Genomic DNA, 72,089 nt, shown 5'->3' with positions numbered 1-72,089 from the left:
AGAACTGACACCCTTGAAGCAACCGTCACTGTCGGTTGGCACTACAAACCGGCAGTGTTGTTCAACTGGACACTGTCGGGTGGAGCTAGGAACCGACACTGTTTTCTGTAGATCAGTGTCGGTTTTTAAGGATCGGCAGTGATGTCAACCCCCCATCACTGCCGGTATGCCACTATCGGTTCAAAATTCGGTAGTGAAGTGGGTTTTTGAACCGGCAGTGATGTCCAGATCTGGGGTAGTGCAAGAGGGGATACACTCCTGCTGCCGGCTCATTTACTGACAACAAAGTCTGATCAGTGTTGTAGCTCGAAAACTGAAAGGCAAACTGAAAGCCGAGAATGAAAACTTGACAGCTAATGAGCTATATGTAAACCACATCATTTGCTCATCATGATCGAACAGCAGGCTGTCAATAGTAAAACTAAAATAACTAACAGGCAACACAACCGCAACAACATAGCACTGTCCACTTTTCTCCCATCTCAGGTCTGGACCACTTCTGCAAAATAGAATGTAGTGTGTAAGTACTAGTTCAAAATTAAACAAGCTTATAACTATATAAATAAGCATGGAATGTTAAGTAATCTGCTGCTCCCCTACGTGAACGTATGGCAGGGGGCAGGCGTCGAAAAGGGCTCCCTGCTGCTGCACTGTAGACGCTACAGGGATAGGTGCCGAAAGGCTCCCCTGCCGTACTATAGCCACAGCAGGGGTAGGCGCCAAAGTCAACCCTATTGTCACATCTAGTCACTGTAGCAGTATGGCAGCCTGACATGTCTATGTACTAGGAATAGATGAGTAGAGTTTTATATATAGTTTCCCATTGTAACTCAGTAAAGAGAGCGAGTTCAGTTTTGCCATCTCATCTATAGAGCTCCGGCCAACGCTAATGCTTGTGCTGTGTGTGTGCATGCTCTGTTCTCCCTCCATTCTTCTATCTTTAGCCATAGTGTGTGGTCGGCAACACTGGTGAGTGGTCGGCTCACCCATGCCGGAGATCCAGTGTCCAACAAGTGGTATCAAAACCGTACAAGCGCCGTCGCTGGAATAACCACTGGTGATGATAGACGGTTTGAAAATGAGCGATAGCAGCGGCGCTGCTGTGGCTGTCCAGCCATGATAGGAAGTCATTGTGTGCACAGTGAGGGAGGTTAGCGGCACCAGTTGGCCTACGCTGACTCGCACCAACTATGGCGAGTGGGCGGTGACCATGAAGGTCAAGTTCAAAGCCCGGTGGCTCTAGAATGTTGTTGACAAGGGCATCGACAATGAAGAAGATGATATGTCAGCATTAGAGCTATCCTTGCTGCTGTACCAGCGGAGTACAGGGAGCCATTGGGGGCGAAGAGTTCTGCTAAGGAGGCGTGGGAGGCCATTGTGGCGATGCGCGTTAGTTCCGACCGTGCAAAGAAGGTGACAGCCCAACTGCTAAAGCAGGAGTACGCCAACCTCAAGTTCAAGGATGGTGAATCGGTGGAGGACTTCTCCCTCCGCCTGCAGATGCTCATCAGCAAGCTAAGGAGCCACGGTATCACCATCGATGAAGAAGAAGCAGTCTCCAAGTAACTCCACTCCATGCCGACGAAGTACATCCAGATCACTCTCTCCACAGAGATGATGCTGGACCTGTCCACCCTTGTTGGGGACCATGACGCCTAAGAGAGGGGTGAATTAGGCAACTTAAATTTCTAACTCTAACTATGGCCTTTTTTCTACCCTTAGCAAAACCTATGTAAAAGATAAACTATCTAGATGTACGACTACCATTTTGCTAGTGTGTTGCTATCTCTACCGCAAAAGTAGTAATACAAACAATGTAAAAGCGGAAGCTAAAGAGCAAGGTAGAGATATGCAAACTCCCGTCGATGACTCCGACATTTTTACCGAGGTATCAAGAAGCACGCAAGCTTCCCCCTAGTCCTCGTTGGAGCCCCTCGCAAGGAATCCCTCGCAAGGGCCAAGCTTCCGGTTGGGTAACTCCGTGGATAGCCTCGGGCCTTCCCCACGCGCAAGTGGGTCTCCGACGTGCCATCCAGCAAGCCTCTCCCGGATGCTCCCCGCCGTCTTTACTATCAAGCTTCCAGCCAAAACGCCGCGGGCCTTGTTCCCTCCGGTACACGGTGGTGGCCACACTATAAACGCGGTTGGTGTGATCTCGCAAGACTACAAGCCCCTCCGATGTACAACAATGGTGCGCGCAAGCACCAAGTGGTAAGAGGTATGCAAACCTCACTAAACACTAGGCCTAAACCTAGAGCATGTGCATAAGTGGTGGTCTAATCAACCTAAGCACTTTGTAAAGCACCTATGCTAATCATCTAATAAATTACTAAGCACTATGTAAGTAGAGATCACTAAAATGGTGTATCAACACCCTTGATATGTTTCCTCAGCTCCACTACTTCGCATTTGGCCGGTTAGGGGTTGTATTTATAAGTGAAAGCATCTAGGCCCCTAGTTGGATTTCGGTGATTAATGTCAATACAAGATTACTATGACTAACGTGTGTTTTGCAGAGGCAATTAAGTTAGGTCATGGTAATGGAGATCGATTGGGCAATCGAGGTTGTCATGCCCCTACGATGGAAATCGTTTTAGTTTTCAAAGGATGGACGACAAGGTTAAGGATAACTAGTTCTAAGTGTCAATTGAAGTTGGAGAGACACTTAGACTAGTTTAGGACTTTGTTTTTTTTTTCCTTTGGCCGTACTATTAAGGGGGGTATGAACGGGTAGCTTGACCTAGTTGAGTCTAGTGAGTTTGGTGTGGTGCACACTTATTAAAACTAGCTCTAGGTAGCTCCTATGAATGCCTAAGATCCTTTGGAGCAAACTTCATTCACATATGATCGAGAGTTGGAAGTGAATGGAGGGTCAAATACTGACCGGACGCTGGCTCCGGTGTGACCGGACACTGGCCGCAGGGTCCGGTCAGTTCATTTGACTGAGGAGAACAAGTCTGGTGTGACCGGACGCTGGAAGGTCAATGTGACTGGACGCTGAGGGCCAGCGTCCGGTCAACTCCAGTAAGGGTCCAGACTTGAGAAAGTGTGACCGGACGCGTCCGATCAGTGGTGACCGGACCCTGAGTACCCAGCATCCGATCGATTACAGTAAGCATCCCAGAGCGACCGGACGCGTCCGGTCAGTACTGACCGGACCTGACAGCGTTCGGTCATCACGTGAAAACTGTTGCGCGGGTTGAACTGACCGGAGCATCTGGTCAAAACGATCGGAGCGTCTGGTCACCCCGCAGAAGCTCATAACGGTTCATTTTTCAGGCTGCCTTATAAATAGAAGCTCCACTCGTGAGTGGAGTTACTTTTGCTCATTCCAATAGCTGAGAAACATGTTTGTGAGTGCCAAGAAGAGCAAGGTCCTAGTGAGGTATTTGTGATTTGAGAATCCAAGAGTGAAACCTCATTAGTGAATCAAGAGTAGACAAGTGTGCATCCATCTTCTCATTAGGCTTCGCGTGGTCAAGTGAGAGTTTGTGCTTGTTACTCTTGGTGATCGCCATCACCTAGACGACTCAGTGGTGATTGGGAGCTTGGTGATCACCCGGCGGAGCTTGTGGGTGACCCAACTCAAGTTGTGAGCGGCTTTGGGTGATTCGCCGCGACGGAGTGTCGAAGAATCAACCCGTAGAGAGCACTTGATCCTTGCGTGGATCAAGGGGGAGCTACACCCTTGCGTGGGTGCTCCAATGAGGACTAGTGGAGAGTGGTGACTCTCCGATACCTCGGCAAAACATCGCCGCGTTCCTCTCTCCATTTACTTTGAGCATTTACTTTGAGTATTTACTTTGAGCAAATTCAATACTTGTCTTTATATTCATAGAATTGCTATGCTAAAGTAAGTTTGGAACATAGGTTGCAAGTCTTTGTGCGTAAATTTGATAGAAACACTTTTCTAGGCACAAGGGGTTAATTGGGCTATCCGTAGGATTTGATTATTGCAAGAAAATTTAGAATTAGCCCAATTCACCCCCCTCTTGGGCATCTTGATCCTTTCAATAAGCCCCACTAAGAAAGTAGCCATTGGGGATGAAATCCCACTTTTCTATTACTGACCGGACGCTGATCATGTCCTGACCGGACGTGTCTGGTCGTCCCGACCGTTAGAGCTACGATCCACTGATCAGACACTGCCAGTGTCTGGTCACATGCCACCGGACGCGTTCGGTCGCAATTTCGCTGCTCTGGAACCTCTCTGTACTCGATCGGACGCTGTAGTTCTACATCCGGTCGTTTTGCCACCAGCATCCGGTCTAGTGTCCGGTCACTGCTGCTGATGCCTGTTTGCTGAGCCTCTTGATCGGAGCATCCGATCACTTTCCGCCAGCGTCCAGTCCAGCGTCCGGTCAACTCTGTGAGCTCAGTTCTTCACGATCTTGCGTACGGCTTGGTTCCTATCTTCGTGCTTGGACTTTGCTTAATATCTTGGGTCTTCTCTTGTGCTCCTAGGGTTTTGCTTATGGTGTTGATCATCAGATCATCACATCGCCTTAGTCCAAGTCACGTCTTGCACCTTATTGAACTACAAAACAATCACTTGCAAATTCATTAGTCCAATTTGGTTGTGTTGGTCATCAAACACCAAAATCCAAAGTAAATGGGCCTAGGGTCCATTTTCCTTACAATCTCCCCCTTTTTGGTGATTGATGACAACACGACCAAAGCAAGCAAATCATAAAAATTTGCAAATTTGAAAACTACCTACTTGCTAGGATGCAATGCAAGGGGCAAGGTTATATGATGCTAAAAGATACTACTTGTAAGACTAGAAGATACCACTTGAACACTTATCTTGCCCTTGCAAATGTCCCCATATGGCATTATGGATTTAAGCCTTGCTTCCTACAAATTCTTCCCATTACATAGGCAATCCATAATCCACTATCCTTCCTTTCTCGGACCAATACCACTTGTAGACAACACTTCTAGACCATTACCACATGTAAATTATTATGATCTAGCTTTTGGTCCTACAAATTAATGCTTGCCTTTGGTCCTCTAAATTCTCTCCCTTTGGAATTAAACACCAAAAAGGAAGACATTAGTAGCACAAGAGAGGGTCAAACTTTGTGATCCTTTGTGTGTAGAGTGGAATGGGTCATAAAATTTGACTCTCACATTATATAGATTAAGCTCCCCCTAAATATATGCATCCATATGGTAGAAGGCAAAGAATATGCATAATTGGCAAATTATTGCTCAAGGGAATTTAATCTATATAATGCATAGAGAAAGCATATAAATATCAAAATGAAATCGACATGATGATATCAGTTTAGAAATACCACATGTGGAAACCAATTTGATTTCTACCACTTGCAATAGGTGGTGGATATTTGAAGTATGATGCTTAACTATGGGGACTCCATTTTCCTTGCAATGAGACTACTACACACATGTTAAGCTTGAAAAGGTGTTAGTCTCAAAGCATCCAACTTGTAGAGTAACCTCCCCCTAAATTTGTGCACATAAGTGTGGAATACTTGTAGGAATCATGCACATTGATTTTAGAATCAAAATACCACTTGAAAGATGACATCACATGAGTGTGAAAGTCATTTTCGAAGGCAATATTCGGGAGAAATTATCTACAATTTGGACTTTGGCATATATTAGATGAACAATTGTAAGACAAGCTATGTGCCGTGCTCCTAAACAATTTTAAACTATGTAGGTTTGCTCCAAGGGTTAAGAATGAAACCGAGCAAGCCTACCATAAGATATACCTAGTGTATGCATGACAAAAGATATAAGCATGCAAATGCAAACATAGGCATGAAAAGTAACTAGATGCTTAAAGATACCAATTTGTAAAAAATACCATTTGTAGGAAATGCAAATTGATACTACTTGAAGAAAATTGAATCTAGTTACCCAACATGGGAAGGGGAATTTGGGTCCATAGTATTCACTAACCCACTTGGCAATGGTTTTGTCCATCATGATGCACCCCATGAAATGCACCCATACTTTGCCAAGTCTCCAAATTCCCCGATGTCCATCGGACTTCTCACTTCCCTTTCAGGATCCAAACCTTCTTGGTGCTCTTCATGTTGGAAATGATTTCCTTTGGCACCCAAAAGCGTTTGACCCCATTGTTGGCTTGCTTGTTCACCTTGATGGCCACCACCTTATCATTTTTCTTCTTCTTTAACAAGTATGGTCTGGAGGCCTTCTTGTCCACCTTGTTGGTGTAGGTGTTGGAGAGCTTGCTTGTTTGCTTTTTCTCTTTCTTCTTTGCTCCTCCCCCATTCTTCACCTTGTACTCATAGGACTTGTGACTTTCCTTGTGGCACACATAGCAAACCATGGTTTTGTTCTTCATCAAGCTTCTTCACTCCCTTGACGGTGTTATCTTGATGAAGTTGAGCTTACTTCGCCTTGCCTTTCTCTTGAGTCAAGTCTTTGGTGAGGCGAGCTACTTCTTGCTTGAGTTGCTCATTCTCCTTTGCAACCTTTTGTGTGCGTGCATCTACAACAATTTTCTCAACACAAACTTGGTTGCACAAGGGTGAGTCTAAACATAAATCATTACAAGAAGTAGAAGCATCCTTTTTAGGCATGTTAAAGATAGAACTTTTATTTTTAGATGCCTTGGTGGGGGTTGTACCGATGGCTTCAAGATTAGCAACTTTATTAGTTAGATCATCACAATGTTTGCACATGGTTTCCATTTTAGCAAGTAAATTTTTATAAGTATCTTGTGATCTAACTAACTTTTCTTTTAATTTTTCATTTTTCTTTACAAGTTGCTCATCATTGATTGTGCATGCATTTATTGTTGCACTAGCCTCAAGTTGCTCAATTTTACTAGATAGTTCAACATTGAGATTAGCAAAGTTCTTATATTGTTCAAGCAAAGTTTTGTATGCTTCTTGTAAACTATCTAGCTTTTTTTTAAATTTTTCGAGCTTCTTTTGTTGACTAGTGCAAACTTTAGCATAATTAAGATTTTGTTGCATAATTTCATCGTAAGAAGGCATTTCATCATCACTATCACTCTCACTAGAGGATGAGCTTTTGTTACCTCGTGCCATTAGGCACACATGAGAAGAGCTTGATGATGAGTACTTGCGGCCTCGTCTCTTGTGATGGTGTTCTTCTTCACTTGAAGAATCATCCCATGATCTTATTGATGTGAGGGCTTGGTTCTTGCATGCCTTCTTCTTTGTTTTGGGTGTGGGCTTGTTTGGACAAACTTCCACAAAGTGCCCCAACTCACCGCATCCATAGCATCCTCTCTTTCTTTGCTCATTTCTTTGATTGGTGAAAATAAGATCTTAGATTTGGATGGGCACACCCTTGACATTGAGCCTTTGGATCATCTTCTCTACCTTGTTGATTAGTTTGATTGATTCTTCATCAAGGTCGGAGGTGGAGGAGGAAGATTGATCATCTTCACTTGGATCTTCATCATCATCATCATCGTCCTCATCTTCTTCTTCATCTTCACTTGAGGAGCTTGAGCTTGAGCTTGTCTCAACTTACTTGCCCTTCATCTTCTTTTTCTCGCTACATGCAAGAGCTTTGCCTTTGCTTGATGAAGGGGCTTCTTCTTGACCCATCTTATGTGACATTTCAAATGCCACTATCTTACCAATGACTATGCCCGGGGTCATGGTGCTCAAGTCCTCCATGTTGTGAAGGATGGTGATGATGGTTGCATATTTCTTTTGTGGTAGCACGGAGATGATCTTCCTCACGATGTCCGCATCATCTAGCTTTCTTAATCCTATTGAATGGAGCTCATTGATAATTAGATTCAAACGAGAATACATATCATGAACAAGCTCATCATCATTCATTGTAAAGGAATCAAAATTTTATTTAGCTAGACAATGTTTTTGCTCATGGACATTAGATGTGCCATCATGGAGCTCTTGAAGTTTTAACCAAATTTCATGTGCTGTATTTAAAGTGAACACTTGGTTAAACACATCCATGCTAAAAGATTCAAACAAACAATTCTTAGCTCTAGCATTGAAATGTATTTCCTTTTCTTCACTCTTTGTGGGTTTATCAAGATTCTTAATGGGTTTCATCCCATCATGAGTGACTCTCCAAACTCCCAAATAAACCGCCTCAAGGTGGCAATCCATTCTAGCTTTATAATAGGGGAAGTTAGTGCCGTCAAAGTGCGGAGGACTAGAGGTATCTATCCCAACCACTCTAAATAGCATCAACTCAACGACGGTTAAGCCAAAGGTCCAAATTGAGCCAACCGGCTCTAATACCACTTGTTGGGGACCGTGACGCCAAAGAGGGGGGATGGGTGAATGAGGAAACTTAAAATTCTAACTCTAACAATGGCCACTTTTTCTACTCTTAACAAAACCTATGCAAAAGATAAACTATCTAGATGTGCGACTATGGTTTTGCTAGTGTGTTGCTATCTCTACTGCAAAAGTAGTAATACAAACAATGTAAAAGCAGAAGCTAAAGAGCAAGGTAGAGATATGCAAGCTCCCATCGACGACTCTGGTATTTTAACCGAGGTATCGAGAAGCACGTAAGCTTCTCTCTAGTCCTCGTTGGAGCCCCTCGCAAGGAATCCCTTGTAAGGGCCAAGCTCCCGGTCAGGTAACTCCATGGATAGGCTTGGGCCTTCCCCATGTGCAAGTGGGTCTCTGATGTGCCTTCTAGTAAGCCTCTCTTGGATGCTCCCCATCGTCTTCACTATCAAGCTTCTGGCCGAAATGCCATGGGCCTTGTTCTCTTCGGTACACGGTGGCGGCCACACCACAAACACAGTTGGTGTGATCTCACAAGACTACAAGCCCCTTCGATGTACAACAATGGTGCGTGCAAGCACCGAGTAGTAAGAGGTATGTAAACCTCACTAAACACTAGGCCTAAACCTAGAGCACGCGCAAAAGCGGTGGTCTAATCAACCTAAGCACTTCGCAAAGCACCTACGCTAATCGCCTAACAAATCATTAAGCACTATGCAAGTGGAGATCACTAAAATGGTGTATCAACACCCTTGATATGTTTCCTCAGCTCCACTACTTCTCATTTGGCCGGTTGGGGGTTGTATTTATAAGCCCCACTAAGAAAGTAGCTGTTGGGGACAAAATCCTACTTTTCTGCTACACACCGGACACTGATCACGTCCTGACCGAACGCGTCCGGTCGTCCTGACCGTTAGAGCTAAGATCCACTGATCAGACGCTGCCAACGTCCGGTCACATGCCACCAGACGCGTCCGGTCACAATTTCGCCGCTCTAGAACCTCTCTGTACTCAATCGAATGCTGTAGTTCTGCATTCGGTCATTTTGCCACCAGTGTCTGGTCCAGCGTCCGGTCACTGCTGCTGACGCCTATTTATTGAGCCTCTTGATCAGAGTGTCTAGTCACTTTCCGCCAATGTCCGATCCAGCATTCGGTCACCTCTGTGAGCTCAGTTCTTCATGATCTTGCATACGGCTTGGTTCCTATCTTCATGCTTGGACTTTGCTTGATATCTTGGGTCCTCTCTTGTACTCCTAGGGTCTTGCTTATGGTGTTGATCATCGGATCATCATGTCGCCTTCGTCCAAGTCACGTCTTGCACCCTATTGAACTACAAAACAATCACTTGCAAATTCATTAGTCCAATTTGGTTGTGTTAGTCATCAAACACCAAAATCCAAAGTAAATGGGCCTAGAGTCCATTTTCCTTACAATCCTCACCATTGAGGATGTGACTGGTCAGTTGTCGGTGGTGGACGAGTGCTTGGAGTAGGCCACAACAACGACGGACAATGGCAAGCTACTGCTGATAGAGGAGGAGTGGGCTGCCCAAAGGAAGAAGTCCGAGGAAGCCTCCTCCAGCCATGGTGGCGATGACAAGCGCCACGGCAAGGCTTCTTCGGAGAAGAAGAAGAAGGTCAACCCCAGTGCCTGCCGGCGCTGTAGGAAGATGGGCCATTGGGAAAAGGAGTGCCCCAATTACAAGTAGGAGAAGAAGGCTAAGGCTCATCTAGCACAGGTTGATGATGATGATGAGGCCACTCTCCTGATAACGATGTTCTGTGTACTACACGATGTTGAGGCCAAGGAGAAAGGAGAGGTCATGGTGGTGGAAGGGCCTGGGAAGGCTCTGAAAGCTATCAACCTTGATGAACCACGTGCCCAAGTCCACCTCAGGCATATGGGCGGCGAGCAACAGCAGCGGTGGTACCTGGACTCTGGCGCTAGCAACCACATGATGGGCTCCAAGGCAGCCTTCTCTAAGCTCGACGACAACATGACCAGCATAGTGAAGTTCGGTGACGGCTAAAGGGTGGCGATTCGAGGGCATTGCACCATCATCTTCAGGTGCCAGAACAGCGAGCACCGTGCGCTAACAGATGTATATTACATCCCACAGCTACGGTCAAGCATCATCAGCATTGACCAGCTAGATGAGAGCGGCAGCGAGGTACTGATCAAGGACGGCATCCTCAGGATCAGGGACTGGGAGCAACGGCTTCTTGTCAAGATGAAGAGGTCCCAGAACTAGCTGTACATGCTCGACCTCAAGGTGGAGCAGCCCATCTGCTTGGCTGCATGATGCATGGAGGAGCCATGGCTGTGGCATGCCTAGTATGGACATCTCAGCTTCGATGCTCTTGGTTGGCTAGAGAAGATGGTGACCGGGCTGCCTCACATCAAGCACACAGGCGAGCTATGTGACAGTTGTATGGCTGAGAAGCAAAGAAGGCTATTGTTCCCAAAGACGGCGAAGTACCATGTGGTAGAGACCCTCGAGCTGGTCCATGGTGACCTCTGTGGGCCAATCATGCCAGCCACAAATGGTGGTCGGCGGTACTTCCTCCTGCTCATGGATGATTGCAGTCGCTATATGTGGCTGCAACTCCTGACGAGTAAGGATGAGGCAGCGGCGGCGATTAAGAAGTTCAAGGCGCGCGTGAAGGCGGAGAGCGGCAAGACGCTGTGCATGCTGAGGACTAATCGTGGCAGCGAATTCACTTTGGCGGAGTTTGCTGTGTACTGCATAGATTAGGGTGTGGTGTGACACCACACCATGCCATACTCGCCACAATAGAATAGTGTGGTGGAGTGGTAGAACCAGATGGTGGCCGACATGGCTTGATCCATGATGAAGGCAAAGGGCATGCTGGTAAGGTTCTTGGGTGAGGTGGTGACCACGGCGGTGTTCATCCTCAATCGTGCGCCCACCAAGGCTATGAAGGGTAAGACGTTGTTCGAAGCTTGGTAAGGGCGCAAGCTGAGAGTGTCCTTTCTCTAGACATTCGACTGCATCGGCCACGTTAGGAAGATGAAGCCGGTCCTAACCAAGCTAGAGGATAGGAGCACACCAATGGTGCTCCTGGGCTACATGGAAGGTACCAAGGCATACTGGCTCTATGACTCACGCGGAGGCAAGGTGGTTGTCTCATGCGATGTCGTGTTCGATGAGAAGGTGGCCTAGGACTGGAATAGTCTGGGCATGGGGGAAGCTGGCGGCTTCACTAGCACCTTTGTCGTCTAGCACTTGGTCATCCACGGTGGTGGATACTTTGGAGAGGAGGGTTCATCCACTCCACCAATAGAGCCAAGCATGTCTGGGGTGGTGCCGAGCACTCTAGGAGTGGTGCCGAGCGGTCCTATAGTGGTGCCGACCACTCTAGGATGGGTGCCGAACGCTCCCATAGCGGAGCCAAGAAGTCTTGCAGTGGTGCTGACCACTCCAAGATTGGTGTGGAGGACTCCTGCAGTGGTGCTAACCACTCTAGGAGTGGTGACGAGTGGTCTAGGAGTAGTGTCGAGCACTGTAGCCGGGGTGCCAAGCACTCCAGGTGCTATGCTGACCACTCCAGCAGAATAGGGAACTCCATCAGCGCCGATCGAGTTCGCCTCACCTCCAAGCGACATCAATGAGTTCATGGATGCCTTCCACGAAGGTGAGGAGGTGTGGTTTCGTAGGGTGGATGACATCATCGGTGGCACAGGGCCCTCAGGCCTGGCAGGTCAGCTGCTCAATGACCTAGAGCTGCTTCTCATCAGTGCAGAGGAACCACCCATGTTCGCGCTGGCCGAGCATGATGCACATTAGCGACGGGTGATGCTGGAGGAGATGAAGGTGATCGAGGAAAATAAGACTCAAGAGCTCATTGATCCACCTCTAGGATGTCATCCGATCGGCCGGAAGTGGGTGCACAAAGTCAAGCGGGATGAGCGTGGCGCCATTGTTAAGCACAAGGCATGCCTCATCACCCGAGGCTTTGTCCAATGCAAGGGCATCGACTTCGATGAAGTCTTTGCGCTGGTAGCGTGCATGGAGTCTATCTGACTGCTACTAGCTTTGGCAGCAGCAAAGGACTGGTGCGTCCATCACCTAGACGTAAAATTAGTCTTCCTTAATGGGGAGCTAGTGGAGACGGTCTTCGTCCGATAACCTCTATGTTTTGCTGTCAAGGGAGCGGAGCACAGGGTGCTCTGACTGCGCAACACGCTCTACGGGCTACAGTAGGCCCCACGCACGTGGAATGCTAAGCTTGACTCCATACTGGGCGAGCTTGGGTTCACACGGTGCGTAACTAAGCACGCGCTCTACACACGGTGATGGGGGAAGGAGGAGTTCATCATCGACGTGTATGTGGATGACTTGATCATCACTGGCGTGCGTGCGGAGGACATCGATAGCTTCAAGCATGAGATGGTGGCTCGTTTTTGAATGAGCGATCTCAGCATGCTCTCCTACTACCTCGGCATCAAGGTGAGACAGGGGAAGGAGGCGCTCACGCTCGGTCAGAGCATGTACGCCTTGAAGCTGTTGGAGCGGAGTGGCATGGCTGAGTGCAAGCCATGTATGACTCTGATGGAGGAGCGACTGAAGCTGACGAAGGCTAGTAGCACGGCAAAGGTAGATGCAACACTCTATCGGAGCATCGTTGGTGGTATGTGCTACTTAGTCCATACAAGGCCGGACATTGCGTTCACCGTGGGCTATGTTAGCCGCTTCATAGAGGATCCCCAAGAGGATCACTGGGCTGCGGTGAAGCGACTGCTGCGCTACATCAAGGAGATGGTGGATCAGGGGATCCTCTTCCCTAAGACCAGCGGAAGTAGGCTGCAACTCACTGTGTTCAGCAATGCAGACATAGCGGGGGACATAGATGGACGGCGAAGCACCTCTGGCGTGCTTGTTTTTCTCGGGTCGGCTCCAATCTCATGGATGTCGCTGAAATAGAAGGTGGTGGCCTTGTCTACATGTGAGGCAGAGTATGTGGTAGCAGCCACAGCGGCGTGCCAAGCTATGTGGCTGCGCCGGCTGCTAGGCGAGCTGACCGTTGTGGAAGCTCACCCACTAGTACTGATGGTGGACAACCAACCCACCATCGCCCTTGCAAAGAATCCGGTTCTCCACGACTGGAGCAAACACATCGACGTTAAGTTCCACTTCCTCAGGAACTGTGTTGATGGAGGGTAGATCGTCATCGAGTTCATCGAAATAGGTCGGCAACTCACGGACGCCCTCACCAAGCCGCTCGGCCCTCTTCGGTACACGGAGCTGAAGAAGATGATCGGCATGAAGGGGGTTCTAGGGTTGGCAGCAGGATTAGGGAAAGAATTGTTAAGTAATCTGATGCACCCATGTGTGAACGCATGGCAGGGGGCAGGCGCCGAAAATGGCTCCCTGCTGCATTGTAGCCATAGTAGGGGCAGGCGCTAAAGTCACTCCTGCTATCACATCTAGTCACTGTAGCAGCATGGTAGCCTGACATGTCTGTGTACTAGGATTAGATGAGTAGAGTTGTATATATAGTTTCCCACTACAACTCACTAAAGAGAGCGAGTTCAGTTTTGCCATCTCATCTACAGAGCTCCGACCAACGCTGGTGCTTGTGCTATGTGTGTGCGTGCTCTGTTCTCCCTCCCTTCTTCTACCTTTAGCCATAGTGTGTGGTCGGCAACGCTGGTGAGTGGTCGGCTCACCCATGCCAAAGATTCAGGGTCCAACATGGAAGTCCTACTTTCATCAAGCATGTAATAAACAGCTAGTATAGGGCACAAACATGTTGCACCTGAATACCTGATAAAAGATAGTAAAGAAGTGTGGTACTGTGGTAAACAATTGTGCAAGGAACTTGGTATATGCACAGTGAGCAAGAAATAGTGTATGTGTATCAATCAAGAGATCTAGAGTTCTCAACAGTGTAACACCCTAAAATTTGCTCTTTTCGAAAAAGATATAAATTGATTTAATTTTGTATTTTGTGCTCATGAAATATAGGAAAATAATATTTTTCATTTTATTAAAATTCATCATAAGGAGTAGCAACGTGGATGTGCATACATGTCGATGCATTTGATTTATTGCAATGAGTAGTTGAATCCAAAATTCAAAATGAATTCAAAATGCTTTTGAAAATGAAATTAAAAATGGCTTTGAAGTAAAAGAAAAGAAAGAAAAAGATCATTGGAAAATAAAAGAGTTTAAAAGGTTTGTAAAATTTATCTTTGGAAGCCTACTAAAATTTCCCATTTTTTATTTGAGCAGAAAAGTATATATGAAACTCTATTTGAATTTGCATTTGGTTCATAATTGAATTTGGTTATGAAAACAAAATAGAAAAGGATTTGGAAAATGGAAAAATCATCTCTCATTTCTGGCCCATAGGCCTATTCCTCTTTCTCTCCCACAGCCCAGCAGCGGCCTGCTTCCTTTTTCCCCGCGCTCACTTCTTGGGCCGACCCAGGCCAAAGCCCACGCTCGGATGCGCCCCGCCTCCTCTCCTTCGCTTGGTTCGCTGATAGCCCAGCCCCGCTTGTTAGCCGTCTCCCTCCTCCAGCTCATACCCGAGCCGGACACCGCCACTGGTGAGTCCGCCTTCGCCCCACGCCGTTGCCTTGCCTCCCACATAATCTCCTGGCCATAAATACCGAGCCGCACTGCGCGTGCCGCCTCCCTACCAATCCCTAGAGCAAGCCGCATCGCCTCCACCCGAGTCATCGTGTTGTTTGAATCTTGTCGAGAACAAGCTCGTCGCTATCATGCTCGCCTAGCCGCTCTGCTGCCATCGTAAGCCGATCCCGAGATTCACATCAAGCTTGCGAAGCCACCGAGCCCCTTCTCTCTCTTTTCTCGCTTTAGCTCGCTCGCACCGCATCGCCGAATCTTCACCGGAGCTCACAGTCTGCCCCGCCACGCTGCCCAATGCCGTGGTCCTGTCTTTGACCTCGAAAAAGCCCTTGGTGAGTTCACTATGTCTTCCTCTTTCGCCCCGTGCTTTCTTTTTGACCGATGATGTCCAGAATGTCGAGAACGATGAACTCCGGCGAGGTCCTCTACTCCTCAGCCATGGCGTCGCCGCGCACAGCGCCGCTCCGGCGACCCCCATTCCCCGATTTGATCTGCACCACCCGATCTGAGATCAGCGGCCTAGATTAGAAGATACCGATTCAGCTGGCTTATTTGCTAAAGAGACCCCAGATTTTTCCAAAATAAACCCGCCGTCCTGCGTAGTTAAAAATAATTTAAAATATGCCCTTGATTTATTGTTTTGGCCCCTGTGTTTTTCCAAAAAATGAGGCCAGGTCCATTAGGCATTTTAAATTTGGGTTTTAATTATTTTTAATATGAAATTGATTCCAATTATTTACAGAATTACCACTGATATTATTTTATGCATAGTTTTTTTGTTTTAACTCCGATTTGACCCGTTCAAGTTGCGTTAGATTCATAATTGAGTAATCTAAATGTTCATCCTATTGTTAAATATATTTTCAACTTTTAAAATTTGAGGTTAGATTTAATCTTTTATTTTATTAAAGAAAATCTTATTTAATTCATAACTTTTACGTTATAGCTCCGATTAGAATTCTTTTCGCGTCTGTGTGTTCGTAGTAACGTAGAACATCTTTAAAACCTTTTTACCTGTTGTTTATTATGTTTGGTGTATTGTTCTAATTTAGATCTATTGTTTGCTTCATGTAAGATTGTATGGATACTTTTGTGGTGCTTTATGATCATGTCCAGTCGGTGAGCTTTGCGTCGGTGATATAAAAGAAGTTGGTGATCCGGAACAAGTCCTTTGGAGATTACATTTCAATAGAAGAAGGATCTAAGTTTAAGGCAAGTATAGCATGGGATCTTCCTTGTTGTCCTATACACCTTAAATCATTTAATTCATACTGCATGTGTCTACCTTGACTACCACTAAGGATTTCCTAACACTTTGTACCTTGTGCCTTGATACCTATGAGGTATTGCATTGGGTAGTATGATGCTAGTGCTCAACTACAACCATGATCTTGTAACTTGACTAATGGTATATGCAATAAATACTAAAAGATGCTTTTTAGCAACATGGAACAAGGGGGATAGAGCATTGGGCTATTTTTATGGTGCTCTAGATTTCTCTCCCTAAGGACTTATCTGTAAGTGATCATCTGGGACATATAGTACAACTGTGAGGGTTACAAGGCTCTGGCTTTAGCTTAGTATGAGGACCTTTTCAAGCTTGTTAGAGGTTACCTTTATGGCATAAGAATGGCTTGCCGAATCGGGTATAGTGCGGCCTCTGTCCCCTTGTGTATAGGTTGCGCGTCATTGTGCCATTGGGAAGGGGCTCTACATCTATTTGCCGAGTGAATCTAATGGCCCTAACTTGTTAGACGAACCTTTGAAAGGCTTCATAGTGAACCCTATCGACCTTCCTTGGAAGTGGGTCAAGAGATTAGCTACCTCGAGCGAAAGGGTAAATCATGACTCACAGTGAAAGTGTACAACCTCTACAGAGTGTAAAACTGGTATATCGACCGTGCTCACGGTCACGAGCGTCCTTGAAACATTTACGGAATAGATGATGAACACTGATGATACTAATGACAAAGATGCTCATTAATGATTATTGTTTATGCTATTTATTATTCATGTTTACCTAATCATGTGTTGATATGGGCTTGTGAATAAACTTGTTGCCACCCAATTGCTAAAAGATGACTCATTAAAAGCTAATCGTAGTTGAACCAATGTCAGCCTTTTGAGCCTCATGAAGCCCATGTTATATTTGTTGAGTACATGTACTTACACTTGCTTTACTTTTTAAATCTTTGGAAAAATCCCGGATGGGTATCAGATTGCTAGAGTTTGGAGGAATTAGGCTTGTGATCAACCAGTTAGTTGTCCCTGTGGAATTAGAGTCTTCACCCAAAGATCAGAGTTGTCTTTCCGCTGTTTGCTACCTAAGGTTATATTCTTTATACTAAGTACATTATATATTGAGCATTGTCTATTGATATTACCCTCATTTGTAACTATATTTGAGATTTGACTTCCTGGGATCACATATGGTGTGTATCTGGTTTTGTCCTTAAAACCGGGTGCTGACAAAGTGGTATCAGAGCAATGCTAACTGTAGGACGCAAACATAGTAGAAACTGGTCATTCTAAGGTTTAGAAGTTGCTACAAAACCCCTTGCTCTATGAACCTTGATATTTTCTTCTCTACTATATCTCCACCCTTGCTAATCATCTCTACCTTGGTGCTTATTTTAAAGTCCTTGTTCTCATCTTCACCCCTTGATTTGATATGCTTTTACAACTATTTCTCACCACCTTCTCGCATAATCTGAAGATGAGTCTTAGGATTGTTACCCCTAATATAGTGAGGATGAGAGTATCGCAAGTGGAGTCAATGATTGAGTTGTGCACCTTTATTGCTTTGTTGAATTGACATTATGCTTATGTTTGTTTTGGATCTTTGTAATGACTGCAATGATCTTGTTGGGTGTTCCCACAATTTCATTTATCTTATAGGCATAAGGTATAAGGATTAATGAAATAAATAGTTGGGTTAGGGTTTTCTTCTGTTCTCCCTATCCTGTCTTTTCATAACAACCTGCACTCTTTGGCTTATATCTCTGTTTTTGGACGACCAAAAGCCATGACAAAATTCTGGATAATAGTAGACTTCAATATCTTTCTCTAACCACAAGAATCATCCTGATAACTATTTTGGTTATGGAGTTATGAAAATCACAAGACGATGCACCTATGCTGTCTAAAATCTAGAGCAATTTTCTGTTGTGCACTGTTTTTGACTACCTGAACTGCAGAATTTGGAAAAGTATTCTACAAAGAAGTTGTGTAGGATTCGATAAGATTTCCAACGGTATAAGCTACAACTTCATTGGATTAACAGAATGAGAGTTAAAATTGTTTTAGTGCACTACTGTTTTTCATCCCGCGAGGAATTTTATATTTCTTATCCTTGCCCATATACAAGAGTATCATTGGGATGTTAGAATGTCTTGATACTAATTAGCTCATCTAGAAGGAGATGCAAGCTATACTTTGGTGTCCCCTGCTTTATCTTTTCTTAGCAGGGGTAGCCAAGTGGAAGAATTTGTAAGATAAAGTATCATACATTCTAGTTTAAGCAGCGGAAGCATGGTGGGCCCATAACCCATAGGTTCTAGGATCAAAACCTTTGGAGGAGATCAATAAGATAGATGATCACGCCTATGCAAGCTATCCAACTAAGAGGGGTCCGAATGCTCAAGGTGCCATATGAAGTTTAGTTATGCTCTCTAGCTCTCACTTGGAAAAATCGGTTAATCTGATAAGAATGGTGGTACCCAGAGGATGTATATCACTTAAGGGCTTCATCATCCAGAGTATGTAACCTTTGCTCGGTTGATAAGTTATTGGATCATCTCCGAGGAATTGATGCATTCGACAATATGGCTCTGCAGTTCGAGCTATCCGTAGCTGGGAGTCTAATCTTCAACATACCCAAGACAAATAGGCACTGATGACATAAGAATAAGATATCTAATAACCTTCGGAGGTGGTGGTCGACGGCGAGGTGAAGGTCAAGTAGGACTGTGCCGTGTCGATGGATCGGGAGCGGTGAAGGACGGACATGAGGCTTAGACTGAGGGACCAGGAGGCCGGGTGACCAGCCGTGGTGGTTGACATCTGGGACATCGACAGGCGCAAATGTACATGGGAGTGACCATGTTGACCGAGTCAAGACGGCTGACATGCGAGTCGAGCGGGGCTCAGGAGGACTTGACGGTCGGCCGGTCGAGGATGGCAGTGACATGTGTCGAGTGGCAGGGGACGCGTGTCGAGTGGTGGGGGACGCGTATGGAGTACGCTACTCGCGAGCGGTGTGCTGGTTTGGGCCTCAAAACCATCGGTGGTCGGTTTTACGGGTTTGGGCCTCAAAACCCGGGCGGAGGTTCCGAGGAGGAACGGACGGCATATGGCGGCATCGAGGAGTTCGCGTTGAGGCGAAGCTATCTCATGAAGGGCGCGGTGTCCGTCGGATGAAGATTACCTCGGGTTGGACCATAGTGCCCTCGGGTTAAGTGGTTTGACTCAAAAATATCTAAGGGCAAAACTGGATTGTGTAATAGTCCTGTTAAATAGGATGAGGGAGCTCCCATCTCCCATACCTCTTTCATTTTTTCATTCATCCTTGCCCTAGGTTTCCCCCTCCCCTTTGGTTTTCTTGAGAGAGGTCCACAAATTCCAAATTTTGTGTAAGAGAACAAGAGATTGCTACGGGAATGGAGGCCCTAACCTCCTCGTGTCCTCCGGGATTTGATTTGTAAGTTGTTTGTGTGAATCGTGTTTCTGTTCTTCGCGTTCTTGTTTTTCCCCTTCTTGTTCTTGCCTTGTTTCTCTAATTTGAGGTCGTTTTGATCCGTTCCTTTTGCAATGAGATGAACTAGGACGTGAGTTAAGCCTTTCCACCGAAGAATTTCATCTAATTCCTCACGAGTTCATAGATCGGGGTGAATCAAGCTCTAGTGTTGGAAAACCGGTGTTTTTCGTGTTCATCCAATTTCCTGTTGACTGGCTTCAAATTGGGGGATGATCTCTTAGGGGTAGCTCACCTATTGCCTTGTGACCATGTGGTTAAAATTTGGTGGCAATTGGTTCTGATTTGACCGCAAATCGAATGGATTTTGGTTGGAGCCGATTTTTGGGCGATCTGTTTCTGTGCTGTTTCACGACTCTCGGACAGTTCAGAGTTCATTTTTCTGCAACGTATAGAACCATTTGTTTGCTGATCGGTTTGAGTTCCTTGACTGGCGGACAGTCTGGCCCCAAGCGGCGGACAGTCTAGGCTCTTTGCTGAAACGTGACCAGAACTGTTTCAGTCAGTGTGTTTTTGGGTTTTTGACCAACGGACAGTTCGGCCCCTGTCCTAGACAATCCGGCCTCTTAGCCACGGACAGTCCGCTGTCTCAGCCCAGACAGTCCGAGCACGTGCAGTCTGTGCTTTTTCTCTCCCGTCTCTTCGAGTGTGTGTTTTCGTCGTTACTCGTTTGTTCCGTTGTACCTCTTGGTCTTCACCGGAGGTACCCAGCCACCCGTTGGCTCGTGTATTTATCGTTCTTGCGTGCGTTTGCTTTTGGGGCTTGATTTTGGGACATCGACCAAATATTTCGAAAGAAATTTGAGTACATGCATGGTTAAGTTCATTCTTCATATTCTATGGCATTTTTTTATATAACAATACTTATCTATTGAAGTGATGAACATTCTTCTTCGATCATCAGCACTACACCAATGAATTTGAAGTTGCAAGTTCAAGTCAAATTTTGAGTTTAGGGATTTAAGTTTGATCAAAGCTTGGACTTGTAAGCTCCAAAGCTTCAGTAGTTAAAATTGTACAGGGAGTTGCATTGTTGATAAACAAACATAGGCAACTATTGAGTTGATACTTGAAAATAAAGCAAACACGTTTTCATATAAGTCTGAAGGTTGAACTTCTATTATCGATGTGGAGTTTGATGAACCTCTAGTTAAAAATCTTTATACTCTTCTTAAGTTTGAATTAGAATCGGCTGGTAACCATGCACAAAAGAAAACATCCATCATTTGAAAACAACACTACATGCATGCCCTGACACTGGTAGAGAACCGAGCTTTACTCCCGGTGGGGAACCCCCTCTAGTCCCGGTTCCCCACCCGGGAGCAAGCATCCGGGACTAAAGGGGGGGTCCTTTAGTCCCGGGTCAGGAACCGGGACTAAAGGAGGACCTTTAGTCCCGGTGGGTAACACCAACCGGGACTAAAGGTGCCTCCTGACATGCCACGATGGCCGGCACCTTTAGTCCCGGTTGGTAATACGAACCGGGACTAAAGGTTTTTTTCTTTTTTCTTTTCTTTTCATTTTTTTGTTTTCTTTTCAAAATAGGTTTTCGAAGTCGTATTGTACGCTGCTAATTATACATTTATATGCGCATATAGTATGTTTCGGTTCAAGCACAATGAACGTATTAAATCACACAATTCAAGCATAGAAATATATATATATATATATATATGCATGCATCATATATATATTTACATGCATGCATGCATATGTGTATTTTACATTATATTATTTCATGTGCATATATTACAAAAGATTGCATTATAGTTGTTGTGACATAACAAGTTTCTTCTCATCCTCTAGCTTGGCTTCAATGGCAGTGTTGGGTCGAAGTAGAACTCGCCCTTGGAATCGATGACCTGCTCATTAAAAAATCCGGCTATAGACTCTTGAATTGCTTTGATTTGGTCTTGCCGTATGACCTTTTCCTCCAACCATCGAGTCTACAGGTTTGAATTAAAGGAAAATAAATTAATATATGTACATATATATATATATATAAAGACATAGTAACACAATCAATAATAATAATTAAATGAATATATAGTGTATTTTTAACGTACTTTGAGTCTCTCTGTAGGAGTTCTTTGGGAGAGCACCTTGATAAACTTGCAAACATAGTAACCACAGTAGTTGTTCCCCTGTTCCTGCCTCAGACACCACTTTACGAGAAAAAGATTTGTCATCCAATCTGGTGATCCGGTGAAAGCTATATGTTTAATTAATAAAGATGATGCGATTCAGGGGACTTACTTTCAATGGGATTACATTCAGTGGCGCTTTGCATTTTTCCATGTGTTGCTTCTCAATAAAGGTTTTCCAAACACTGCCCAATAAAAAATTTGCCACGTCATCAGATATAGTTAATCATCATGTTTGTGTGTATATATAGTTGCTAGAGATCCCGAAATTACCTCTGGATAATATCTATCATATCTTGGTAGTCTTGTTGTGGTTTTCTCATCGAGTCATAGATTATCAAGTGACTTTTCACCAGATCGATGTCCATCAATATCCAGTGATTGCTGCATGTGTTTATAGGATATAACGCATAACACTCATTAATTAACTAGAATCAACATATGAGCCATTAAGGCTATGATCGACATGATTAACACTCACTTGAAGTTATAGGGAAAGAGTATATCCTTCTTGTGGCGTTGGTTCACTAAGAAGTTCATGATGTTACTCTCTGACTCAGACTTCCAATTAGTCATTGGAGTAATTGGGTCTTTGAATACTATATGCGGATCAACAAAACCAATTTCATTGCAGCCTTCCTTTCTGAGCTCTGTCATTGTAAATCTGCATATATATAGTACTTGTTAGGATAATTTATATGCATATGCACACATATGATGAGTTTAATAATAGATCGAAAGAATTATTACTTACAGGCAATAGCAGCTAATGATAACTTTGTCCAGAGAGGTAAGGTGGCATAGTTGATGAAATTTTGCAAAGTCAACATACATAACATCATCGCCACGGAACCAATGTTCGTCTCTAATTCTGACACCAACGCAGAAGTCTCCACTGGTAGACGCCTACATGTACCACTTGTTTAGCAGGTACATTTGCGTCCCCAGATCAGATAAGGCTTGAGGGTTGTATAGACTCTGGCCTAGTACAAATTTTTTCTTCCAAATATCAACCTCCGCCGCACTCTCAATTTTTCCATCACCAAACATCTGGTAAAGGTCGAGACCAGTCTCATCAAGAAATTCACCAAGGTGATCCAAATCGACATCCGGAGGTATGTTTGCCTGATGCATTAATCCTAAATTCGAACCATATTCATTACCAACAACTAGCGGGGGGATTGATTGGTGCGCTTGTTGTCCGAGTTGGGCAACTCCTTTCCCTGCCCGCTTCTTTTTCTGTGCCGCCTCAATTGACTTGGTGAGAGTGCGGTCATAGTCTGATAACGTTGATTTGGACGGCTTACGAGATTCCCGCTGTTGATGCTGGTAAGAAGTCACCTTTTTTCTTAAAATATCCAGAGCTACGAAGAAGTACGGTTTCTCTGGGTTTCTCCTTGCTTCTTGATTCATTTTAAGTTTGTCATAGAATCTAGACATGTCTTTTTTATATGCATCAGTTCCTTCTTCCTTCTCTTCAGATATTATTTTGGGAATAGCCCTTGGTTTCACGGTGGCTTTCTTTGCAGGCGGGGACTGATTCTTCGTTTGAGGGGCTGGCCTCTTGCTAGGCTTCTTGGTAGGCGGGGGCGGGGGAGGCGTTGGAGACCTCCTTGGAGGTGTTGGCAGCGGCGTTGGAGACCTCCTTGGAGGTGTTGGCAGCGGCGTTGGAGACCTCCTTGGAGGTGGCGGCTGTGGCGTTGGAGACCTCCTTGGAGAGGGTGTGGATGCAGCCTCGTCTTCCAACACAATGTCATCATACAGAGCACTATGATGATCTGGCGATTGAACAATTGGATTTAGGTTGGGGGAGGATCTGCTACAAAAAAAGGAATGACATATTATTATGAGCAGATTGTTAATTATTTAAGCCAATACAAATTAATGATGTAGTGTTTTCATCCGCACGTACCTATGGTGAGGTAGTTCAGAAGGAGGTGGAGCCGACATCCCTGGAATGATGATGTAGCGCTTGCGCCATAGAATGAATGTCTTCTCCGCTTCTCCTAGAGTCTTCTCGCCATCACCTCCAGGAATGTCAAGAGGCAAATCACTAAAACCTTTTTCAGCTTTATCTACCGAGATGGTGGCATATCCTTCTTGGATTATATTCCCATGAATCCTTGGTGTCTTGGTTCGGTCGATAGGATTAACAAGACCGATAGCCACCTTGATTGTGGAATTCTCCTTCGGAATGTGTAGCTCACACGTTGTACAAGGTTCAGTGACGTCATCCACAGGGAAGCGCAGTCCTGTGTCCCCTTGATTTGGTATCTCCGTGGAAGCGCAGCTGCTTTTCAATTGAACAGATTGGCTAATGTTGATTCCTGGCTCTGATGCCTGCTTGCTTGCACTCACTGCTATTTGCACTTGCCTTTTGATTTCCTCCTGCATTCTCGCTTCAAGGTTTTTTTCCCGCTCCTGTGCTTCACGCACCGCTTCCTCCAACCTCTGGAGCCGGTGTGCCTCTTCTTCCTTCTTTCTCTGGCGACTTCTGTAGGAAGGTCTGTCCTGAGGGAATCCATGCTCCCACGAGACACTTCCTTTGCCTCTAGTTCGGCCACCATGTTCAATAGTCCCGATGGCGTATGTCAGCTCATCCTTCTCTCTGTTGGGCCTGAACTCACCACTAGCAGCAGCTCTCTGAGCATAAAACAATCTTTCTGCTGCTTCTTGCAGTCTTGCGCCATAAACGCACTTCCCTGTCTCCTGGTCTAGTGTTCCCCCATGAGCGAAAAACCAATTCTTTGCACGTTCTCCCCACTCGAGTGATTCTGGTCTGATACCCTTGGCAAGAAGGTCTGCTTCCATTTTGTTCCACTTCTTAATGGCAGTCGGGTAGCCACCTGATCCCAAGGTATGGTGGTATGTCTTCTGTTGGGCATTACGTTGGTTCTTTATCACCCGACTCACACCCTCTTCTGAAGTCTTGTACTGTACAAACTCATCCCAATAGGGCCTCTGCTTTGAGATCGGGCCTGGGACAGTAAAATCTGGTGCTATGTTCTTCTTGACATACGTCGTGTATAGGTGTTTCTTCCAAGTCTGAAACTGGGTGGCCATCTTCTTCATTGCCCAATCCCTAACTCGCTCCTTCAATTCATCACCATCTATTATATCATCATAATCATCTGTTTGGAGCGTGAAATGTACCAAGACATCATTCCAAATTAACGCCTTGTCACGATCGGAGACAAAACTGATATGAGGAGCATTGGTCTTCTTCTTCCATTCACGGGTACTAATCGGGAGCCGGTCCCGTACAAGGTAACCACAGTGGTGCACAAATTTCATTTTATTCGGCCCCCCCGGTTCTCCTGTATCCACATTGAACTCCGAGATGATGAAGCGACCCTCCAATGGCTTTTTGGGACCTCGAACATTTTTACTCTTCGTTGTAGTTGTTGATGTCGATCCAGAGGGCTACAAAACATAAACATTATTTTTAATGTCATGAGCACACATAAGACATATGATAATATATATATATAGCTAATAATAAAAAATATATACTTGGCCAATATGTTGTTGCTCATTTTGTTCAAGAGCTAAGTACTGACTCCCGTCATCTTCATCCTCTTGCACGTTATTTTTAGCACCATCATCGCCGGCAACTTGAGTGCCAGTGTTGATCAAATTCATCATCAACTCCTCCTCATCCATATTTCTCGGGTCGGCCATCTAGCTTCAAAAAACAAAACCAATATATAGTACGTCAAATCTTTGCTTATTACATGCGTAAAATCTACAAACAATATGCATTATTAAATCTTGCCCCTCGATCACGGACGCAATTCGCCACACTAGGACGAACTACGTCGGTACTAGGGCGAATTAGGGCACGAGAAAGGGCGGTGTGACAAGAGTGGCGGTGCTCCACTCCGCCGTATATATGTCTGTACACATGGGTGAACGAGGGCGGCGGTGCTCCGCCGTATACATAGAAACGCATGGACGAAATGCATATGAATACAAATGACGTATATAAGGACGAAACCATGTGATCAACCATGTAGTCATTCATCATATGAGAAAATTCTATGTTAATAATATAAGTATAAGCCATTATGAAATGTAAGTATACGTGTCTTATTGCTCATATAACCATTACTATTTCCGAAATGATAAGAATTTATTTTCTTCTTCTACAGGCGATCTCTGATGCTATGATATAAAGTTTGAAGATAGTCTTCCCGGAAAAAATATGTAATGCTCATATTACTTTAGCAACATTAATATTTATTATATCTGTATATTCAAAGTTCACAAATGAAGAAACATGTGATATTTTTGATAAACTAAAAAACGCTTAGTTTATAAACTGGGTATCAAAATTGAGTTCCTATTTGACCATTATATATCCTACAACAAATCCTTCAAAAAAAAAGACCCTACATGAATATATTTGGATAAAATTTCGTTAACAAACATTGATCTATGAAGATAGAAAAAATTCTTCTATTGAAACTGCATCTTGAAATAATGGCATATCATATAGTGATGAATATATGGCGGTTGATGGGCTGGATCATTAGCGGATGGTTCGTAGCGTTGTTTCCAAATAATATATAGCGTGTTTATTATACAAGCCATGGATTTACATCGATCTAATTAATTTCTAAAATAATTTCATTGGTGATCCTTAATTATACTTGTCATTTAGAGTTCCAAATATTCAAAACTTGCCTTAAGATATGTTTTTATTTAAAATCATTTAGAGTTCCAAATATTCATTTTTAGTTTCTATAGATTTTGTGATTCAAAATTTGGAATTTTCAATCGACCTCGACCGTTGACATGGCTTACACCAAAGTTGTAGTTTTCGATGTGATCTATAACTCGGCAGTGGAGGGCTCGGACGAATGTACAAAGAGATCGACGAATATATCACCTCGAAGCTCGGCAGTGTACCTACTGGAGGGCCTCGGGCCGGCGCGGTGGGGCAACAGCGCGGTGGAGGAGGGCCTCGGGCGCGGAGGAGGGCGCGGTGGAGGGCCACGGGCAAGCGCGGAGGAGGGGCACGGGCGCGCGCGGTGGAGGCCGCACGAGGAAGAAGACGGCGGCGCCGGTGTCACGGAAGGCGAACCGACGCGGCGCGAGGTCGAAGAAGAGGCCGGGCGGCGGTGTTCGACGAGGAAGAAGACGAGCAGATCGATCTGCCAGGCACTGGAGGTTATATAGCAGAGGAGAATTACTCCCGGTGCCAGCCACCAACCGGGAGTAAAAACCCTTTACTCCCGGTGCGTATTACCAACCGGGAGTAAAGGTTCCTTTACTCCCGGTGCGTGTTACCAACCGGGAGTAAAGGTATACCTTTACTCCCGGTTGGTAACACGCACCGGGAGTAAAGGCTTTTTTTTGGCGGGCCACGAAACTGCAGCCCACCTTTACTCCCGGGTGGGCTTCCCACCCGGGAGTAAAGGTGGCCTGCAGTTTCGTTTCCCGCCTGTTTTAAGCAATAGTCTTGTTAAATACAATAGAAATGCAATAGTTTTTATTAAATACATAGTAAATTAAATAAAAGGCATAAAATTATTTTGTTAAAAATATGAATTTTATTTTTGTTTATTGCACATAGGAAAAATCGATAACCTAACTTTTTTTATTTTTTGTTAGAATTATAAAACATAATGTAACTAATATTTATTATTTCGTTAATGCAAAAATGTAGTGTTTAATTAAAATTATTAAAATTATTGGTTTTGGACAGGAAATTTGTTTTCACATCATTTTAACGTTAATATTTTAATTTTTCATCACTCAGTATCCTAATTTACCTTTTTGAGAGAGAAATCCCACCAAATCAAACATTGATTTAATTTGAAATATGACATAATAAACATCTGAATTCACAATTATTACATAATATCTCAAACACACACTATATTAAATCACTATATCATCAAGTGGGCACAGCAGTGAACTTCTTCTTTACGTATGTCCCTTGGTTATGATCGCTTCGTAACCATGGAGTGTCCTCATCATTTACCAAGATGCTAGGGTCTTTGTTCACTTTGAAGGGCGGAATTCGGTCATCCTTTTCATATTCTTCTGACATGTCCGACTTGTCCTCAATTCCCACGATGACTCTTTTCCCTGAAAGAACTATGTGGCGCTTTGGCTCTTTGGTTGAGTCATTATCGTTTTTCCCTCTTTTTGGTTTGGTAGACATATCATTGACATAGAACACCTGATTCACATCCTTGGCAAGGACGAATGGTTCGTCTTTGTACCCAATATTACTAAGGTCTACTGTTGTCATTCCATACTCGTTGTCTACTGTTACTCCGCCTCCGGTCACCTTGACCCATTGGCACTTGAACAATGGGATCTTCAAAGTAGGTGCATATTCTAGTTCCCATATTTCATCTATGCGTCCATAATATGTCTGCTTATTCCCATTCAGGTCTGTGGCATCTATGCGGACACCACTGTTTTGGTTGGTACTCCTTTTATCTTGGGCTACTGTGTAGAATATGTTCCCATTTATCTCGTACCCTTTGTATGTGACGATATGCCATGATGGTTGCATAGCCAATAAATACAGTTGCTCATGGATGCTCTCATCACCTTGACATTTTTTTCGCAACCAACCGCCGAAAGTTTCCATGTGCTTATGCGTAATCCAAGCTTCAGTCTTGCCTGGAAACTCGGATCGTAAGAGATCCTTGTGTGTCTCAATATACGGATCTACCAAAGAGGAGTTCTGTAGCTAGACGTAAGTAATGGCGTCCATCATCTGTCTTCTCTGGATGCAGGTTGTCTCTTTCTCTCAAACAACGCAGGTCCTGTCGTGCTTCAAATGTGTCCTTAGGCTTTCCATACACACCCATAAAGCCTAGCAGGTTCACACAAAGATTCTTCGTCAGGTGCATCACGTCGATCGAGCTACGGACCTCCAGGACTTGCCAATAGGGTAGGTCCCAAAATATGGACTTTTTCTTCCACATGGGTGCGTGACCGTTAGCGTCTTTCGGAATAGGTTGGCTTCCATGTCCTTTTCCAAAGACGACTTTCACATCATTGACCATATCGAGTACATCCTCACCGGTTCGGTTGCGAGGCTTGGTCAGGTGGTCTGCTTTCCCTTTAAAATGCTTACCTTTCTTTCTTACGGGGTGATTTGCAGGAAGAAATCGACGATGGCCAAGGTACACGACCTTTCGACATTTTTTCAAGAATACACCTCTAATATCACCGAAGCAGTGTGTGCATGCATTATATCCCTTGTTTGACTGTCCTGAAAGATTACTTAGAGCAGGCCAATCATTGATTGTTACGAACAACAATGCTCGCAGATCAAAGTGTTCCTGTTTGTACTCATCCCACACACGTACACCTTCTTTATTCCACAAAATGAGAAGTTCATCAATAAGTGGTCTCAGGTACACATCGATGTCATTGCCAGGTTGCTTCGGGCCTTGGACGAGCACAGGCATCATAATGAACTTCCGCTTCATGCATAACCAAGGAGGAATGTTGTAGATACTTAGAGTAACAGGCCAAGTGCTATGACTACTGTTCTGCTCTCCAAAAGGATTGATACCATCTGTACTTAAAGCAAACCTTAAGTTTCTTGCGTCATTTGCAAACTCCGGGAATTCTCTATCGATTGCTCTCCACTGGGACCCATCAGCAGGGTGTCTCAACATATTGTCTACCTTACGGTCTTCTTTGTGCCATCGTAACAATTTTGCATGTTCTTTGTTTCTGAACAGACGTTTCAAGCGTGGTATTATAGGAGCATACCACATAACCTTGGCAGGGATTTTCTTACGTGGACGTTCGCCCTCAACATCACCAGGGTCATCTCGCCTGATCTTATACCGCGACGCATGGCATACCGGGCATGCATCCAATTTCTCGTACTCTTTGCCACGGTATAGGATGCAGTCATTAGGACATGCATGTATCTTCTCTATTTCTAGCCCCATAGGACAGACAACTTGTTTTGCTTCGTAGGTAGTGGCGGGCAATTCATTGTACTTCGGAAGCATCTTCTTTTGGATTTTTAGTAACTCTCCAAATCCCTTATCAGATACACCATTCTTTGCCTTCCATTGCAGCAATTCTAGTGTGGTTCCCAACTTTTTCTGCCCTGCATCACAAGTTGGGTACAACAATTTCTTGTGATCTTCTAGCATCCGCTCGAACTTGATCTTCTCCTTTTCACTTTCACATTCTCTTTGTGCATCACGAATGACCTGACAAAGATCATCAGCCGGCTCATCTTCTGCGGCTACCTCTTCTTCAGCTTCTCCCATTGCAGTATCATTGAAGCACGCACCATCAGGAATAATATCATTGTCGTCCCATTGTTCTTCTTCATCTTCTTCCATTACAACACCGGTTTCTCCGTGCTTTGTCCAACAAATATAGTTTGGCATGAAACCCGACTTGAACAAGTGTGAATGAAGAGTCCTTGAGCAAGGATATTCCACCGTATTCTTACATATGGCACATGGGCAGCACATGAAACCGTCGCGTTTGTTTGTCTCGGCCGCACGTAATAAAGAATGCACGCCGTCAATGAACTCTTGTGAGCGGCGATCAGCATTATACATCCAATGACGGCTCATCTGCAATACATGACATAAATATCATATTAAAACCTAGATCATAATTAATTATTTATACAACATGCGTGCCACCACAAAAGATACAAATTTATGAAAGCATCGCTACAATGTAGACAATCCCAACTACCACTAAAAGAACTAAAGCTAAAATACATTTCAGGAGCACAAGGATTTCGCGACCAATCTCAACTAAAACAGACAGATCCCCCGATTGTGCAACATCTTTGGGCTTCTTCGACTGGATCACTGCCTCATTAGCCGCCGTATCTGCCTGTTGTGCAAGATATTTTTGCACGAGTTCAACATACTCTTCCTCCCAGTAGAAGCCTGAACATCGTCCACTGCCATCCCACTGAAATTAAAACAAAAAACTAGAACTTTAATCACAACCATCATGAAAATAGGTATAAACTAACCATAATCATTAAATACGATAAAATAACTCACATTGCGATCCGGACACTTGTAGAAGATACGATCCTTGTTGGGACCCTCCTTCTTCACTCGGTACTCCATCACAATCTTCATCTCATCACGACACTTGCCGCATGGAATGAGAGGAAGGCCCGGCCTAAGTCGCTTTGGAAACCCATGAGAGGCCGAGGACCCGGAAGCAGTTGCCATCTACTCTCTATACTCATTTTTTAATACACTATAAATTTCTTCTTTTATAAACAAATAAAATTAACAAACTATAAAATTATCTAGATCTCTAAACAATGATATTTTTAATGGTCATTGTGTTCTCGTCTTTTACTGCGGCAGGTAAGTAATTCATATGATATTTCCGCAAATTAACAGAAGAATGGGAATGTACACACATAACAGACTACTACGACGATATCGGGACGTGTGAATAAATAACCATCCGTACTAGTTGACCTTGCTTACGTGATCATCTCGGCGAGCATTTCTCCACCGGACAGCACCGTACTTGGTCAAGGAAGAGCTCCGATTCTATGAGGAAGGGAACACGGTCTCCCACGACCGTTGTCGCTCTCCCTCGTATAATCAAAGCTCCTCCTTGATGTCCGTTACCGCTCGACAGAGAACATGCTTGCCGAGCTGAACACGGTCCGCAAGTTCAACTAGTACGGATTTTCTATAATTTTCTAACTATTTTCTAAGTTTTTATTTATATATACTACGTTTAGGTACGGTGATTGACAGACTACTACGACGATATCGGGACATGTGAATAAATAACCATCCGTACTAGTTGACCTTGCTTACGTGATCAGCTCGGCGAGGATTTCTCCACCGGACGGCACCGTACTTGGTCAAGGAAGAGCTCCGATTCTACGAGGAAGGGAACACGGTCTTCCACGACCGTTATCGCTCTCCCTCGTAGAATCAAAGCTCCTCCTTGACGTCCGTTACCGCTCGGCAGAGAACATCCTCGCCGACCTGAACACGGTCCGCAAGTTCAACTAGTAAGGATTTGCTATAATTTTCTAACTATTTTCTAACTTTATATTTATATATACTTTAACCTTCTTTCATGTAAATATGCAAGCTTAAAGTGATTTTGAGCTCAAATTGCTTACAAATGAAAAAAAACCACAATAAAGAACCATAAATATATATAGTGAATAAAATGGTATAAGAAAATGGTAAAAAATGAGAGTATGAGATTGGTAACCTTTACAACTGAAGAATCGACGGAGGAATCGAAGAATGGATGGAGGAACAATGGAGGGAGGGAGGAAGCAAGAACACTACTGCAGTGAGCTTCAAAATGTGCTGAGCTCGGGCTCGGGGAGGAAGGAGGAGACGGCCGATTTATAAAGGGAGAACATTTAGTCCCGGTTGATAGATCCAATCGGGACTAAAGGTAACTTTCCAACCCCGGGCGCAGCCACGGCCCGGGAGTAGACCTTTACTCCCGGTTGGAGCCACCAACCGGGAGTAAAAGTATACCTTTAGTCCCGGTTGGTGGCTCCAACCGGGACTAAAGGTCCCTGCCACCTCTGTCTGGCGCAGTAGCCGTTGGGCAGGGACCTTTAGTCCCGGTTGGAGCCACCAACCGGGACTAAAGGTATTTCTAGTCCCGGGGGCAAAAAATTCCGGGACTAGAGCCCATTTTGGCCGAGGATCAAAGGTCTGTTCTCTACTAGTGTGAAATAAAAGGATTGATATTTGCACGAATTGTTATGTTTTATTTACGCTTCACCGAAGAAGAATGACACGAAAATATCTGTTATTGCTTTGATATGGACAGGCACCACCCCAAAAGTTAAAAAAACAAGCCATAAGTTTCAACGCACGCAACCGATCTGCCGGCCGGCGGCCTTGATTAAATATGACAAGATGCTCTACAAAGTTTGAGTATTAATTATTCAAGCATGGAAAAGTGTCGGCGACTAGTAGAGCAACACGTACGTCCAGAAAATTCACGGCCTACAAACTGGTTGCTTAATAATGAGTTGGATATGATATGATATACTACTATACGCTAGTGCGGTATATGTGTGCGCGTGTGAGAGAGAGAGAGACTGCGCTGCAACTTGTATTAGATTATTACGGAGTATTGCTTTGCTACTACATACAGTAAGTACTTACATGAAATTAATCGTTAATGCTCATGCATATATACGTGTGACATGTGAGAGGGACTCGCGAAGACTATTCGTAAAGCTAGGCTAGAGGAGCCGAATTAGATTGGTCAGCGACCTGTCGTCTTGACCTTGGAAAATTTGTCTACGCAGTTCTGGCCTTGATCTGGAAGAAGATATTAAACTTCAGTGCAAAGAAGAAGAAGAAGAAGAAGATGGTATATGCACATACAGGATCAGTGGCTAATCGTAAAAGTAATAAAAAGAAACTAGTTTCATATCTAAAAAATCATAGCTAATTTATTTTAAATCAAAAAAATATGAAACTAGTATACTTTTTTTTTCCTACAAATATTATCTATGCCCCCCGTGACGCCTAGGCGCCTAGCTAGTGGCTTTTACTTAGACGGAGGGAAGAAAGCGTGTTAGATGGCGCGCTATCCTCTCCGGAGTGCTGCAAAAGCTGGAGCGGAGGTTCCCTTGCAGCGTGCACTAGCATTTTAGAATTTTATTTTTGTGGGGACAGTTTTAGATTTCCTTTTGATGATAAGGGACATATATTAGAATTGGAATTTGCAAAGCAATATATGTGCAAATTGGAGGCGTTGGAGCTGACGCTCACAGAACACTGATCTTCTGTGCTACTTACCTAGCTGATGATCAAGCTTAATACATGCTGTCATCTTCCTCACCTCACCAACTTTTTACTTTCCTGTTTTTATTTTTCCGAAATAAAACGGCACTATTGACGCCCTTTGTCAGATACTCAGAGTATAGGGCCGTGACCACATCCAGCTAACATGTGGTAGGAAGAAGTAGGATAGGTTTAGATAGAAATTAAATTGGGGTCCATTGATCGTTCGATGACATACACATTTGTTTAAATATACAGCACGAGCTCTTAATAGGCTCATACCGAGATACATTGGAGAGATAAGATAAAAAAACGTCTAGAAAGCCGAATAGAATGGAAACTAAGTTTCAATTCTATTCGAGAACTTCCATCTAGATTTAGCAAAGACCTCCATGATCACCGTCTCTGAAGTCTGCAACCATTTTTCATGTTCTTTTTTTTGTTTCCTCCTCTTTATGAAGAGCGACCATGTTCGAATCCGGTAGATTGTCCTGAAAATGACCTGCATAAAGGTGTTAGATATCTTGTTATCGAATACCATATCATTTCTACAACGAAATTGTCCAACATAGAGTTGCAACACCAACCAAAATCTGGTTTTTTAAGTTTTGATGGAATACCATAAAAATTATGAACCAAACATACAAGTAAAGGTAAACGGAGGTTGAATTCCAAAGGTGATTATTGACTACTAAGCCCGTCCGTGTAGTGTTGTGTTGTGTGTAGTGTTCTTGTCAACGACCTACCCGGGTCGTTGTCAAGCCCCGTCGACCCGATTACTTGGTCCGGTGCTAGTGCCATGCATGCCCTTTACCGCGTTATCTATTTCTACTGCAGATAACAGCCTGCTGCCATCTACTATAAAATACTCCTCCAACCTTCGTTGTGCTCAAAAGCGTGCACAAATAGCCTGGTGACGCAATAAAAAAAAGCCTGGTGACGTAGGGGCTACAAAAAGTTAAAGTAGCGCAAATAGCCGGTTGATGTGGAATCTAAAAACAATCACAAAAAAGATTCTCGCTGACACACCGAAAGCTAGAGGATTCATTGGCTGGCGCCCACGGCCGTACGGTACAGGTCGGCAACGAGACTGGAGTGATGCCAAGTGCCGACAGCTGTCCGTCAAAAAGGATAAATAAAGTAAACAAATAATCACACATGCACATGCTTTTTTTTTTTGAGAGGCGTCTCCCTACCCACGGAGACTCGCCTGACGCTAAAAGTATAGTGCCGATAAATCCAGAAAAATACGAGCACCCATGTTAAGTCGAGGACTTAAATCCGGGTGGACAGGTTCCACCCCACAAGGAACCCAACCAACTGATCTTTGATCAGTTCGCATCACATGCACATGCTTTTGGGGCTTGATTTTGAGATAGCGGCTAAATATTTCGAAAGAAATTTGAGGCTCCCATTCACCCTCTCTCTTGTCGTCGTTTCCGATCCATTAATGAAGTATGAACTGGAGAGAGAGATCTAGAGAGAAAGAGCAAGAACGAATGCCATTATTTATATATCTTTCAGACGACGGATTCACGGGAAGAAAGAAGTCCACAAAAAAATTTAGAAAAAAAATGAAATCCACAAATAAATAAACACCATGTGTTTAGAGAATATATAGAGGCGATTGATGAGTGCAAATGCTGCGAGAAGAAGACCGACAGGAGGTTTCCCAAAAAAAGAAGACCAACAGGAGGAGGGCGTGGCAGAAGGGAGAAAGTGAAGAAGGAGAAAGCGGAGAAGGACAAGGTGGGAGAAGGAGCACAAGAGGGAGGACAAGCATGAGCAGAAACAAATTAAAACAACAACCAGAGGGGAAAGCACAGCCAGGTGAAGGAGGAGAGGCAAAAAGGGGAGAAGGAGGGGGGCTGTTAGAAGGGGTGCACGAGTTACGAGGGATCGGAGAGGGAGCAGTGGAGCACAACAGGAGGAGGGCACATGAACAACAATAGTAAAGCACAACCAGGTGAAGGACAAGCTAGGAGGAGCAGGAGTGAAGGAGACAAGAACCAGTAGAAGCTAGAAGGGTGGACGATGGAGGAGGGAGGATGAGCACACCACGCACGAGAGGATTATTAGGACGACGGGGAAATGAACAACAGCAGCAACAACAACGAGGAAAAAGTATAAATCGGATGAAGAAGAAGGAGAAGTAAGAGCAAGAGAACAAGGACAAGGAGGTAGAAGAACATGAGAAAACAACGGCAACAACCAGGGGGGAAACCACAACCAGGTGAAGAAGCGAGGACTGGAGGAGGAGGACGACGACATGAACAGCAGCAGAAACAACAAGAAGAAGGCGTGCACAAGCAAGTGGACAAGCAAGGGGGAACAGCAAGAGAGAGAAGGACAAGGACCGATAAAGAAAGAGGAGGAGGATGAGATGAACATGCAGATCTAATCTAACCTCAGTCAAGCTAGAGCGCGAAGGATGTCGAAGCGGCGGTTGGAGTCGTTGCCGAGCCGAGGCCGAAGGCGATGACCATCGGGACCATGGAGGCGCCGAGGATGATCCGTCCGGTGGCACGGCGTCGGGCAGCGTCGTCGGCCACCCATAGCGCCGCCCACATGGTGGCCAGCCCGCCAAAGAAGGCCCCCAATACGGCTCCGAGGTAGATGGGGTTGGCGTGTAAGCTCTCCGCCGGCCAGGACCGGGAGGATGCTGCGAGGACCACCGTGACGCAAGTCACGAAGCCAACCACGAGCAGCACGGACGAGACGTCCTCGCGGGCCTGCCGCAGAAGACGGCGGGCACCCGCGCGGACAGCGGCAGCGTTGCCCATGATGTTTCGGTTGAGCATCGCCATGGCGGGCGGCGGATAACCGATCAGCAGCTAGCAGTTTTGAAAGAAAAGCAGCTCAGGCTCAACTCAGCTCGAGCCGGGATATGGCTTGGAGCTTTGAGGCGAAGGCAACGGCACCAGGCGAGATTGTAGTGAACTGAACAGCCAGGAGAGTACTTGACTTTCACCTGCCGTGTCGGGGATATATTTATAGGCGGAGGAACCACCAGAGAAGGGGGTACTGTACTACTGTTGCGATGAAGATGACCCGGCGAGTTGAAAGATACAGCGGCAAGTGCGTGGAACAAGAAGCGCGAGTCATCGCATGGTACAAGAAGCTCGACGACGCATCCACACCCGCCAGCAGCTTGTAGCTCACGACCCCTGGTAGGTAAAAGCTTCTCCAAGGCAACTCTCTCGTCGAGCCCTCGTGGCGTTGGCCCCACGCCGGCCCTATTCACTTGTCTTATGAGCCATACTATTTCAACAAATGAATAGTGCTTTTCTCTCATAATAAATCGGCGAACAATACCTTCAGCCATGCCTTTTCAGCCCTTTTATCACTGGTAGAGAACAGAGCTTTACTCCCGATGGGGAACCCCCTCTAGTCCCGATTCACCACCCGGGAGCAAGCATCCAGGACTAAAGGGGGTCCTTTAGTCCTGGATCAGGAACCGGAATTAAAGGGGGACCTTTAGTCCCGGTGGGTAATACCAACCGGGACTAAAGGTGCCTCCTGACATGCCACGATGGCCGGCACCCTTTAATCCCGGTTGGTAATACGAACCGGGACTAAAGGTTTTTTCCTTTTTTCTTTTCTTTTCATTTTTTTGTTTTCTTTTTAAAATAGGTTTTCGAAGTCGTATTGTACGCTGCTAATTATACATTTATACACGCGTATAGTATGTTTCGGTTCAAGCACAATGAACGTATTAAATCACACAATTCAAGCATAGAAATATATATATATATATATATATATATATATATATATATATATATATATATACAAGCATGCATGCATATGTGTATTTTACATTATATTATTTCATGTGCATATATTACAAAAGATTGCATTACAGTTATTGTGATATAACAAGTTTTTCTCATCCTCTAGCTTTGCTTCCATGGCAGTGTTGGGTCGAAGTAGAACTCGCCATTGGAATCGATGACCTGCTCACTAAAAAATCCGGCTATAGACTCTTGAATTACTTTGATTTGGTCTTGCCATATGACCTTTTCCTCCAACCATCGAGCCTACAGGTTTGAATTAAAGGAAAATAAATTAATATATATATATATATATATATATATATATATATATATATAAAGACATAATAACACAATCAATAATAATAATTAAATAAATATATAGTGTATTTTTAACGTACTTTGAGTCTCTCTGTAGTTCTTTGGGAGACCACCTTGATAAACTTGCAAATATAGTAACCACAGTAGTTGTTCCCATGTTCCTGCCTCAGACACCACTTTACGAGAAAAAGATTTATCATCCAATCTGGTGATCCGGTTATATTTAATTAATAAAGATGATGCGATTTAGGGGACTTACTTTCAAAGGGATTACATTCAGTGGCGCTTTGCATTTTTCCATGTGTTGCTTCTCAATAAAGGTTTTCCAAACACTGCCCAATAAAAAATTTACCACATCATCAGATATAGTTAATCATCATGTTTGTGTGTATATATAGTTGCTAAAGATACCAAAATTACATCTGGATAATATCTATCATATCTTGATAGTCTTGTTGTGGTTTTCTCATCGAGTCATAGATTATCAAATGACTTTTCACCAGATCGATGTCCATCAATATCCAGTGATTGCTGCATGTGTTTATAGGATATAACGCATAACACTCATTAATTAACTAGAATCAACATATGAGCCATTAAGGATGATCGACATTATTAACACTCACTTGAAGTTGTAGGGAAAGAGTATATCCTTCTTGTGGCGTTGGTTCACTAAGAAGTTCATGAGGTTACTCTCTGACTCAGACTTCCAATTAGTCTTTGGAGTAACTGGGTCTTTGAATACTATATGGGGATTAACAAAACCAATTTCATTGCAGCCTTCCTTTCTGAGCTCTGTCATTGTAAATATGCATATATATAGTACTTGTTAGGATAATTTATATGCATATACACACATATGATGAGTTTAATAATAGATTGAAAGAATTATTACTTACAGGCAATAGCAGCTAATGATAACTTTGTCCAGAGAGGTCAGGTGGCATAGTTGATGAAATTCTGCAAAGTCAACATACATAACATCATCGCCACGGAACCAATGTTCGTCTCTAATTCTAACACCAACGCAGAAGTCTCCACCGGTAGACGCCTGCATGTACCACTTGTTTAGCAGGTACATTTGTGTCCCCAGATCACATAAGGCTTGAGGGTTGTATAGATTCTGGCCTAGTACAATTTTTTTCTTCCAAATATCAACCTCCGCCGCACTCTCAATGTTTCCATCACCAAACATCTGGTAAAGGTCGAGACCAGTCTCATCAATAAATTCACCAAGGTGATCCAAATCGACATCCGGAGGTATGTTTGCCTGATGCATTAATCCTAAATTCGAACCATATTCATTACCAACAACTAGCGGGGGGACTGATTGGTGCGATTGTTGTCCGAGTTGTGCAACTCCTTTCCCTACCCGCTTCTTTTTCTATGACGCCTCAATTGACTTGGTGAGAGTGCGGTCATAGTCCGTTAACGTTGATTTAGATGGCTTATGAGATTCCTGCTGTTGTTGCTGGTAAAAAGCCACCTTTTTTCTTAGAATATCTGGAGCTACGAAGAAGTACCGTTTCTCCGGGTTTCTCCTTGCTTCTTGATTCTTTTTAAGTTTGTCATAGAATCTGGACATATCTTTTTTATATGCATCAGTTACTTCTTCCTTCTCTTCAGATATTATTTTAGGAATAGCCCTTGGTTTCATGGTGGCTATCTTTGTCGGCGGAGACTGGTTCTTTGTTTGCGGGGCTGGCCTCTTGCTAGTACTTGGCTTCTTGGTAGGCGGCGGCGAGGGAGGCATTGGAGACCTCCTTGGAGGTGGTGGCAGCGGTGTTGGAGACCTCCTTGGAGGTGGCGGCTGCGGCGTTGGAGACCTCCTTGGAGATGGTGTGGATGCAGCCTCGCCTTCCAACACATTGTCATCGTACAGAGCACTATGATGATCTGGCGATTGAACAATTGGATTTAGGTTGGGGGAGGATCTGCTACAAAAAAAAGGAATAACATATTATTATGAGCAGATTGTTAATTATTTAAGCCAATATAAATTAATGATGTAGTGTTTTCATCCGCACCTATGGTGAGGTAGTTCAGGAGGAGGTGGAGGCGACATCCTAGGAATGATGATGTAGCGCTTGCGCCATAGAATGAATTTCTTCTCTGCTTCTCCTAGAGTCTTCTTGCCATCACCTCCAGGAATGTCAAGAGGCAAATCACTAAAACCTTTTTTAGCTTTATCTACCGAGATGGTAGCATATCCTTCTTGGATTATATTCCCATGAATCCTTGGTGTCTTGGTTCGGTCGATAGGATTAACAAGACCGATAGCCACCTTGATTGTGGAATTCCCCTTCGGAATGTGTAGCTCACACGATGTACAAGGTTCAGTGACGTTATCCATAGGGAAGCGCAGTCCTGTGTCTCCTTGATTTGGTATCTTTGTGGAAGCATAGCTACTTTTCAACTGAACAGATTGGCTAATGTTGATTCCTGGCTCTGATGTCTGCTTGCTTGCACTCACTGCTATTTGCACTTGCCTTCTGATTTTCTCCTGCATTCTCGCTTCAAGGTTTTTTTCCCGCTCCTGTGCTTCACGCACCGCTTCCTCCAACCTCTGGAGCCGATGTGCCTCTTCTTCCTTCTTTCTCTGACGGCTTCTGTAGGAAGGTCTGTCCTGAGGGAATCCATGCTCCCACGAGACACTTCCTTTGCCTCTAGTTCGGCCACCGTGTTCAATAGTCCCGATGGCGTATGTCAGTTCATCCTTCTCTTTGTTGGGCCTGAACGCACCACTAGCAGTAGCTCTCTGAGCATAAAACAATCTTTCTGCTGCTTCTTGCAGTCTTGCGCCATAAACGCACTTCCCTGTCTCTTGGTCCAGTGTTCTCCCATGAGTGAAAAACCAATTCTTTGCTCGCTCTCCCCACTCGAGTGATTCTGGTGTGATACCCTTGACAAGAAGGTCTGCTTCTATTTTGTTTCACTTCTTAATGGCAGTCGGGTAGCCACCTAATCCCAAGTTATGGTGGTATGTCTTCTGTTGGGCATTATGTTGGTTCTTTATCACCCAACTCACACCCTTATCCAATGTCTTGTACTGTACAAACTCATCCAAATAGGGCCTCTGCTCTGAGATCGGGCCTAGGACAGTAAAATCTGGTGCTATGTTCTTCTTGACATACGTCGTGTATAGGTGTTTCTTCCAAGTCTAAAACTGGGTGGCCATCTTCTTCATTGCCCAATCCCTAACTCGCTCCTTCAATTCATCACCATCTATTATATCATCATAACCATCTGTTTGGAGCATGAAATGTTCCAAGACATCATTCCAAATTAACGTCTTGTCATGATCGGAGACAAAACTGATATGAGGAGCATTGGTCTTCTTCTTCAATTCGCGGGTACTGATCGGGAGCCGGTCCCATACAAGGTAACCACAGTGGTGCACGAATTTCATTTTATTTGGCCCCTCCGGTTCGCCTGTATCCACATTGAACTCCGAGATGATGAAGCGGCCCTCCAATGGCTTTTTGGGACCTCGAACATTTTTACTCTTCGTTGTAGTTGTTGATGTCGATCCAGAGGGCTACAAAACATAAACATTATTTTTAATGTCATGAGCACACATAAGACATATGATAATATATATAGCTAATAATAAAAAATATATACTTGGCCAATATGTTGTTGCTCATTTTGTTCAAGAGCTAAGTACTGACTCCCGTCATCTGCATCCTCTTACACGTTATTTTTAGCACCATCATCACCGGCAACTTGAGTGCCAGTGTTAATCAAATTCATCAACTCCTCCTCATCCATGTTTCTTGGGTCGGCCATCTAGCTTCAAAAAATAAAACCAATATATAGTACATCAAATCTTTGCTTACATGCGTAAAATCTACGAACAATATGCATTATTAAATCTTTCCCCTCGGTCACGAACGCAATTCGCCACACTAGGGCGATGTGCGTCGATACTAGGGCGAATTAGGGCTATACATAAACAGCCGAGGGCAAATTGCGTCGGTGACTAGGGCGAACCACGTCGGTGACATCAACAACGCGGTTCGCCCTAGTCACCGACGCAATTCGCCCTAGTGTGATTGTTTAGCGTTAACGATAACGATAATACGAATGTTGATCGACTAGGCCGCGAGAGAGGGCGGTGTGACAAGAGTGGCGGTGCTCCACTCCGCCGTATATATGTTTGTACATATGGGTGAATGAGGGCGGCGGTGCTCCGCCGTATACATAGAAACGCATGGGCGAACGAGGGCGGCGGTGCTCCGCGATGTATATATACATGCATATGAATACAAATGACGTATATATATGTGTCGGCGCGGTGGCCGGTGTGCTGACGACGATGACGTGAGGCGGGTCGGCGTGCTGACGACGACGACGTGAGGCGGGCCGGGGCGGTGTCGGTGAGTGATGTTGTGATCCTATGTACCATGTGAACCATGTAGTCATTCATCATATATCTTAAACTAAACATAGTCACTTTATTAACTACAATATATCTTATGCCGACACGTAATACGAATGTTGATCGACTAGGTCGTGAGAGAGGGCGGTGTGACGAGAGTGGCGGTGCTCCACTCCGTCATATATATGTTTGTACACATGAGTGAACGAGGGCGGCGGTGCTCCGCCATATACATAGAAACGCATAGGCGAACGAGGGCGGCAGTGCTCCGCGACGTATATATACATGCATATGAATACAAATGACGTATATATACGTGTCGGCGTGGTGGCCGGTGTGCTGATGACGACGACGTGAGGCGGGCCAGGGCGGTGTCATCGGTGCGTGATGTCATGATGTTGCAAGTTTCAGCTAGCTAAGTTTCAGATAACTAAGTTTCAGATAGCAAGTTTCAGATAACTAAGTTTCAGATAGCGTCTAGCTCCCATTTCGGCCAGCCGGTGCTCCGATCCGCTGTCTCCTCCCTGATGCCATTGCCCCAAGACGATGGCAGCAGCTGATGGCTCCTCCGCTATGGACGACAAGCAGCAAAAGACCCCAACCATGCACGGGCCCTCACTGACGTCGTTTCACCATGCACGACAAAAGCCGAGAGAACTCACCTCGGGCGGGCGCGGTGGAGGGCCGCACGGGCGCACGCGGTGGAGGGCCGCACGAGGTCATCGGCGTGAGGTCGTCGGCGGTGGAGGGCTGCACGAGGCGAGGCACGGGCTCCGGTGTCACGGGGGCGGGCTAATGCGCAGGGGAAGACGAATCGGCGGCGGCGCGAGGAAGAAGAGAGAAAGGGCGACGGTGTTTGACGAGGAAGAAGAGGAGGGGATCGATCTGCGCCAGGCATAGGCGGTTATATACCAGGGAGATTTACTCCTGGTGCCAGCCACCAGCCGGGAGTAAAGGTCCTTTACTCCCGGTGCGTATTACCAACCGGGAGTAAAGGGTTTTTTTGGCGGGCCACGAAACTGTAGCCCACCTTTACTCCCGGGTGGGCTTCCCACCCGGGAGTAAAGGTGGGCTGCAGTTTCGTTTCCCGCCTGTTTTGAGCAAATTTTTTTAATAAAAATATGGAATTTCTTGTTAAATACATAGTAAATCAAATAAAAGGCATAAAATTATTTTGTTAAAAATATGGATTTTCTTTTTCTTTATTGCACATAGGAAAAATCTATAACCTAACTTTTTTTATTTTTTGTTATAATTATAAAACATAATGTAACTAATATTTATTATTTCCTTAATGCAAAAATGTAGTCTTTAATTAAAATTATTAAAACTATTGGTTTTGGACAGGAAATTTGTTTTCACATCATTTTAACGTTAATATTTTAATTTTTCATCACTCAATATCCTAATTTAACTTTTCAAGAGAGAAATCCCACCAAATCAAACATTGATTTAATTTGAAACATGACATAATAAACATCTGAATTCACAATTATTACATAATATCTCAAACACACACTACATTAAATCACTATATCATTAAGTGGGCACAGCAGTGAACTTTTTTATGTATGTCCCTTGGTTATGATCGCGTCGTAACCATGGAGTGTCCTCATCATTTACCAAGATGCTAGGGTCTTTGTTCACTTTGAATGGCGGAATTCGGTCATACTTTTCATAATCTTCTGACATGTCCGACTTGTCCTCAATTCCCATGATGACTCTTTTCCCTAAAAGAACTATGTGGCGCTTTGGCTCTTTGGTTGAGTCATTATCGTTTTTTCCTCTTTTTGGTTTGGTAGACATATCACTGACATAGAACACCTGATTCACATCCTTGGCAAGGACGAATGGTTCGTCTTTGTACCCAATATTACTAAGGTCTACTGTTGTCATTCCATACTCGTTGTCTACTGTTACCACGCCTCCGATCACCTTGACCCATTGGCGCTTGAACAATGGGATCTTCAAAGTAGGTGCATATTCTAGTTCCCATATTTCATCTATGCGGCCATAATATGTCTGCTTATTCCCATTCGGGTCTGTGGCATCTATGCGGACACCACTGTTTTGGTTGGTACTCCTTTTATCTTGGGCTACTGTATAAAATATGTTTCAATTTATCTCATACCCTTTGTATGTTACGATATGCCATGATGGTTGCATAGCCAATAAATACAGTTGCTCATGGATGCTCTCATCACCTTGACATTTTTTCGCAACCAACCGCCGAAAGTTTCCATGTGCTTATGCATAATCTAAGCTTCAGTCTTTCCTAGAAACTCGGATCGTAAGAGATCCTTGAGTGTCTCAATATATGGATCTACCAAAGAGGAGTTCTGTAGAACTGTGTTGTGCGCTTTATTGAAATAATCATCCTTTGTACCAATATATGTTTTCCTCCCTAGTGTCCCCTTTCCGCTTAGTCTCCCCTCATGTCTCGATTCAGGAACACCAATCGAGTCAAGGTCGGGAATAAAGTCAACACAAAACTCAATGACCTTTTCTGTTCCATAGCCCTTGGCGATGCTTCCTTCTGGGTGAGCACGGTTGTGAACATATTTCTTCTGGACTCCCATGAATCTCTCTAAGGGGAACATGTTGTGTAGGAACACAGAACCGAGAATGAAAATCTTCTTAACTAGGTGAACTAGGAGGTGTGTCATGATATCAAAGAAGGAAGGAGGGAACACAAACTCAAAGCTGACGAGACATTGAACCACATCATTCTATAGTTTAGCTAGATCAGTTGGATCAATTGCCTTCTGAGAAATTGCATTGAGGAATGCACATAGCTTCACGGTGGCTAGACGTACATTTGGAGGTAGAATTCTTCTTAATGCAACTGGAAGTAATTGCGTCATGAGAACGTGACAGTCATGGGACTTTAAGTTATAGAATTTCTTCTCTGGCATATTTATAATACCCTTTATATTCGAGAAGAATCCAGATGGTACCTTGATGTTGTTTAAGCATTCAAACATGATTTCCTTCTCCTCTTTGCTTAGAGTGTAGCTGGCAGGACATAAGTAATGGCGTCCATCATCTGTCTTCTCTGGATGCAGGTTGTCTCTTTCTCTCAAACAACGCAGGTCCTGTCGTGCTTCAAATGTGTCCTTAGGCTTTCCATACACACCCATGAAGCCTAGCAGGTTCACACAAAGATTCTTCGTCAGGTGCATCACGTTGATCGAGCTGCGGACCTATAGGACATGCCAATAGGGTAGGTCCCAAAATATGGACTTCTTCTTCCACATGGGTGCGTGACCATTAGCGTCGTTCAGAACAGGTTGGCTGCCATGTCCTTTTCCAAAGACGACTTTCACATCATTGACCATATCAAGTACATCCTCACCGGTTCGGTTGCGAGGCTTGGTCAGGTGGTCTGCCTTTCCTTTAAAATGCTTGACTTTCTTTCTTACGGGGTGATTTGCAGGAAGAAATCGACGATGGCCAAGGTACATGACCTTTCAACATTTTTTCAAGAATACACCTCTAATATCACCGAAGCAGTGTGTGCATACATTATATCCCTTGTTTGACTGTCCTGAAAGATTACTTAGAGCAGGCCAACCATTGATTGTTACGAACAACAATGCTCGCAGATTAAAGTGTTCCTGTTTGTACTCATCCCACACACGTACACCTTCTTTATTCCACAAAATGAGAAGTTCGTCAATAAGTGGTCTTAGGTACACATCAATGTCATTGCCAGGTTGCTTCGGGCCTTGGATGAGCATAGGCATCATAATGAACATCCGCTTCATGCATAACCAAGGAGGAAGGTTGTAGATACTTAGAGTAACAGGCCAAGTGCTATGACTACTGTTCTGCTCTCCAAAAGGATTGATACCATCTGTACTTAAAGCAAACCTTAAGTTTCTTGCGTCATTTGCAAACTCCAGGAATTCTCTATCGATTGCTCTCCACTGAGACCCATTAGCAGGGTGTCTCAACATATTGTCTACCTTACGGTCTTCTTTGTGCCATCACAATAATTTTGTATGTTCTTTGTTTCTGAACAAACGTTTCAAGCGTGGTATTATAGGAGCATACCACATAACCTTGGTAGGGATTTTCTTCTGCGGACGTTCACCCTCAACATCACCAGGGTCATCTCGCCTAATCTTATACCGCGATGCATGGCATACCGGGCATGCATCTAATTTCTCATACTCTTTGCCATGGTACAGGATGCAGTCATTAGGACATGCATGTATCTTCTCGATTTCTAGCCCCATAGGGCAGACAACTTGTTTTGCTTCGTAGGTAGTGGCGGGCAATTCATTGTCCTTCGGAAGCATCTTCTTTTGGATTTTTAGTAACTCTCCAAATCCCTTGTCAGATACACCATTCTTTGCCTTCCATTGCAGCAATTCTAGTATGGTTCCCAACTTTTTCTGCCCTGCATCACAAGTTGGGTACAATAATTTCTTGTGATCTTCTAGCATCCGCTCGAACTAGATCTTATCCTTTCCACTTTCACATTCTCTTTGTGCATCACGAATGACCTGACAAAGATCATCAGCAGGCTCATCTTCTGTGGCTACCTCTTTTTTAGCTTCTCCCATTGCAGTATCATTGAAGCACGCACCATCAGGAATAATATCATTGTCGTCCCATTGTTCTTCTTCACCTTCTTCCATTACAACGCCGGTTTCTCCGTGCTTCGTCCAACAAATATAGTTTGGCATGAAACCCGACTTGAACAAGTGTGAATGAAGAGTCCTTGAGCAAGGATATTCCACCATATTCTTACATATGGCACATGGGCAGCACATGAAACCGTCGTGTTTGTTTGCCTCGGCCGCACGTAACAAAGAATGCACGCCGTCAATGAACTCTTAGGAGCGGCGATCAGCATTGTACATCCAATGCCGGCTCATCTGCATTACATGACATAAATACCATATTAAAACCTAGATCATAATTAATTATTTATACAACATGTGTGCCACCACAAAAGGTACAAATTTATGAAAGCACCGCTACAATGTAGACAATCCCAACTACCACTAAAAGAACTAAAGCTAAAATACATTTCAGGAGCACAAGGATTTCACGACCAATCTCAACTAAAACAGACAGATCCCCTGATTGTGCAACATCTTTGGGCTTCTTCGACTAGATCACTGCCTCATTAGCCGCCGTATCTGCCTGTTGTGCAAGATATTTTTGCACGAGTTCAACATACTCTTCCTCCCAGTAGAAGCCTGAACATCGTCCACTGCCATCCCACTGAAATTAAAATAAAAAATTAGAACTTTAATCACAACCATCATGAAAATAGGTATAAACTAACCATAATCATTAAATACGATAAAATAACTCACATTGCGATCCGGACACTTGTAGAAGATACGATCCTTGTTGGGACCCTCCTTCCTCATTCGATACTCTATCACAATCTTCGTCTCATCACGACACTTGCCGCATGGAATGAGAGGGAGGCCCGACCTAAGTCGCTTTGGAAACCCATGAGAGGCCGAGGACCCGGAAGCAGTTGCCATCTACTCTCTATACTCATTTTTTAATACACTATAAATTTCTCATTTTATAAACAAATAAAATTAAGAAACTATAAAATTATCTATATCTCTAAACAATGATATTTTTAATGGTCATTGTGTTCTCGTCTTTTACTGCGGCAGGTAAGTAATTCACATGATATTTTCGCAAATTAACAGAAGAATGGGAGTGTACACACATAACAATCGATTATTATTTATATTTATATATATACTACGTTTGGGTATGGTGATTGATAGACTACTGCGACGATATCGGGACGTGCGAATAAATAACCATCCGTACTAGTTGACCTTGCTTACGTGATCATCTCGGCGTACTTGGCCACGGAAGAGCTCCGATTCTACGAGGAAGGGAACACGGTCTTCCACGACTGTTGCCGCTCTCCCTCGTAGAATCAAAGCTCCTCCTTGACGTCCGTTACCGCTTGGCAGAGAACATGCTCGCCGAAATGAACACGGTCCCCTAGTTCAACTAGCTACTTTAACCTTCCTTCATGTAAATATGCAAGCTTGAAGTGATTTTGAGCTCAAATTGCTTACAAATGAAAAAAACCACAATAAAGAACCATATATATATATAGTGAACAAAATGGGATAAGACAATGATGAAACATGAGAGTATGAAGTTGGTAACCTTTAGAACCGAAGAATCGACGGATGAATCGAAGAAATCGATGGAGGAATCGAAGAATGGATGGAGAAAGAGCAAGAACACTGCTTAAATTTGAACTTAAGCTCTCGGGCGGGCTCGGGGAGGAAGAAGACGGCCAGCAGGATTTATAGCTCAAAAACATGTTTTAATAAATAACCATCCGTACCTGATCATCTCGGCGAGCATTTCTCCACCGGACGGCACCGTACTTGGTCAAGGAAGAGCTCTGATTCTATGAGGAAGGGAACACGGTCTTCCACGACCGTTGCCGCTCTCCCTCGTAGAATCAAAGCTCCTCCTTGATGTCCATTACCGCTCGGCAGAGAACATGCTCGCCGAGCTGAACACGGTCCGCAAGTTCAACTAGTACGGATTTTCTATAATTTTCTAACTATTTTCTAAGTTTTTCATTTCATAAAAAGTTAAAATAAAATGTTTAGTCACGGAGTCCATAGAAATGACCATATTTTGACCTAGCAACGCATTGTCAATTGTCATTGCGTTGCATTGCACCCCGGACCGGACTCCGAACAATAAAATACTATAGTCGATCGATGCCATTCTTTGTCGTACAGTCGCACGGCGACGGCCGATGGACCCGTTCAACCACCAAATCTATCAGGCCTGGCTGTTCGGGCGTATCGTTAAAAGAGAACGGATTTGCTTTCTATTGCATGGCCTTGCATTGCATCTGTCATACCAGTCGGAGGCACTAGTCCCTATACTCATTTTTTAATACACTATAAATTTCTCATTTTATAAACAAATAAAATTAAAAAACTCTAAAATTCTCTATATCTCTAAACAATGAAGTGTGCTATGCATACTACAAATGAACGGTGAATACTAGTTTTTAATAGCTACTTTAACCTTCCTTCATGTAAATATGCAAGCTTGAAGTGATTTTGAGCTTAAATTGCTTACAAATGAAAAAAACCACAATAAAGAACCATATATATATATAGTGAACAAAATGAGATAAGACAATGGTGAAAAATGAGAGTATGAGATTGGTAACCTTTACAATTGAAGAATCGACAGAGGAATCGAAGAAATCGAAGAATGGATGGAGGAACAATGGAGGGAGGAAGCAAGAACACTAGTGCAGTGAGCTTCAAAATGTGCTGAGCTCGGGCTCGGGGAGGAAGAAGGAGACGGCCGATATATAAAGGGGGACCTTTAGTCCCGGTTGGTGGCTCCAACCGGGACTAAAGGTCCCTCCCAACGGCTCCTCCGCCAGACAGAGGTGGCAGAGACCTTTAGTCCTGGTTGGAGCCACCAACCAGGACTAAAGGTCCCTGCCACCTCTGTCTGGCGTAGTAGCCGTTGGGAGGGACCTTTAGTCCCGGTTGGAGCCACCAACCAGGACTAAAGGTATCTCTAGTCCCGGGCGCAAAAAATACTGGAACTAGAGTCCATTTTAGCTGAGGATCAAAGGTCTGTTCTCTACTAGTGTACGTGAAAAAACACCCCAAATACTTCAGACAAGGCCGGCAAGGAAAGTTGTTTAACCAGGGGAGCTGCCGTGTGTAGTGTGTTCTTCCTCCTCCTGTGTGGTCGCCTAGCTAGCTCCTTATCAAACCCTTTTTTTTCTGAAACATCAGTTGTGGCTTTCTTTCTCCCCATGAATCCATGTACACGATGTCAATCCCTCTCTTCTCTCTCTCTCTCCATACATGCGAGGAAATAAGGGGGGTTTTTTTGAAAATCTGCGAGGAATAAGGTTAGGAGTGTTTTTGTTACAATACCACAAATTAAATGGTCCTAAGAATGTCATCTCTGCCATTTGTTATGTAATTTCCTGTTAGAACTGGAGTTTCTAGCAACTGTACAGCCTGTTCGCTTGTTGGTTTCAGCCAGCCTAAACCAACTAGCCAACAGTGTTTTCCTCTCACAACAAACCAGCACCAGTCAGCCCAAACCAGCCCAAAAACCAACCAACGAACATGCCGGTAATATGTGCCGCTAATGCTATATGGGCTAGAGACTATACGAGGTATAAGCTTTATTGAACACCAGTTATCGATCAGGTCTCGGCTTGTACAGTAGCTAATAGCTGTGACTGCTGCCGACAACTCAGATTTCTTGATTGATATACACAATTTCTTGCCCACCAAGTTCCTTAGGGCACTCCCAACCCAGACTCTATCTATAGAGTCTTAACGTCCAAGACTCTATCACAAGAAATCATGATCCCTAATGCAGAACTTATAATAGTAGTTTCTATAGATAAAAACATTTATTACTCAACACAAAGAAAGGTGATCAGCTGTGGCATAAACTGTGTGATCCACCCTACACCTCTCAACAATATCACCATCCGCATACATGATATATGTATGGCAAGGTGCAGCAACGATTGAAACATTATACAAAAAATGTCTGATGTAATCACATAGTTATATACTGGAACATTCTTCACCAAATTTAAAAGTAACTCACGGCTAAGCAAGAAAGACATGCCCATCAACATATTGAACTAGGTAGCTTTCACATGCATACAAATTTAGAAAACAAGACATTCTGTTCTCAATATTCCCAAAAAAATAAAATATTCCCATCATCCTAGCAGCGCTGAAGAATGGATCAATGTGGCCATCATCCCAGCAATGCCGAAGAACAGATCAATGTGAAAGAAGTTGAACTCAAACCACTTGGACTTGCACTTTCACTTGTATTCCTGCAAGCAAGTCTTTATACTTTTAGACATTGGTGAGCCAACAAGGCAAGAATACTTCTGAGATACCACAAACAAGTGATAAATAAATACTTAGCCAGCAGACCTAGATGTATGTCTAGCTAGTGTGGTACAGTAAGCACGTGTATAATATGTATGTGCTCCAGAGGACAGCAAAAGACCAGAGAACATGGAGAAACTAGTTCTGCTTACCTAAACGGCAAAATAAGAATTACACTGAGCATATAAAAAATCCAAGTGCTAAATTTTTGAAGCTTCTCAGATGTTTTTCCCTGAGATCTTTACTCAATGACAGCCACAACAATGACCACCCACACCCAGTTCCCATCTCGCATTAATTACTTAAAACTGAAATATACATCAGGCATAAAAAAGGTGATCATGCTCTGCATCATGGATATCAAAGATGTACTAAAACTGACCAAATAAACAGATAGACATGTTGGACAGATGGGAGAAGGAACCGGAACAAAGCTAAACCTCCTATTGTCATCCCTTACTGCCAAATGAAAACTGAACCATTATATGGTGATCCTATGCACTGAAACATAAAGGACAAAATGGCACTCACAATATGCAGATTTCACGCTAGAGAATGCATTACAGGAATTAAAATAGCACTGATCATAGGAAATAAAAGGATTTCAGTTACCTTGCATAAATCAATCCACCATCCTCCAGATAGAAGCCATCAACACTTTTATGCCCTGATCATCAACATGTAAAATAAGATGAGATAGTAAATAAACAACTGCGTTATAAGAAAAAGAGAGATGGACAGAACTATTGTGACATAGTCATATGAGTATTCATGTAACAGGGTAGTATATAATATATAAATTAATATTTCTACCTAATTAGTTCGATTCCTGAACTTTTGCCAGATGTGATCAATCAAATCAGATTGTAGTTGCCTATGAGCTTCACGGTCACGAATCTCGGTATCTCTCTGTAGTACCTCCTCCATCGCCGGATCATGTCCTTGAGTGATTGTAGACGGCTGAACAGTAGACGTGGTTGCTTCCTCGTTCAAGTCAAACGAATCGTCCTCTATATCCTTCTCGTCCTCGGTTATCATGTTGTGAAGAATTATACAAGCTAACATGATATTCTCAAGATCCCCTTGTTCATATAGACGTGCTGGCCGACGCAAAATGCAAAAACGAGATTGTAAAATCCCAAATGCACATTCAACATCTTTTCTTGCCCCCGCTTGATGTTCTGAAAATAGCTTGTGCTCAGCTGATTGTGGTGCACGTATGGACTTAACAAAAATAGCCCACTCTGGGTATATTCCATCTGCAAGATAATAAGGTTTGTGTCTCATTGTAGACTGGATTAGGAGAGAAATAGTCATCCATTAGTTGCTTGCTGGCTTGTTCACGAGGCCTGTCCACATATCGCCTAGGACCACACCTACTTCTTCCACCTTGTATGACATCAGCAACGGACTGCATCTCAGCTACTATATGATCGCCTAAATCATCTAGAATTTCTTGCTCTTGAAGAAAATCATCCATGGAGTACAGATCAGCAGGGTCCATGCTGTCATCTCCATCCATGGCAGCAAAGGATAGCAGCGGGTAGCAGAGAAGAAAGGGAAGCAGTAGCAGTGGGTAGCAGAGAAGAAAGGGAAGCAATGACTACAAGGTACCGTGGCTGTGCTATATATAGTCACAATTGCCGTGGAAGCAATGACTACAAGGTATGTTTTTCAGTTCACACTTGCATGCTATTTCAGTTCACACTTGCATGCTATTTCAGTTCACACTTACAAGGTATGTTTTTCAGTTCACACTTGTATGTTTTTCAGCTCTCAGATTCTGGTAAGACTGAAATTGACAAACCTATCCCAGACTGTACATACGAAGCAAGTCCTAAATTGGAATTGGAAGGGTTCAATTAGATGGTAAAAATGTTAAAAAGTGTACGAAAAGATGTTAATAATAATACTCTAGAGATATAGATGTTTTTCATAGTTGTCATAACCTTCCACTAAAGTCAGACATGTGCCTTGAGTTGTAGGATGCTTCTGAAAGGAAAATCAGATTTGCATCAAATTATTCCCCAGCTTATTTATTTGAGAAGATTGAGAGCGTTGTCAGAAAAATGGGTTTCCAGGTACATAAGAGCAACGGCAAGGTAAGTGATCTCCTATCATGTATTCATGTCTACAGACTTCCAGCTCTGTGTGTTTGGAATCAGGATGCTGAGAATCCATCAGTTATTTGTAGTACATAAGATATTTGTAGTTTAATGCTATTTCAGTTACCTTGCATAAATTCAGTTAACACTTCTACAGGAATTAAAATAGCACTGATCATAGTAAATAAAAGGATTTCAGTTACCTTGCACAAATTCCATTGGTTACCATTCAGCTACTGCATAATCAATTCTACAAAATTACAAATCCATCAGTTAACACTTCGAAGCAATTAATATATATGCAAATTAAACAAGGGTTGACTGCAGTCATACCTTAGGAAATAAAGCAAGTCTCAGGCTCTCCAATGCCTTGTTTCTCTCAGCCAAAGCTTCTGCATTAAGCTGATCAGTAGGCGCAAGCAACAGCTGTGTGTAAGTTTCTAGCATTTTGCACTTAGTTTGTTCATGAGCTGCTTCATGATTAAGCCTAGCTGCTTCGATCTTCTTATCAGCCAAGCTTTGCTGAATTTCAGTCATCTTCTCTCTGTCTTCCCTATTCTTCATGCTTGCTTCAATGAACTTCTCAACTTTTCCACTAAAATCAGCCAAAGCATCAGATGACTTCTTTTTTCCATTGAGTTCTTTTTTTGCTTTCTTATGTCCTATAGGTCGCTTTTCTCCATCTAATTCCAAATCTACCATTTGAGCTGGACCAGCCTTTGCACTCTTTTCCTTTTCCTTCTTCAACCTAGCAAGATATGCTGACCACTTCTGCTGTCCACGTACTACCTTCCACATATGCAGCAGATGGAAGGCCTTACCATTATTTTGGCCGGACCACATCTCTAGTGCTTTGTTAGTCAATTGGTCATCACTCATCCCACTTTCCCACACTCTACTGGCATTTACCCAACATCCATGAAAATCAGTCAATGGTTTCTTAGAACGATCCCAACGTATTTTCAGTTGGTTTCGGTTCCTCTTACGACTATTTTCTGTGGTCTTGTTGTATTCTTTAGTAACATCTGTCCAATAAGCATCTGACTTCTTGTCATTTCCATCTACTGGATCCTTTGAATTACGCAACCAAGCACTGGCCTAAACAACAAAAAGAACAGAATGAAAAAAAAAATACAATAATTAATCTTCAAGTGTGCATGGAGATAGCATGCTTTCAACCTACCAGTCGTATGTCTTCATTGACAGACCAATTCAAACGGTTGGCTGTTCTAGAAGTCTCATCAATGTTAATTGTTTCATCTTCTTCTGCATCTATATCATCCACTATGTCAACAGTTTGCTGTGCTGGAGAGGGAGTTCTTGTAGCACCCATGTCAATTGGTGAAACTGAAGATTGACTCAATCCAGCACCAACAAAGTGAAAATTTTCATTTCCATTTGGATGGTTAGCAAATGGGTTTGACTGCAGAAAATTTGAGAATCCTCCTGGTGGGTATAACCTGCAAACAACAAATTTCATGATACCTTAGTTAATCAATTTCCATATACTACTGTCATATACGGGAACACTAGCGGTACAAGCAAATTCCATCTACAAGCAAACAACCATGATACCTTAGTTAATCAATTTGCATCTACAAACACTAACAATAGCAGTACAAGCAAATTCCATCTACAAACACTAACAATAGCAGTACAAGCTGACACAAATTTCCATCTACAAGCACACAACCATGATACCTTAGTTAATCAATTTCCATATACTACTGTCATATACGGGAACACTAGCAGTACAAGCAAATTCCATCTACAAGGCACTTTGCACTACATATGTTAGCCTAATTAACCAAGAAATTAATTAACAAAGAAGCTGCAGATGAACAATCTGTAATCCATAGAACCACAGCTCCGACGACTTACCCTTCGCTAGGAGATGACGTTGGCCACCATCCACCAACGGGAGAAGCATGACTGACAGGAACAGAGGCACCAGCGGGAAGAATCCGAGATGCAGAAGCACCGGCGGTCGGAGCAGAGGCCACAGGACCACGAGAGAGGGTTCTAGGGACACCACTGCCTCGCCGCGAACTAGACTTTGTTAATCGATTCATCCCTGATTCAGAGATTTGGGTTACTGTTGGGGGAGGAGCTCAGTTGGGGAGGCTAGGTCGACTTGGGGGCGTACTTCGATTTGGACCTAGGGATCCTTATCTGCAGCCGGCGCGTGAGGACACGGAGCTGCGGGCGCGTTTCAGGCTCTCGCGCGGGAGAGGTCGGGGCGGTTTGGCGGGAGGAGGACGGGAGGGGGCGGGTGCGGGTGCGGAAGAAGCGCGCGCAGCTGGAGAAATTTGGCGGCGGCGGCAGCGGCATCTCGCCTAGTGTGCGGCAGCGTGCAGGAGAGGCGGCCAAGGCGAGAGAGCGCGCGGGAGATCGATGGCGGGCTCGGGCGAGCGCGCGCGCGCAGAAGGAGGAGCGCGGGAGAGGGAGGAGTTGCGGCGACGGCGCATGGATGGCGTACGGGATCCATCGACTCTACGCTGCCCTCCACAACGCGAGTCATGGTGGTTTCTTGCGGCCTCAGGAGTATCGAAGACCCAGCGTCCAAATAAGACTCGGTTTCCTTCTCTTTCTTCATTAAATTGTCTTCCACGTCATCAAAATACTGATGTGGCACCATAATAAATAAGGATGGACTCTATCGTAGAGTCTGGGTTGGGAGTGCCCTTAACTGCACAATATTTTACTCCACTTTCTTTAGTTTTCCTTTATCAGGTGCATGCAACATGTTTCTGCTCTAGCTCTTATTACATATGCTGATATAGCTACAAGCTTGTTTCTACTAGTACTTATACTACATTTTCTATTTGCAGAAGTTGTGCAGACCATGAGATGGAACAAATAAGAGAGGCTGGACGATGATATTTTGTTGCCTGTCAGTTATTTTAGTTTTACAGTTGACAGACAACGGTTCATGATGAGCTAATAATAAGACTGTTTATATAGCTTATTAGCTGTCAAGTTATCCTTGGCTTTCACTTTGTCTTTCAGTTTTCGAGCTATAACACTGATCAGACTTTGTTGTCAATAAGTGGTGAAGCCAGGAGTGTATCCCGTCCAGATTCATCAGTTCTGTGTTGGGTATATGTTTGAATTTATGGTGAAACATTTGGTAAATTTTGCCTTTTCTCACATGAAATAAGTTGAGGGAGCTGTATGGGATGAGCGGGCAAGGGAAACCTGAGGTTTTTCATGCATTATTCATACTTAAATCTTGTTGTGATGGCTTAATATTCCATGTTCCTGGCGATAGCTTCTCTGATTTTAGTTTTTCGCGTTGTTCTTGAATGTATGAACTAATAATCATTAGTATTTGTTCATAATATATGCACAACTTCAGCAGTACGCGTACCTGCTGTGTAGTGCGTGATGATATTGGTCTTTTTATTTTATTTTCTGGGAACCATGGCATCTAGCTTTTGTTGCATTGTATGTGCTTAGCATTCTCGGGATTGTACGTGTAAGTGATGGTTTGGCAGTTTATATACTAGTTTTAGTTGAAACTACACGACATGTGTACAAGAATACATGCATGGTTAAGTTCATTCTTCATATTCTATGGCATTTTTTTTATCTAACAAAGTTAACTACTTATCTATTGAAGTGATGAACATTCTTCTTCGATCATCAGCACTACACCAATGAATATGAAGTTGCAAGTTCAAGACAAATTTTGAGTTTAGGGATTTAAGTTTGATCAAAGCTTGGACTTGTAAGCTCCAAAGCTTCAGTAGTTAAAATTGTACAGGGAGTTGCATTGTTGATAAACAAACATAGGCAACTATTGAGTTGATACTTGAAAATAAAGCAAACACGTTTTCATACAAGTCTGAAGGTTGAACTTCTATTATCGACGTGGAGTTTGATGAACCTCTAGTTAAAAATCTTTATACTCTTCTTAAGTTTGAATTAGAATCGGCTGGTAACCATGCACAAAAGAAAACATCCATCATTTGAAAACAACACTACATGCATGCCCTGAAATAAAAGGATTGATATTTGCACGAATTGTTATGTTTTATTTACGCTTCACCCAAGAAGAATGACACGAAAATATCTGTTATTGCTTTGATATGGACAGGCGCCAATGAAATAGGTACCAAGCCCCCAAAAGTTAAAAAAACAAGCCATAAGTTTCAACGCACGCAACCGATCTGCCGACCGGCGGCCTTGATTAAATATGACAAGATGCTCTACAAAGTTGAGTATTAGTTATTCAAGCATGGAAAAGTGTCGGCGACTAATAGAGCAACACGTCCAGAAAATTCACGGCCTGGAAACTGGTTGCTTTCTCTTGCTTAATAATGAGTTGGATATGATATGATATACTACTATACGCTAGTGCGGTATATGTGTGCGTGTGAGAGAGAGAGAGAGAGACTGCGCTGCAACTTGTATTAGATTATTACGGAGTATTGCTTTGCTGCTACATACAGTAAGTACTTACATGCAATTAATAGTTAATGCTCATGCATTTATACGTGTGACATGTGAGAGGGACTCGCGAAGACTATTCGTAAAGCAAGGCTAGAGGAGCCGAATAGATTGGTCAGCGACGTGTCTCTTGACCTTGGAAAATTTGTCTACGCAGCTCTGGCCTTGATCTGGAAGAAGATATTAAACTTCAGTGCAAAGAAGAAGAAAAAGAAGAAGAAGAAGATGATGATATATGCACATACTATACAGGATCAGTGGCTAATCGTAAAAGTAATAAAAAGAAACTAGTTTCATATCTAAAAAATCATAGCTAATTTATTTTAAATCAAAAAAATATGAAACTAGTATGCTTTTTTTTCCCTACAAATATTATCTATGCCCCCCGTGACGCCTAGGCGCCTAGCTAGTGGCTTTTACTTAGACGGAGGGAAAGCGTGTTAGATGGCGCGCTATCCTCTCCGGAGTGCTGTAAAAGCTGGAGCGGAGGTTCCCTTGCAGCGTGCACTAGCATTTTAGAATTTTATTTTTGTGGGGACAGTTTTAGATTTCCTTTTGGTGATAAGGGACATATATTAGAATTGGAATTTGCAAAGCAATATATGTGCAAATTGGAGGCGTTGGAGCTGACGCTCACAGAACACTGATCTTCTGTGCTACTTACCTAGCTGATGATCAAGCTTAATACATGCTGTCATCTTCCTCACCTCACCAACTTTTTACTTTCCTGTTTTTATTTTTCCGAAATAAAACGGCACTATTGACGCCCTTTGTCAGATACTCAGAGTATAGGGCCGTGACCACATCCAGCTAACATGTGGTAGGAAGAAGTAGGATAGGTTTAGATAGAAATTAAATTGGGGTCCATTGATCGTTTGATGACATACACATTTGTTTAAATATACAGCACGAGCTCTTAATAGGCTCATACCGAGATACATCGGAGAGATAAGATAAAAAAAACGTCTAGAAAGCCGAATAGAAAGGAAACTAAGTTTCAATTCTATTCGAGAACTTCCATCTAGACTTAGCGAAGACCTCCATGATCACCGTCTCTAAAGTCTGCAGCCATTTTTCATGTTCTTTTTTTGTTTCCTCCTCTTTATGCAAGAGCGACCATGTTCGAATCCGGTAGATTGTCCTGAAAATGACCTGCATAAAGGTGTTAGACATCTTGTCATCGAATACCATATCATTTCTACAACGAAATTGTCCAACATAGAGTTGCAACACCAACCAAAATCTGGTTTTTTAAGTTTTGATGGAATACCATAAAAATTATGAACCAAACATACAAGTAAAGCTAAACGGAGGTTGAATTCCAAAGGTGATACAAAGGTGATTATTGACTACTAAGCCTGCTGCCGTTTACTATAAAATACTCCTCCAACCTTCGTTGTGCTCAAAAGCGTGCACAAATAGCCTGGTGACGCAATAAAAAAAAGCCTGGTGACGTAGGGGCTACAAAAAGTTACAGTAGCGCAAATAGCCGGTTGATGTGGAATCTAAAAACAATCACAAAAAAGATTCTCGCTGACACACCGAAAGCTAGAGGATTCATTGGCTGGCGCCCGCGGCCGTACGGTACAGGTGGGCAACGAGACTGGAGTGATGCCAAGTGCCGACAGCTGTTCGTCAAAAAGGATAAATAAAGTAAACAAATAATCACACATGCACATGCTTTTTTTTTTGAGAGGCGTCTCCCTACCCATGGAGACTCGCCTGACGCTAAAAGTATAGTGCTGATAAATCCAGAAAAATGCGAGCACCTGTGTTAAGTCGAGGGCTTGAATCCGGGTGGACAGGTTCCACCCCACAAGGAACCCAACCAACTGATCTTTGATCAGTTCGCATCACATGCACATGCTTTTGGGGCTTGATTTTGAGATAGCGGCTAAATATTTCGAAAGAAATTTGAGGCTCCCATTCACCCTCTTTCTTGTCGTCGTTTCCGATCCATTAATGAAGTATGAACTGGAGAGAGAGATCTAGAGAGAAAGAGCAAGAACGAATGCCATTATTTATATATCTTTTAGACGACGGATTCACGGGAAGAAAGAAGTCCACAAAAAAATTTAGAAAAAAAATGAAATCCACAAATAAATAAACACCATGTGTTTAGAGAATATATAGAGGCGATTGATGAGTGCAAATGCTGCGAGAAGAAGACCGACAGGAGGTTTCCCAAAAAAAGAAGACCAACAGGAGGAGGGCGTGGCAGAAGGGAGAAAGTGAAGAAGGAGAAAGCGGAGAAGGACAAGGTGGGAGAAGGAGCACAAGAGGGAGGACAAGCATGAGCAGAAACAAATTAAAACAACAACCAGAGGGGAAAGCACAGCCAGGTGAAGGAGGAGAGGCAAAAAGGGGAGGAGGGGGGCTGTTAGAAGGGGTGCACGAGTTACGAGGGATCGGAGAGGGAGCAGTGGAGCACAACAGGAGGAGGGCACATGAACAACAATAGTAAAGCACAACCAGGTGAAGGACAAGCTAGGAGGAGCAGGAGTGAAGGAGACAAGAACCAGTAGAAGCTAGAAGGGTGGACGATGGAGGAGGGAGGATGAGCACACCACGCACGAGAGGATTATTAGGACGACGGGGAAATGAACAACAGCAGCAACAACAACGAGGAAAAAGTATAAATCGGATGAAGAAGAAGGAGAAGTAAGAGCAAGAGAACAAGGACAAGGAGGTAGAAGAACATGAGAAAACAACGGCAACAACCAGGGGGGAAACCACAACCAGGTGAGGAAGCGAGGACTGGAGGAGGAGGACGACGACATGAACAGCAGCAGAAACAACAAGAAGAAGGCGTGCACAAGCAAGTGGACAAGCAAGGGGGAACAGCAAGAGAGAGAAGGACAAGGACCGATAAAGAAAGAGGAGGAGGATGAGATGAACATGCAGATCTAATCTAACCTCAGTCAAGCTAGAGCGCGAAGGATGTCGAAGCGGCGGTTGGAGTCGTTGCCGAGCCGAGGCCGAAGGCGATGACCATCGGGACCATGGAGGCGCCGAGGATGATCCGTCCGGTGGCACGGCGTCGGGCAGCGTCGTCGGCCACCCATAGCGCCGCCCACATGGTGGCCAGCCCGCCAAAGAAGGCCCCCAATACGGCTTCGAGGTAGATGGGGTTGGCGTGTAAGCTCTCCGCCGGCCAGGACCGGGAGGATGCTGCGAGGACCACCGTGACGCAAGTCACGAAGCCAACCACGAGCAGCACGGACGAGACGTCCTCGCGGGCCTGCCGCAGAAGACGGCGGGCACCCGCGCGGACAGCGGCAGCGTTGCCCATGATGTTTCGGTTGAGCATCGCCATGGCGGGCGGCGGATAACCGATCAGCAGCTAGCAGTTTTGAAAGAAAAGCAGCTCAGGCTCAACTCAGCTCGAGCCGGGATATGGCTTGGAGCTTTGAGGCGAAGGCAACGGCACCAGGCGAGATTGTAGTGAACTGAACAGCCAGGAGAGTACTTGACTTTCACCTGCCGTGTCGGGGATATATTTATAGGCGGAGGAACCACCAGAGAAGGGGGTACTGTACTACTGTTGCGATGAAGATGACCCGGCGAGTTGAAAAAGATACAGCGGCAAGTGCGTGGAACAAGAAGCGCGAGTCATCGCATGGTACAAGAAGCTCGACGACGCATCCACACCCGCCAGCAGCTTGTAGGTCACGACCCCCCTGGTACGTAAAAGCTTCTCCAAGGCATCTCTCTCGTCGAGCCCTCATGGCGCTGGCCCCACGCCGTCCTATTTCAGCAAACAAATAGTATTTTTCTCTCATAATAAATCAGCGAACGGTACTTTTAGCCAGGGCTTTTCAGCCCTCTTGCACGAAAAAACGCCCCAAATACTTCAGACAAGGCCGGCAAGGAAAGTTGTTTAACCAGGGGAGCTGCCGTGTGTGCAGTGTGTTCTTCTTCCTACTGTGTCAGTGTGTCGTCGCCTAGCTAGCTCCTTATCAAACCCTTTTTTTTCTGAAACATCAGTTGTGGCTTTCTTTCTCCCCATGAATCCATGTACACGATGTCAATCCCTCTCTCTCTCTCTCCATACATGTGGGGAAATAATGGGTTTTTTTTTAAAATTCTGCGAGGAATAAGGTTAGGAGTGTTTTTGTTACAATACCACAAATTAAACGGTCCTAAGAATCTCTCATCTCTGCCATTTGGTCCGGTCCTAGTGCCATGCCCTTTACCGCCTGCTGCCGTTTACTATAAAATACTCCTCCAACCTTCGTTGTGCACAAATAGCCGGGTGACGTGGGGGCTACAAAAAGTTACAGTAGCGCAAATAGCCGGTTGATGTGGAGTCTAAAAACGATCACAAAAAAGATTCTTGCTGACACATCCTCTGAAAGTATAGCGCCAATAAATTCTGAAATAAATCTAGAAAAATACGAGTATGCGTGCTAAGTCGAGGACTTGAACCCGGGTGGACAGATTCCACCACAAGGAACCCAACCAACTGATCTTTGATCAGTTCGCATCACATGCACATGCTACCGACCCTAAAACCGGTAAAGTTTGCTTTGTACAAATTTAATGGAAAGTTATTTCTTTTCATGTTAACCGCATAATAAGAAAATTAAGATTTGTACATGCTAGCTATCTTACTATTACTAATTAGAGGTTCCAACGAATCCTTCATGTTAATTCTCACCAGACATGCTAAGAAAAAAGATAAATACTAGAAATTCCGACGTTAATTAGAAACATCCAACCGTCAAGTTAAAAGACTAGCCATTCATAACCATTGGATCTATTTTGTTTTTTTAGAAATTACCCATCTTTGCTATTATCTCCTACAACTAAAAATAACAAAGTATGGATATTTTTTGGTGCGATATTTGTTTTGGTTCATCCGTCTGCCCACGCCTACGATCCCACGACATCTTAATTACTGATTGATCGTGCCATTCTCCTTGATTGAATATTGCCTGTCATGTGATATATGAATCACGACAAAATAGGAAGTAAAAAATTATTGTGCTATCTATATACACATTACATGTTTGCATACACCAACATACATGGCAATGAGCAAAAAGAAAGAGAATTAACACAGAAGGAAAGAGAATTAAGACAAAAGGAACCTCTTTGCATTTCTAATAACCTTGCCAAATCTGCCTACATTTAATTACTTCCCCTCTTTGTATTTGTAAAAGGGACAGTTTTTTCCTCCTTTCATTTGGTTTCACGCTCACGTGTTTCATTGCCCTCGCTTGATGTTTCTTGCGTGAACCATAGTTGATGTCATCTGTCTTTCCTGGCTCAGCCTCCCAATCCCAAGAGAAGGTCCATATCTCTCCCTGACTGGAGATCCGGCCTACCAGAGGATCTCCTCGAGTCCATCGGACAACGTCTCATGTCAAGCCACGACGTGGCATCCTTCCGATCCGCTTGCTCCCCATGGCGCGCCGCCGCCCCGTTCGCGACCTTCGGGCCGCTCCTGCTACTCCCGTTCGACCCCGACTCAGACCGCGTCGGCTTCTACTACATCCCGGAGAAGAAGGTCTTGCCCAAGACGCTGCCCGACGTGTGTGGCAAGGTGGCGTGCGGCTCCTCGTGTGGGTGGCTAGCGCTCATGGACGAGGTGGCGTCTGTGACGCTGCTGAATCTATTTGCCGGTGCCCGTGCCCCCCGCGTTGAGCTCCCGCCAGCAGGCGAACACATCGCGGCGGCATCCTCATTGGAACGCGTGTCTAGGGTCCACGGCCAATGGGTCCTCCATCCCACCAATGGCTACAGGGACGCGGATGCCGCAGGTAAAGCCATCAAGCTTGAAGACATGAGGGACGTGTTCTTCCGTGAGATCGTGCTCTCGGCGCCGCCTGACGCAGCCGGCCGCGAGTACGTGGCCATGGTCTTGCTTGGGTGCTCCACGGAGGTCGCATTCTGTCGGGTTGGAGTTGACAGCGCATGGACGCTGCTCGACACTAAACTGGAGTTCTTCGTGGGGTCTATCATCCACTGCCAAGACAAGTTCTTGGCGATCGACTCCACTGGAGAAATCTCCGTCTGCAGCAGCAACGCCGCCGGCGCTACTCCAACCGCGACGCTGTTGCCATCGCTGTCGCCACCTGCGGCGCTCTGCCACCGTAGCTACCTGGAATCAAATGGTGAGCTGCACATTGTGGGTGCCATGGTGAGCACGTTCCACGAGACACAGAGCTTCACCTACAGCAACGTGATCTACAAGTGCAACCTCCACGACCGTACGTCGGAGTGGTTCAGGGTGAGAGACATCGGTGATCAGACACTGTTCGTGTCTAAACATTTCAATGAAAGCTTCAGTGGAACAAGTGTATTATCCAAGTACAAGAAGAACAAAATCTACATGTCTGAGTCATTGTATGGGGATCCATAAGACTTGGTCCATCGACTGGAGATCGATAATATTGCTACCGGCGCATCCGAAGTGAAGCCCGTCTAGGAAAAGATGCAGGGTTCCGAGGCTCTAGGTTGGATTCGACCCAATCTCTGGAAGCTCTAGAGTTTGTGAGCCTGCGATGCCGCGCACTCCGTGACTGTGTTCAATTTATAAACTTTGCTTTTTGGATTAAATGTCACTTTAACTTTGATTTTTAATTTAACAGTATTGTTATCTTATCGTGCGATCCGTATGTTTTTAGTATAAATTGTTAGTTATTCCGTAGTAACGTACGGGCACGCTACTAGATAAAAAAATAGTCTAAAATTTTATTGTTCGGAAGAAAAAAAAAAGGAGACCTCAGCCGCACGTAGGAAATCGTGAATGACAAGTATCCATCACGTTTATGGTGGGTCAATCTATTAACACAGAAAACTTCTCAAAAAAATCTGTTAACAAAAAGCTAGATATATTACAGTATGTCGAAAATCTTGCCACGTTCACAATACGTTAAATAATACTCATATCACATTGGGGCCCACAACTACGTTCCCTATGTTAAATATTATTTTTTGGCGAAAGTCACCAGGTTAATTAATAAACAATGGTGGTACCCATCACGTTCATTAATCTCTTAACCAAAAAAAATCAGATGGAAGGCTAATTTATTAACAAAATATCTGAGGCAATCTATATGAACATCCATAAACAACTTAGGCATGTTTGGATGATGCAGTTTTTAAAAACTGTAGTATCATAAAACTGTGTTTTATAAGTTAAAGAGACACAAAACCGTGGTTTAAAAAAAATAGGTCATAAGTGGAGTTTTTAAAACTTTCAAAAGACTATATTTTTAATAAAATCATGGTTTTAGAGACTACAAGATTTGTTGCATCCAAATACCTAGTAGCTTTTAAAAACCAAAGTATTTTGTAAAATCAGGGCATTTCTCTAATACTTTAAAAAAACTTTGCATCCAAACAGGGCCATATCCAAAGTACTGTGTTATACTGTAGTTACATATATAAAAACAAAGAGGAGACAATTTTTGTCAACCAGGAAGAAATAGGAATCGATGTGTTCAGCATTTGTCCTTCTTTTTTAGTCATACCTCTATGTTTATTCTGATCAAATATTCTAGGAAAAACATCCTGGAAATTCTTACAGTAATCCAAAATATTTTGCCATTAATTTGGTAGACTCTTATGGTCATCACCACTAATAGTCAATAGCTCTATTTTGTTCTACAAAAATTTAACCACAAGTTATCTCTAATTTTGCATCTAAATTACCCACTTATGTGATTATGAAAGATAATTTTAAAAACTACATCCGACTAAAAAATGCAATTATGGGATCCATGCCAATCAAACTAGCTCAACTTTAAACAAATTTATAGTAAACAGTATTAGCATTTATGTCCCCAAATAAAGTTATTATGAAGATATATTCTATAACTAATCTTATGATACCTATTTTGTATCATGAATGTTAATATTTTTTTATATAAATTTAGTAAAAGTTCAAATTGTTTGACTTCTCAACAAGCAAGCATTGCATTCTTTTGGGACAGATGGAGGACTAAATTTATAAATATATTGTCCACCTCTCTCATTATAAAATATATAATTTAAAATAGCTGCCTAAATTTCATAAGTTGTTATTTCAAATTAGTTTATAAATTTGGAGTAAAACGTTATTTCATATCAATATATTCAAGCGAGAATTATATTCTTTTGTGGATGGAAGGAGTACTTATTTATAAATATATTATCCACCTCTATCATTATATAATGTAATTTAAAATGGCCACCTAAATTTTGTAAGTTGTTATTTCAAATCAGTTTATAAATTTGGAGTTAAATGTTATGTAATATCAATATATATTAATTTAGTTTTAAGCACTTTGTGTTTTATAAAAGAATACAACTACAAATATAATTATAATATAAAAATTCAACATGTTGATTGCCGTGATGCAAGATTTATTTTGCCATGGTAACTGGTAAGAACTAACAGGGTATCCTAAGACCTACAATCTTTATTAATAAAAAAATATTTGAATAAAAGATACAACAAACACTAGAGTTTCAACTTAACATCAAGACAGAAAGTGCAACAACTAAATTTAAAAGTTGAAAGCTAAACTATAGATTTATGATGTCGCAAAAACGGATGCAACAAGAGCTTATATAACTTAAGTTTAGGTTTCAGCTAAATACATATTAAGCAAGAAAAAAGATAAAACCTAGAAATGCTAACTATAGGCAGCTATTGTTGCCTTCACATAAATTCTCACAGGACTCGCTAGAAAAAAAGATAAATCCTAGAAATCTCACACCGGTTATCTACTCGGTCGACTCTAATCGCCAGTGACAATAATAACCATTGGATCATTTTTTCTAAATAATTACCTACATCTACCATTTTGTAAAATTAATTACATGAAGTAATCCATGAATCTATATTCAAATTACCCACCTATGCTTTTAAGAAACACGATCAAAAGTAAAATCGAAACTGGCATCTAATTACCTACCTATTATTATGATAGATAATTATATAGCGCCTTAAATCCGCATCTAAATTACCACTTTAATCATTATGGAAGCAAAGAAAAAGTCTCAAATCCATATGTACATTATCAACATGTTCGATTACAAAAAATGTTTAAATAACTAAAAAGCCTATATAGGTTTTAAAATTATCCACTTTTATTAATATTAATATGCTAAATTTTTATTAAAGTAAAAAATACATATTATGTCATCATGCAGATCAAGTACAGATGCATGCAAAAGCGGTAAATATATATATGTTATGTTATAGAAATCATGGAAAATATTTTCTTAACGACTCATATATTAATGATCTAGACAAATTATTTGAATTTATATTAATAAAAATGACACACACACACACACACACACACATATATATATATATATATATATATGTGTGTGTGTGTGTGTGTGTGTGTGTGTGTGTGTGTGTGTGTGTGTGTGTGTGTGTGTGTGTGTGTGTGTGTGTGTGTGTGTGTGTTGTTACTTTATTTATACATTTAACTTAAATGTTTGACATTCGCATATTGATACTATAATCATTATTGCACATACAATTCCTTAACTTTTGGGAAGCTACTACATGTGGCTATATCTTGTTGGCCCATGAGATTCCTTTGGAGTAAATAGTCATTATAAAGATTAAATATTGATACCCTCGTGAGTTTAATTAGCACTCCTACCCCTTCCTAGATGTCACTTAAGCTCTACTCCTTATCCTAAGCGGCGTGGTGTTGACTGAAAATGAATGTTTATGCCATCGAAGTACTTAACAACACAGTCTATGACCTAATTTCCTTATTTAAAAAAGGACAAATGAGAGTTAATAAAAGATATAACAAGAACAAGTGTTTCAACTTAACTCGAGGATAAAAACATGTAGCAATCAATAAGATTCAAATTTTTTTAAAGTTAAAATTTAGAGTCGAGACGCCATAAGATATGTGCTACAACAAGAGCCACCATAGTTTAAGCTAAGTTTTCAATTAATACCTGTTGAAGATACACATAGGTGTCATGCAAAGAGAAAAACAATTGATATGAATGGAAAAATATTAGTAATCGATAGTTTCTCGTAACTGGAACGAAACTACATAATATCTATTATGCACAAAAAAACATACACGTGCGACGGGTTGAACTAGTACAAATAAACTAGTACATGCCACGAAAGATTTTCAGCTGATGGGTACTGTTACTGTATAGCCAACATGGGATATGTAATATATATATAACATACGGATTGTCAATATCTACCCGACAAAACTAAAACACTCATATGATCCATATCTGGCAGGCAAATAATCACCGCATGGAGACATTGGAAGGCAAGTAAATAAAATGGAATAAAACTCACAGAATCATCGACAGGCAAATAATCACCGCATGGAGACACTGGAAGGCAAGTAAATAAAATGGAATAAAACAGAAAGAGAATTATGGAAAGAGAAAGGAATTTATTGGAATATCACCGTGCAATGATCATGATCGTGATACAAATCTCGTTCGTCGTCCTTCGCGTTGCGTGTTGACAATAATCACTTTTTTCTCTTCTCTTCTCTACAACTAAAATATATGAATTGTCAACATCTACCCGGCAGGACCAAAACAATCATGCGATCCATATCCGGCAGACAAATAATCACCACATGGAGACACTAGAAGGCAAGTAAATAAAATGAAATAAAACGCACAGAATCACTGGCAGACAAATAATCACCGTATGGAGACACTGGAATGCAAGTAAATAAAATAGAATAAAACAGAAAGAGAATTATGGGAAGAGAAAAGAATTTATTAGAATATCACCACGCAATAATCATGATCGTAATCCAAATCTCATTCATTGTCCTTCGCATTGCGTGTTGACAATAAATACTTTTTCCCAAAAAATAAACTATTGCCATGCCTCGTGCATGCTATGATATTGTAAGTCCGAGTATATATGTTTTGGTAAGAAAGAGCATGAATAAATTTAATTCGATGCCTAGCAATAAATTTTTAGCCTTTGAGGCAACTGATGTTTGTCGTAACTTTCAAACAACAAGCTCCAAGCCTAGCTTTTATTTCAGATTCATTACAATAATGAATGTGTTTCTAGACATTATCATGGTATAATACACGTGAAAAATTGAATTGATATATTCTTGATTTTGACTTGGCTAACAAACATCTTATTTAATTTATGTTGCATCCGTTGCAACGCACGTGCACTCATCTAGTGTGTGTGTGTATATATATAGGGTGCATTTTTCCCTCCCGGGAGTAGTTACTCCTATCCTCAATAAACCACGTTGTGTATGTGTGCATACTAATTTATCAATTTGAGTATGTTTAGATACTCAATTTAAGATACTTTAAATCTGAGTACGTAAATTTTTTTCAAAAGAGCCCATACTTTTTAATGTATTACTAAAATACCACTATAGTAGTATATAAAAAAGTATAACCATATACTATATGCATATTTGCATACTTGACATATATACTACCCTAGATGGTTTAGTATGATGATATACTTCGTCTACATATACTTCGTCGGGTCATAGACGTCCTAAATCTAGAGATATAAACATGAGAGTAACTACTCTCTGGGAGTAGCAATACGTAAAAAAATGATTTTTAGCAACGGTTTGAATTTTTTTATAGGGGCGGATGGTGATAGAGCCGCCCCTATAGTGGCGTGCTCAGGTGCCTAAACACCAGCCATTCCTACAAATGGAACAGTAGGGCAGACTGGTGATACGAGCCGCCTCTACAAATGGGGTCTAATTTGAAGGGCGGCTCAATCACCAGCCGCCCCCGGTGTTGCTATTTGTAGGGGTGGCTCAATCACCAGCCGTCCAGCCACCCTACAAATGACCTACGTATAAAAAAACTGCAACACCTTCTTTCTCCTTAAGTCACTCACTCCAACCCGTGAAAGAAAGGTGGGGATGCCTTAGGCACCTCCTAAAAATTGCTCTACTAAGGGGAGAAGATTTTGGTCTCAAATCCTTTAGTGGAGATGTTGTAGAAGGTAAGAAAATGCTATTCCACACATTTTTTGAAGTTTTAATGGTTGGTTAGTGAGTAATTAGAGTTTTGTTTTTCTCTCTCTTCTATGGTGCTTGAGCTACTTATGAAGCAAATTAGACCTAAGTTTTAAATATACTAGGGTAAATTAGGGAGGAAAATAAGATCATACCCTTATTTGGTCCATGTTTCTTGATTTTAGTGAACAATTAGTTAGTTTTATGAATGTTTCATGTGCATGTGGATCTAGATCTAGGGTTTGTTTTTTTTTAATTTCATTTTTATAAATTTATGTTTGATGAAATTGGACTAGGGTTTGTATGAAAGATATTGGGTAAAGTATAATTGTTGCTAATTGTTGTCTTTAAAATTGTTTATTGTAATCAATAAATATGTATTTTAATTATTTATGAATAAATGGGTCATTAATTAATTTTTCTCTACCATGGTGTGTTTGTATGCTTCATGTAATTATATTAGATTTATATTCATATATATCTGAAGTATATATAATTATTCTCAAGTAATTATTAATTTGATTCATTTTTATATATATCTGAATAAGTAGTCCTTTAATATTTGTTTTGTTGTTGTTGTAAAAGTTGGAGTATAGGAACTCTTGGATGTATGGTTTGTTAAGGTTCAAGGTAGGTTTTCGTGAAGAGGTGGATAAATTTATTGAAGCCACAAAGAAGAATGCAACGATATTGAAAGAGAATAAGGATACAATTATTTGTCCTTGTAAAGATTGTAAAAATGGTATGACATGGACAGATATGACTATTATTAAATCATATTTGATTATGCGAGGATATGTTGAGGACTTGATGTAGAATAGGTCTGATCTTCTTTAAGGTATGATAGCGTCGATTGGTGGAGACTCGACGTTCACGATCTAGGCTTCGAATCAAGATTGATTTGGACCCCGTAACCGTTACACCACTGCTCCGTTGGTTATCAACCACGCGAATGCGATTGACCTCGCTAAGAAGGCTTTCCTGCAAGCGAATCGAGAACACAAGCAAGAACAGGATGAACGCAATCTGAAATTACAAATAAATATGAGGCTTATGAAATCAAGAAGGAGTTCAAGTCTTTATTCGAAAGGACTAATCGCCACAGGCAAACAAGATCAAGAACTAGGGCCCTGGTTCACAGCAAGCGGCCTTGGCGACGACAGTTGCAGCAAAACGATGTCCGTTTCATGAGGAAATCAAGAAATAAATAAAACCCCAAACCCTAAAGAGAGCGACGGCTGCTATTTATAAAGTCTTGGGCGTCACCCCTCTGGACGCGCCCCCTAATGGTCCCAAACACGATACACGGTCCAACGGACTAAAAGACGGTGTCGCAGCACCCTGGCAGATTCTAGATGCTGACTTGTTTCGATGATTCTTGTTGATTACGAAGGTCTTTTGACATAAAACCACTTGGATTGGCTTCCTTATCAAATTAGCTTTCCAACCATATATGGATCGTCAAAAACGGAGTCCGGATGCGTCTTGGGTGACCAGTTTAAAGCAGACTGGTCCTGGAGCATAAACCGGACTCGAACTTCAGTTGGACTGGGCTTCCACCTTGAAAAAGATGAATTAGACGCCCATGCTGGACCTTCTTCTCTACTTGGCTTGTATGCGATGAAGTAGTGATGTCCTCATCATTATCCCTTTCTTGAATTGAAGTCGTCCTCGACTAAAGTAGATCGTCTCCTTCATTGGATGACAGCAATGATGTTTCTAGAAGAAGACGTTCATCTTGACGCCCCATCCTTCGCAAAGGCGGCTGCCATGGTGGCTTTCCTATTGGGAATTCATCCTCCTTCTTCTGTAAAAGGTTAGTACCAACAAGAGGCATAGCACTAGGAGTAGGACCAAGTGGACATATAGGCGATGTACAAGTTAGAGCATAACATGATTCATCATGATCAATAAGAACAGATTTAAGAGCAAATAAAACTTTTTTCATGTTACTTGATGGTTCATTTGTTGGTTTACTAAAGTCTTTATCATGGCCTTTCTTTTTCTTTTCAGCAAATTCCTTTTCATATTGTACAATTTTAGCAGGTGATAAAGGAAGTAAAGCAATGGTCTTTCCTTTAAACATAAAAGTATATCTATTTTGCCTATCATGATGTACAACATTATTATCATATTGCCAAGGGCGGTCTAACAAAAGTGAACAAGCTTGCATAGGCACGACATCAAAATCAGCATAATCATGGTATGACCCGATAGAAAATTGCACACGAGCAGATTGTGTTACCTTTGCCTTACCACTATTATTGAACCACTGAACATGGTATGAATGTGGAAGAGCACGTGTAGATAAACCAAGAGTCTTGACAAGCTCAGAACTTACCAAGTTATTGCTGCTCCCTCCATCAATTATAGCACGAACATAGAAATTATTGATAATGAGGAACATTCAAAGATCTCATAGAAGATGATTGGCAAGCAAGAGCTAAGTAACCTACATGAATTTGTGGTGGAGACACAAAACCAACTGGAGATGTGTTTACCTACTGCTTTTTTGATATAATGTCATATCTCATGATTCACATGGTTCATCAGATACAGGCGCTAGGCCCTTGCTACTTGCATGAAATGTGGTCCTACGAGTGGTTTGTGTCGGTTCTAAGTCAATACGTACATAATTGAG

At 43.0% G+C, this 72,089-nt stretch overlaps 4 protein-coding genes and 1 long non-coding RNA gene across 5 annotated transcripts in view; 2 read left to right on the top strand and 3 right to left on the bottom strand.

The window, feature by feature from the left end:
* Positions 1-12,692: 12,692 nt before the first annotated feature.
* LOC136454332 (uncharacterized mitochondrial protein AtMg00810-like) lies at positions 12,693-13,193 on the top strand. Its single transcript, XM_066454787.1, has one exon. The coding sequence runs from the start codon at positions 12,693-12,695 to the stop codon at positions 13,191-13,193; it is 501 nt and encodes a 166-aa protein (XP_066310884.1).
* Positions 13,194-33,723: 20,530 nt separating this feature from the next.
* Positions 33,724-36,486, bottom strand: LOC136451643 (uncharacterized). The gene is made up of 2 exons (XR_010758622.1): positions 35,940-36,486; positions 33,724-34,034 (listed from the first exon to the last, which is right to left on the bottom strand). It is a non-coding gene; the product is annotated as an uncharacterized lncRNA (long non-coding RNA).
* Positions 36,487-51,741: 15,255 nt separating this feature from the next.
* Positions 51,742-52,450, bottom strand: LOC136454331 (uncharacterized). Its single transcript, XM_066454785.1, has 2 exons — positions 52,309-52,450; positions 51,742-52,187 (listed from the first exon to the last, which is right to left on the bottom strand). Exons 1-2 carry the CDS (start codon positions 52,448-52,450, stop codon positions 51,742-51,744), a joined length of 588 nt encoding a protein of 195 aa, XP_066310882.1.
* Positions 52,451-53,277: 827 nt separating this feature from the next.
* On the bottom strand, positions 53,278-55,364 carry LOC136454330 (glutathione S-transferase T3-like). The gene is made up of 4 exons (XM_066454784.1): positions 55,180-55,364; positions 54,217-54,493; positions 53,367-54,131; positions 53,278-53,283 (listed from the first exon to the last, which is right to left on the bottom strand). Exons 1-4 carry the CDS (start codon positions 55,362-55,364, stop codon positions 53,278-53,280), a joined length of 1,233 nt encoding a protein of 410 aa, XP_066310881.1.
* A 7,705-nt stretch (positions 55,365-63,069) lies between these two features.
* The window catches only part of LOC136454329 (putative F-box protein At5g55150), a 14,908-nt gene continuing 5,888 nt past the window's right edge, over positions 63,070-72,089 (top strand). Inside the window, exon 1 of the mRNA XM_066454783.1 lies at positions 63,070-63,720. Within this exon, the coding sequence (XP_066310880.1) occupies positions 63,070-63,720 (651 nt within the window). The remainder of the gene's footprint in view (positions 63,721-72,089) is intronic.

Source organism: Miscanthus floridulus, chromosome 5 (assembly GCF_019320115.1).
Source record: "Miscanthus floridulus cultivar M001 chromosome 5, ASM1932011v1, whole genome shotgun sequence".
Classification (NCBI taxonomy): Eukaryota; Viridiplantae; Streptophyta; class Magnoliopsida; order Poales; family Poaceae; genus Miscanthus; species Miscanthus floridulus.
The sequence above is the reverse complement of the archived record's forward strand: the minus strand, read 5'-3'. Positions and strand labels throughout refer to the sequence as shown.

What these genes read in the sequence shown, in the direction of transcription:
- LOC136454330 (XM_066454784.1), bottom strand. Translation starts at nt 55,364, where the DNA reads ATGCCGCTGCCGCCGCCGCCAAATTTCTCCAGCTGCGCGCGCTTCTTC. An exon ending in ATCCCTAGGTCCAAATCGAA is followed by an intron (nt 54,494 to 55,179) that starts GTACGCCCCCAA and finishes TGTTGTTTGCAG; the next exon opens with GTTATACCCACCAGGAGGAT. An exon ending in TCAATGAAGACATACGACTG is followed by an intron (nt 54,132 to 54,216) that starts GTAGGTTGAAAG and finishes TTTGTTGTTTAG; the next exon opens with GCCAGTGCTTGGTTGCGTAA.
- LOC136454332 (XM_066454787.1), top strand. Translation starts at nt 12,693, where the DNA reads ATGCTCTCCTACTACCTCGGCATCAAGGTGAGACAGGGGAAGGAGGCG.
- LOC136454331 (XM_066454785.1), bottom strand. Translation starts at nt 52,450, where the DNA reads ATGGATGGAGATGACAGCATGGACCCTGCTGATCTGTACTCCATGGAT. An exon ending in TGTCATACAAGGTGGAAGAA is followed by an intron (nt 52,188 to 52,308) that starts GTAGGTGTGGTC and finishes ATTATCTTGCAG; the next exon opens with ATGGAATATACCCAGAGTGG.